Genomic DNA, 72,089 nt, shown 5'->3' with positions numbered 1-72,089 from the left:
GTCTATAGGATCAGGAATTGGAGCAGTGTTGATATCTGAATCAGGGCAACATTACCCAGCAACAGCAAAGCTTAGATTCCGATGCACTAATAACATGGCTGAGTACGAAGCATGTATTCTTGGCATTAGAATGGCTCTTGACATGAATGTTCAAGAATTACTGATAATTGGTGATTCAGATTTGTTGATTCATCAAGTTCAAGGAGAATGGGCGGTAAAGAATCCTAAAATCTTACCGAACCCTCTTTGGTATTTTCAAATGATTTTTTCTGTTTAAGTCTTTGAAAATTATAAGTTTTCTTAATTTCTTTAAAAAATTAAGTGGCGACTCTTTTCTAAGTATTTTTCTCAAATTGTTTTATACTTAGAACATTTCAAAAAGTGATTTTTCTAAAGATTCGGAAAATTACGGCACGACAAAGTCTACTCGTTTTTTCTGCGATTTAAGTCTCAAAGTTGAAAATTATTTTGAACGCAAAATTAAAGTAGTTCAATCTGATTGGGGTGGAGAATATCTAAAATGTTCAAAGTTCTTTGACTAAGTTGGTATTCTGCATCATATTTCTTGTGCTCATATCCATGAACAAAATGGATCCGCGAACGAAAACCGTTATTGGTGCATGCCTCACTTCCTCTTCATTTTTGGGATGATGCTTTTTCTACTGTCGTGTATCTCATCAATCGTATGCCTACTCTTATCCTTCATAACATATCACCTTTTGAGAAATTATATAAGAAAATTCCTGATTATAATTTCTTAAATGTTTTTGGGTGTGCTTGTATCCTTATTTACGACCATTCAACTCTCACAAACTTGCTTTTAGATCTTCTCGATGTCTCTTTCTTGGTTATAGCCCAATACATAAAGGCTATAAATGTATTCATATATATACCTAGTGGTCGAATCTATATCACTCGTCATGTTGTCTTTGAAGAGTCAATTTTTCCGTTTGCACTAAACAACAGTACATTGCCCGTGCCACTGCCTCCTTCACAAGTTCCTTCAATGTTATATGTAATTGCCCCTTTTTCAGCACCAACACCTCCTTATTCCTTAAAATCTATCAATCCAATAAATCTCTTCAAGCTAATACTTCTCCCAAGTCTCCACCACTGTCATCAAATTTACTTACGACTGTGAATGTCACTGTTGACTTGCCCTTATTACCAAGTGTTGTCCCTTCACCTTTACCAATTCAGTCTGAACGACACAACACTACTTATGTCCCACACCATATGATCACTAGATATAGAGCAAAACACTCACAATCTAAAGCCAACTTGACCACCAAATATCCCCTTCCAAATTCTCCGATCTACCCATCGAGCCTACTTGTTTCTCCCAAGCCAATAAGGATGCAAGTTAGGGAAAGGCTATGCAAGAGCAATATAATGCTCTCATCCAAAATGGTACCTGGACCCTTATGCACGCATCCAATGCAAAGATCATTGTTGGTAGTAAGTGAATATTTTAAACTTAAGCTCCATACAGATGGTTCTATAGAGCGATACAAGGCTCATTTAGTTGTTAAAGGATTTAATCAAGAGCCTGACATTGATTATCATGACACATTCAGTCCAGTAGTGAAGACTACTATCATTAGAGTGGTTTTACTTTAGCATTATCAAAATGTTGGTCACTACGTCAACTCGATATCAAGAATGCCTTTATACATGGTGAATTAGATGAGGAGGTCTATATGACTCAACCTACCAGGTTTGTTGATCCAAAATATCCAAAACATGTTTGTAGACTTCACAAGGCTCTATATGGCCTTAAACAAACCCCCCGAGCTTGGTTTGCGAAACTAAGTAGTGTGTTACTTCATGTTTTTCTTGCCTCCAAGGTTGATTCATCACTATTCATTTTCCATTCTAGCGACATATTCATCATTGTGTTGGTCTATGTTGATGTCCTTATTGTCACTGGAAATCCACCCATTACAACTATAAATAGGGGATAGACACGACATTCAGAGGTATTCTGCGAACACTTCAACAAGCATTGTAGAAAACTACAATATCTACTACATAGTTCTTCCAAAGAGTGATCAACGTAGTTTTTCCAGAGATCTTTTCTTAAGCACAAAGCACAAGGCACTAACCAACATTTTCGACGATTGCAATACATCTCTAGGAGATCCAAGTCATCCAACAATTCGAGAAGTTTGCTATTGAAGGCCCTCAAATCTTGGAGAAGTTTAGGAAGAGAGTAACAAAATTATACATAATTTCATCAATAAAAATGACCTTTTCTTTTATTTAGTTTTACTGGCAGTTAATTTTTGGTATACCAAAAATTAATTGCGAACAACTGTAAATCCTATTAAAATCAAATAAACTAGCGAATATATTGTGTCATCATCCCCATTTGCTACAAGTAAACTAGCGAATATATTGTGTCATCATAACATTCACTTGGTGGAACCTCTGTACTAATTAATGAAACAAATAGGGATGATGACGCTGATTTTGAGAAAAAACTATTTAGCTGTAGAAAGAACAAAACGCAACCGCTAACTTTTATATCGAATAATTAATATAGTTGCAATCATATCAAGTAACAAATAGTACTATTTAAAAATGAAAAGTCAGAAATTTATTTCAGAAATGAAAACATAATACATTGCGTTCATAGTTGATTTTTAGCATTTGTAGGATATTTGGAAAAGAAAGAGGAGAGTTGGAGGCGACCAAAGTGAACAACTATTTTCTAAACCCTAATCCATTTTTCTTCTCTTTAATCGCCCCCAACTCTCCCAATCATCCTACAAACCCTAAAAATGGATAGAATCCCATGACAATTTAGGACAGGAAAATAAGGGAATTTACAAGTAGCACTTATTGTTCCATGGAGTGGCCAAACAATTTTGTATAAGTGCCAAAATTAACATAGACGATCGTGAGTTGTAAGCTAGGAAGATCTGAGAAAATATACTGTGGAAAACGAAGATAGCACATACTGAAAACGGTTCATGTAACTAACCCACATGTTCTGAATGTAATTTTTACCCCAAATGACTGAAACATCACCGTACAAAATGAGACCTAATGCTAATGCCCTTCTCAGTGAAACAAACTAAACCAAATCCTGAACAAATATGAGCAAAAAACGATGCGTAGTTACTACATGTAAAGTCCTTCTGGAACTCCCTCTTTCTTCTTGAACATCACCTTATCTTTCGCCTTCTTGAAATCTGCATGAGTCACCTGTAGAGAACAGAATAATTTTGTCAACGTCTATAGGAAAATGCAAACTATTAGCTCCCAAGCTTTACCGAACCCCTGCAACATGATTTTAAGAACCCCTACGGGACATGAGCCAAAGTTAATGAACCAATTATAACATGCTCCCTGATCAATTTACATTACAACATACAACCCCACACATGAATGAAAACGTGAACTTGGTGAATTCCAAAGTTTTGAGCATTTGGGTGCAAATTGGGACCGAACTAAATCCCTCATTTCTAAAAGAAAAACATAACTTCCCATTTTGAGGTCTTACCTTCATACGCCGTTCTCTTAGAGCAAGCAATCCAGCTTCAGTACATATTGCCTTGATATCAGCTCCAGAAAATTCATCCTTGGTCATAACAAATTCTTCTAGGTTGACATCATCAGACAAAGTCATCCTTGCTGTGTGTATCTGATATCCCAAATTAGATTTTCTAGTCAGCAAATAGGAGGCAATCCAGGATTCATCACTCAGTAGTATTTGCAAACATCACAATAACAAACCTGGAATATGCGCCTCCTTGTTTTAATATCAGGAAGAGGGAACTCAATCTTCCTGTCTATTCTACCAGGTCGCAGTAGGGCAGGATCAAGACTCTCGATTTTATTTGTAGCAAGAATCACTTTAACATCTCCTCTGGAATCAAAACCATCTAGCTGGTTCAACAACTCTAACATGGTCCTCTGGATCTCACGTTCACCACCAGAATGTGCATCGTACCTGTAGATGAAGACATTAATTAAAAGAAATGCACAACATTCCAATTTTTAAGTTACTGATGCCAGAGACAAACCTCTTGGTACCGACTGCATCAATCTCATCAATGAAGACAATAGAAGGTGAGAGATCGTCAGCAACTCTGAAGAGCTCCCTCACCAATTTAGGCCCATCTCCCAAATATTTCTGAATCAGTTCACTTCCAACAACACGCAAGAAAGTTGCCGAAGTGGAGTTTGCAACTGCCTGAACAAAATCATTAACACAACTCAGATTTTATCTTTTGCATACCCAAAGAGACAATGGTACCTCGACAGCAATTAATAAACACTCAACAAAGACTGTACTATCTCCGGTCAATTTTAAATGTATCCATTTAAGGAAACCAAGGTGGCATTTAGTTCCCCAAAATCTACCTGTGCTCCTATAGATGACCTAAAATATCTTAGAAGAGATAAAAAGTAATTTGAAGTGATATAAAGGGTAACTTAGTAAAAAAAAAAAAACCTTATAATTAATGTTATTATATGGTTTTGGTAAAGGGTGTGCCCCTTAAACACCATTTAAAACGGACCGGACGAAGTAATTGCTAGCAGTTCTTACACAAACACAAATAGATAGCATGACAGTTGAACGGGCTAATGGCAGCCAGACCCGGAAAAATATCCAACAAACAAATTATTCCTCAAAATTCAAAGACATAGCATGACACTCAAGCAGGCTAATGGCAACTTAACTTGTAAAAGGCATCCAACAAACCAGATTTTCCTCAAAAAATTGACATGGGCATTATGAAAGAACTTTTGTTGTACCATCATAGTAATATCCCGTGTTGATTTCAAGTAACTCAACATGCCAGGACATGTAAAAAATCTTATCCCAACAAAGAATGACACTCAATCGTCCAAAAGAATCTGCTCATTATCATATGAATCTATCCCAATAAATAATTCCATTGATACCGGACTTCAGTCAAATGTATTCTTAAGTAAACTCTAGCACCTTAAGAAAATTCCCAATTTTCTACCTGATAACACTTATCATTATTTCCATTTCTTCACAAAACCTTAATGGCCTTCTACATACCCCAGTTTAACATTAGAAAGTCATCTGGGGAATATACTTGGACAGGATTAATTCTTTCTTTAGAAATTTCAAAGAACATGAAACAGTATTTGGTCCAATATTCTTCTGATTTACTCATAGGGATGGAAAATTTGGCGGCATGGGGCAGGTGCAGGGAAAACCCGCATAAACCCACAAAGACTTCTCCCCATCCCACCCCACATAGCATAACTTTTTTGTTTTTCCCTGCCCCGTATAGCTCCAACATTATTATTATTCTGGGGTTAGACACAGAGGATTGTAGTTTTTACAGAACTTGCGATGCATAAATTACTCCCAATAAGATGATTTTAACTTTTCTATTCTCATCACCTATATTGAACTTACTTTATAGAAGAATGTAGAGGCAACTAATATGTTCTCTGAAAAATGAAACCAAAAGATCCATTTTTGGTGGCTATTTTGACACGCAATGATACCATTTCGTTAAGCCTCCATTTGACAAAAGATAATGTGTTAGAACTAATTAAGTACTCCAAAGTGTGTTCACATTTTTGTCAATATGTAAAAAAACTTTATTAGCTAACTTAGTAGTGCATCATTCTCAACACTGCAGTACAACATATCACTTCTAGAATTTCTTCATCCGTCACAGATATTGGCTGCAGAATCACACACAACAAAATTATGCTAAGGCTTATTATCATTCAAACATGCACAATATGTCAATATAGCATTGGTTGTCCTCAGGACTGAAAATCACGCTTTGGAAAAGCAGCAACAAACCCCAACCAGCACACCCGCCCCACCCCACATATTTTTTCCAAAAAAGTATTGTACTTGCCCCCGCTCCCGCAAAAGATCTAACCAACAACACTGGCCCACAAATGCCATAACCCGCCCCGCAGCAACAAACCCCAACCACCGCACCCGCCCCACCCCACATATTTTTTCCAAAAAAATATTGTGCTTGCCCCCGCTCCCGCAAAAGATCTAACCAACAACACTGGCCCACAGATACCATAACCCGCCCCGCCCCGCCCCATTGCCATCCCTATTTACTCACCCTTTCGGTTCTTCTTCAATCAAATAATAGACCTACCACTCTAGCCAAAGGAGATCAAAGTGTAGGCTTAAAGAGAGTATTTTTAAGTCCATTATACAAAAGAAAATTTCACAAACCTTTGCAAGCAAGGTTTTGCCAGTCCCGGGCTCCCCATAGAGAATGACCCCTTTAGGAGGTTTTATACCAATGTCTTCATACAGCTCAGGGTGAGTCAAGGGAAGCTCAACAGCTTCTTTAATCTCCTGAATCTGAGCATCCAATCCACCTATATCAGCGTAGGATTCCAAAGGAGCTTTCTCAACCTTCATGACAGACACCATTGGATCAACGTCGTCTTGTAGAAGCCCAACAACAGATAGAACCTGAATAAGAACATACAAAAGTCAAAAAGACCCACCCTCAAACTTACATAATTTTCTGCAAAAATAGAGGGCAAAGATGGAGATCTTTGCTGAGAAGTTACTGCTAGAAAGAAGAGAAACTATACATAAGTCGCAATGACCCATCTCAACCAGGGACACTTCTACTACAAATATTAAACGAAGAGGGAGAGATTTGCTGAAAAGTTACTGCTAGAAAGAGAACATAAGATGTTTGATAGCATGTGGATTAAGAAAATAAGAGCATTACAGATAAATTTTGAGACCCATTAACCCACGAGAGATAGTGAGTCACTTAGCCACTGGAATTATTTCAATGACTAAGCCACTCCCCAACTTAAACAAAAAAGAAAAACTGATAACCATATATGAATTTTTTTATTACTTCTCAACTGTGGCATAGATATTCTCACAAAGCGTAAAAACCTGACTAATAGAAAATGTTACCAGAAGAGTTGTCAAAAAGAATAGAAAATGTCCATTCAATGAGGTATCACGAACTCCAGGTATTTTATCAGTGTTTTGCTGACATGGTAAAATGTTAATTCAAAAGGATATAACAAACTTCAGTTATTTTAGCAGTTTCTTTGTGGCATACTACAATGTCAATTCAAAAGGACATTAGAATTCTGGATAATTTGTGAGTTGTTTTGTTACACGATGCTAATATGTAATTTGATTGGACCATACAATACAAACACTGGAAAAGTTGACCTTCATAACCAGGAAAACTAATCAAAGCAATCATATCCCACTATCCTTGAGCACTTCAAAAACAGCTGAATGATAGCTGCCTGACTGTACAACCCCACTGGCACTTTTATAAGGCTCCCATGTACACAACCTAAACCAGAAAGGTTATGGAGGTAGAAGAGCATTTATAAGGTAAACTTGGGGTTTAGGGTGGGTGGAGATAAAGATACCAAATGAGTTTTAAACATGAAAGGTTAAAAGGTCTTGCTACAGCACTAGAAAATCAAATCAAATATAGAACGATATCATCAAAACCACTGCAAAAATCTTCACAAGATTTGCAAGCCTACAACAATGAAAATCCATAGACACGTGTGGAACCGCAAAGCAAAAGCCTAACTTCCCTAAAAAAAATTGAGTGGCAACCCTGACAAATATTTGAGTTTGGTTTCCACTATACAAACAATAGATAGGAAGGTGTGGAGGACACGAATTAGGGTGGCAGGTTAGTATGTAGGAGTGTGTCCATATTAGTAGGTAGGAGTGTTTTGTCTTGTTGCCCTTACTAGTAGTCGTAGGACTATTCTTGGTGTTTCTTGTTCGTCAATTTTTATTACTATCTATTGTTTTTGTGTAGTTCGATCATAGTCTTGTTTTGGTGTAATACTCTTTTGCTACTATTTGTTGTTTATGTTACTATCTATTGTCTCTTGTACTTCAATTACGTCTTTTTCTAGATTGTTTGTGTCTTCAATCAATGGTCTATCAGAAACAGCCTCTCAAAATCACCTCTGAGGTAGAAGTAAGGCATGTGTCACCTCTACCCTACCTCACTTTGTAGGACTACACTGGGTATGTTATTGTTGTACAGACCACATTATAATAGCAAGAAGTAAGCATTTAGGCAGCCAATGCTCAAAAAATATAATGTAGAACATATAAAGTAAGAGCATCTAAAAAGGACCCATCAAACTACTAACTAGCTGCGGGATGGGGATAAAACACCACTTAAGAGATTACAATTGAGAAAAACACCCCTTGATAAGATAATAGCTCCACCCAACAACAACTAAGCGACAGTCTCAAACAAGTTCGGATCAACAATATGAATCCTCACTAACCATGTTTCTTCATATGTTCATCTCAGGCCAATATTATACAAATTAAAATAAAAAGCACTAAGAAAGTTTTCTGTATTCTCTATGTTCCCCAACCAAACAACCAGAAACCCCTTGGTTACCCATGTTCATATCCTGATGAAACCTTCAAGAATGTAACTATTGCATGCCCCTCGCTGTAGGATATACTTTGTACAGTTAAATGCACTAAACCCTTACGTTCCCTCAGTTCAGAGTAGTAAATCATAATTAAATAATATTAACAAGAACTGTGAATAATTAACCAGACCTAAAATTCCATGATTCCAATCACTGACAAGGCGTTGTTTGAAACATATTCTGCTATTGTTCCATTTCAAAGTCCAAATACCAAACCATTACCTAGTTAGGAGTATAGCTAACTGTACACGAACTTGCCAATGTCAGTTCTTAACTTCAAATCTGCAATTCGGGGCTATAGAAACGGAATATATATACTATTACAAACCCTAAGAAGGCAAGACCAACAAACATCAAAATGAACTAAAAGTAACAGTCAAATACCTTATTATGCATCAAAATGGCACAACCAGGCTCCAATTGGTCCTTATCTATAAAGGACAAGATCCCAACATAATACTCTGGCCCAACTGAAGAAGAAACTATGGCATGGTTCTCATCAATAAGCACCTCTAGATTACCCACGCTCATGGGAGAACCACGTAGATCATCAACCTTAGATCTATCCTTTTCGGTTTTCTCTTCCTGAGGTTTCAGTCTTTCCTGATTAGCCACGAATTCTTCTTCCATCAATAGATAATCTTTGATCCGCTCAAGCTTTAGTAGCCGAAGCTTGCACTTGGTCAGCGGTGTAACAGTTGGGAGCCGAGCTGCCGTTTCAGGTCCTTTCTGTTTGTGCTGCTTACGGCCAACTCGAGCCGGTGGAGCAGCCGGCTCAAACTTTTTCTCCTTCTTGTCTCCGTCGTTCTTTCGATCTCCGGGAGGTTGCCGGTTAAGTCCACCGGGCGATCCTTGACCCATTGATTCAACAAAGGTTTAACCGTGGAGAAAGGGGGAAGAAGGGCTTCAGAAATGGTGTCTTTGTTAACAAGAAATATTATCTGAGCGTGACTAAATTGAGAGACACTATAAATACGGGTATCTAACGAGCCCGGACTGGCCCGTTAATATTTGGGTCGCGGGTTTGGGATTTTTTTCACACATATACATAAGTATTTTTCAATATATATTTGCTTTAGCTTTAACTATGGATTTTTGATAAAATATATATAAATTCCAACAAAATATAGCTTGTATATAATTTTATATAAAAAAATTGTTGTATATAAAATCGATCAAATCATACAACTTGCATATAAATTTTATTGTATACAAATTCGATCAAAATATATAATATAGTTAAATTGCAACTTATTTATGTCTTCCTTAACGAGTCTTGATATGAAAGTTCAATGAGAAAATAATCAAATGTCCTTCTAATTTATATTCAGATTTCTAGCTTGATACGCTCAAATTACACCTCCCTAAAGAAGTATAAGCGATTGCTATCAAGTAAAGAACCCAACTTGTAGGTTGGGGTCGATCCCACGAGGAAAATAGTTTAGACTTTACTTTAACCAACAATTATATTCAATTAGCCAAAGTACTTCCAGAAACAAGAAATAAAAAGGGGGGATTTGTGAAATAAACTGTAAGAATTCAGTAAGTAATCAATAAACAAAAGTCAATTTCGATTGTTATCAAGATGAGAAAATTAACTAGGGTAGACGTGTTCCCCACAAGCTCATAACCCAGTAATCCTAATAATCGCAATCATTTCCTAGTGTGTTACATGCAAAGTGATAAGTTAGGTATATCTAAATCCTTGATCCGGCATCTAGAAAATTTCACCCCGCACTTTGATCTGGCTGCGTGTGTAAAAATTACTAACCCTTACCTTTACCTCATATTAGACATCATAATTGATGTTTGGCTTAGTTATTACTTCACACCAATCGACACTATCCTATTAGATAGTATCACACTAAATATATGTTGATAATTCTTTTCTTGTTGATTACTTCCTTGATCTGGCAAGTAGCAACAAGGCGAGTTCTAACGCGTGCACTCGTTAAAAAGACTTTTAAACGAAAGAATTATCAATGCATGCAAAACACTATTCAAGAATTACTTATTTACTAGTCATACTTTGTTAATCACTCATGGTTCTCACAACCCTAGTTGTGGATTTAGTTACCCATATTAGCAAGAACACAATTCATAATATTAGATGAATAAATCATGAACTTACGTAATGAGAATAATAAACCCAGAATTTCAACTTGAATTTCAAAGTCAAAATCTTCAAAACGAATGCAGGAAATGAATAATTACTAGGGTTGCAACTTAATCTCCAAAGTCACAAGGTAAAAATAGAATAATAATGTCTAACCCCCAAAAACGAGGTTTACATGCCATATTTATAGAAAACAAATCCTAAATTAAAAGGGAAACAAATTAAGAAAAGTTTGTTCAGGTACGCGTCTTCAATCCACGACACTGACTTACGGACCGTCGATGGATCTACGGTCCGTAAGTCCTATCCGTCAGCCAAGACTTGGAAAATATTACCGCTTCCAAAAATTAGCTTCTCTGAAGCAAACGACGGACTAGCAGTACGGACCGTAGATCGATCTACGGTCCGTCAATCCCCTCCGTAGCTCCATACTTAGAATCTTCAAAAATCAGGTACTGGAACCCTCGCAGTATCACTCTACGAATAAACAGTACGGTCCGTAGATCAATCTACGGACCGTCAATGGACACCGTGGTTCCACACTTGGTCAGATTTCCTTGATTTTGTCCTCAATACCATGTCTGCTGATCTACAGTCATCACCTATGGACCGTGAATGGACCAACGGTTCGTAGATCACCTCCGTGAATGCCCTGTTTCTGCATTTCTTTCAACTGAATCTATACTTTCGCGCCTGAACATCTTTCCTGCAAAACATGATAAAAACACATAAAAACCAATATAAAAAGGCCCTAGACACACACAACTTGTAAGTGAAATGTATTAGAAATACCGTAAACTCACGGTATATCAACACCCTCAACTTAAATTTGTTGTTTGTCCTCAAGTGACGCATTACAACTCTAAACGACACTTGTATAGAAGCAAGCATTTTCAAACCCAAGCAATCACATGACTCCCTACCCTCCTCATTGTTCAGGTGCACATTCGTTCTCTTAGACTCGACAAGCCAATTCATGTGGATCACACCATGACACAGATTGACCAACTGACACACAACATACACCTTCTCACTATCACCAGAGTACCAACTTTCTGACAATGTAACTAGTGCCCTTACTTCAAATGAAATCTCCTTTTCCCAAAAATGAATGACATCATGGTACAATGATTTATTCAACACTCACGCTCAAGTGTAATTTCAAATACAGTTAGTGCTCAATGCCATAAGCTTGCCCTTATTTTCACTGCTTAGACTCTCCAAAATAGACTCTAGGATCACTATAGGACTTTCTTGGCTTGTAACGTAGGCTCAGGGTCAGGTGTGGTACATTTGGGTATTGCTTAGTGACTTTCTGCCCTCCTTGACATTACACTCGGCTTTCAACCTCTTTTTGCCCTATTTTTATCATCTTATCATTTTACTTTCTTTTCCTTAATTTTCTTCAACCACGAATGTGACCTCATACTTGGTAGCTCTTTTTACTTTTATTTTATTTTTTTCTTTTAGCTTTCAGCAAGTCACATCCTTTTATCTTTTTTTTTTACATCACTCTTTTCATACCCATTTTTCTTTCAGTTCCCTCTTTCATAGCCACCCTCAACTTATGGATTTTCCATTAGTTGAGGTACACAATACCCGATGTCAGGTAAGGGCCAAGATTGAGGTTACATTAGCCACCCTAAACATAGGCTTTTGGCCTAAGTCGAAGTGCACATGTCCAAGGAGAGAGCGGGGCCAACATAGTAGATTATGGGAAAGTGAGTTCAGGGTTTAGAAAGAAATGGTTTAATTTTAGGCTCAAATTATTTGGATCAAAGGGAGCATTTATTTCATTTGGTTGGATCCTTCTTTTAGGCGATTTGTGGATTTTTCAGAACAATGGCCTATGATCACTTCCTAACCTCTAGATTGAATTGTCTTAACAGGACTAACCAGGCAAGTTCTAGTTTTGCACATAAACTGTTTGAACACTCAACGATTCTCACACACTCTTGGCACATAGTTCCATCATCAGGTTATCAGATTACCCAGTTCAAGTTTCAGCTTAAGTCATGCTATCAAGTTGGTTCATGATTATGTCATACTCAGAGCCAGCACATTCAACTAATCGTAGCCTACAAATTCTAACATACGTCCCAAAATATGAGGGGTATCATAAGCCATCATGCTTCTTTCTTCATCATGCTTCTACACATACGATCCTAAGACATGCCGGTTCAACAAAAACTAAACAGTCTCTTGGGGAAAAGAACACAGGCATGAAAACCCCAAGAGCGGATTCATGAGTTGGGTTATTCAAACTTCACCCTATCACTCACAATCCATTTACCACACCTCCAACAAAAATAGATGCAATTATCCCCAATGCATATAGAAACAGTAAAAGAAAATGGATTGGGTGAAGCAAACCTGTGGCGCAAAGCGCCGGCAAATCATCAACAAGTAGGGGGCTCCGGGACCGGAGCCCGCTGGAACAGTGGTGGTGGCACCCTCAGTAGTGCCCACATATGCAATCATAGCACTCTCAGTAGTGCTCTCTATTAATCTCACCACACCATCATTGGTGCTCACAACGTCCCCCAAAACAGGCTGAACCTCTGCAACTGGGGCCGAGCTCGATGCCCCTACAACTCTCTCACGCACCCTCTGCTGGCGCAACTCCTCGTCTACAATCGAAGCCCTCCTTGCCTTCTTCACCTGCCTACGCTGCCTCTTGAGAGCTTTCTCCTTCTCAGTGCGGTGAGACCGGTGCCGCTTGCCTTTGGCATATGTAGGGGCAAGCTCCTCCTCGGCGGTCCCACTAAATAGAGCATCTAGCACTGTATCATCAGCCAATGCAGTAGGTGCAATCTGAGGCTCAACTGAAGGTGCAGCAAGGATTGCATCAACGTCAGTCCGGAGGCTTGCTAAGTCAGCCTGCAAAGCAGAGAGATCTATGGTCGGGGATGATCGCTCGAGAACTGGTAGTTCAAAGGCATCAAGGCGCTTATTAACGGCATGGACCTTCCGGTATATCACCCTCTCCATCCTGCGCTCCATTCTGGCCTCGAACTCGGCTATTGACTTTTGCATCCATGGCTGGATGTGATGCAGCAGGGTGGCCATCTGAGCTTCTAACTTCAGTACTCTGGCCAAGGGACAACAGTAGCTCCTAACTGCGGTGTGGATCGGGAAGAGCTAGGAGCTATACTAGCTGCCTGAGATGAGGAGCCTGGGACAGTGTTGGTGTGATCGGGGATGCTAAGGTCATCACCCTGTGCCTACCCCACTGTGTCTACAAGATCGGCACCCAAAGGAGGTACCTCAACCTGAGGCTCTCTGCGAAGTGCTGCCACATTTGCCTCATCTTGAATAAGGCCGATGTCCAATGCCCCTGTAGGGTGAACTAACTTGTTGCAATGCCAGATCGGCACTCCAGAGTCCCTGCACAAATGAAAAATTAGACAAGGGAAGGGGTAGGTGGTGGAGGTCCTAAATGCCCTCTCGTGAATCTCTGCTAGCAGCATGCGGGCACAGTCAATCTCCACTCTTGCTACCAATGCTGCAACCATGACTGCTCTGTCCCAAGTGACTTGATTATCAGCTTTTGTAGGCGACACTCTATTACGCACCAGCAGCCAGAAGAACTTGGCCACAAAATTTAGTGTGGCCTTCTGGATGCCCAACCCTGGAGCGGCGACCCATTTTGCACGCTCGCTATCTGCAATAATGTACCTGGCCAACCATAGTAGAACAGTCTCTCACTGCTTAGCATTTCTCTGAAAAGCGCCACTCCGCACAATGTCCCATCTGTAGTCAAACTCAGCTGTGTTGAGCGACCAAGAGTGACCCGTAGTAGGACCATAGAGAAAACGTCTAATCGTGGCAGGTGATATGTCCACCGGGCACCCTCGAACCAAAGTGGAAGTGAGCGGATCCTGCGCTAGTGGCTTTGACCGCTTGGAAATAGAACCGCGGAGAGTGGCAGCATAGGAAGAATAAAACTCCCGCACAATCTCCTCGTTGTACGTCCCTGGGTCTCGAGCCATCCAGTCATACTTGTGAAGGTTGAACAGCCGGTGAATGTCTGGAACAGTATGCAGGCTCCCCGTGAGGACTCTGCGCTCCTCTGTAATTAGTCGGGCCATCTTTTATTTGTCATTGACCATCTTAGCATCCCGATAGATTTGCCATTGACCTTCTACACACCACCTATTTAGCTCGCCGGCTACACGAGTGGGGGTCATCATTCCGTGGTGCAGGTATGGACTCTGAGCTAGTTGCCTCATCAGACGAGGTTGCTTGGTCATTCTCTCCAGACCCTGTGGATGATTTGGCATTGGACCCTGTAGCATGGGCAGACTCAGATCGTGAAGAGTAGGCAGACTCGGACCCTGACGCATGGGCAGACTCGGACCCAGACATAGACCCCTCTGAACTGGAAGCAGCCCCAGTTGGTGACCCGATTAGTGTGTGCTCCTCATCAGACTGGGAGACAGTGACTACGTCGGGAAGCACCTTCCGGGGGGTGCCTCTGGTGCCTCGAGGTGCAGCGCGAGAAGTCCTAGGGTTGAGAGGCACATATGTTGGATCAGTGTCGGCGTCTGTGTCCTCATCAATTAATCAGAAACTAGGGGCAACAAATTTGGACTTGCCCCGTTTTGAGTAGGTGACCAGCTTTTTGGGTGCCATCGTACCTGCGGGAATGATATTAGTGCCAAAACTAACCATACGCAGCCAAAAAAACTTTTAGAATTGGTAACGACCCTCAACTAAGTCCATAGAAAAAAATTCAGACAGATGCTACAGTGGTCATCCACGGAGGAGACCTACGGTCCGTAGACTGATCTACGATCCGTGGATCTCTTCCGTGGATCAGGGGGCCTGTCATATAGGTCGCAGATGGAAACCACGAAAGTGCAGAACGGTTCCGTAGATGGACCTATGGACCGTAGTCCACCTTCGTGGTTTCACAGTTGGTGAAATTTTTCATGTGCATCCATTTACGAACCCCATCTACGGTCCGTAGATGGATCTACGTTCCGTAGACGGGGTATCGTGGATGCCATCTGTGCCAGGTATCATACATTTTTGGCCTTAGTTTTCAACATTAACACAATCTCATCATGCATTTACAACATTAAATTATGCTAGTTCTTCATTCTTAAGATTCCGACCGATTATCATACCAAACAATTTAGACTAGTTGTGGAACCCTAAGTCGAAACTAGCATATAGTTTTTACGATCACATACAATAATGCTACACAATCACTATCTATCGTTCCAAGGGCATTGTAATTTTCAAGTTTATCATGCAATTTCATCTAACAATTACCCAAGGTCAAGACCCAACTCCCGACTTTCTATATTCAATCTATGAATCGAAATTCAAAGTGAAGGGAAAGTCTATTACCTTACAAGCAACAAGGAGTGGGGTGATTGCGTGATGATACTAAGCTTAGCAAGACCAAGGAGTCACCTCTTCGTTGCTGACCAAACACCGGACCCTTTTTGTTAGATTATGGGATGGGTTGTATTTGAAATGGAAGGGAAGTTGGGGAACTATGGAAGGGATGATATTATGGAGGAGTTATGGAGTGATTTAGGGAGGTTAGGGAATGTTAGAAGCGGTTTTGGGAGTAATGGAGGGAAGGGGAATGGTTTAAAACAAATAGGGTTTTTTAAATGGGGGAATCCAGGTCGGGTTAGACAGCCTGAGGGTATGGACTCACGAGACCCCGTCTACGGTCCGTGAGTCGATCTACGGTCCGTAGATCAGGACCGTAGATCACTCATACACTTGAAAATTTAGAAACTTACCTGGGATCTACGGGCACCATTTACGGTCCGTTGATGAATCGACGGACCCTCGATTGTGTCCGTAGACTTCTACACCAGACCATTTTCTGCAGAATTTTCGTGGTGTACCTGCACATGTAGCAACCAATAGGCTATTCTTTTTACATTTTCTTGACACTTTTTAGACACGTACCCTATTCTAATTCTAGCCAACACTAATACAAAACTAAAACAACTATCAAATTTGATTCATGGATGAAATCGGATAGCGCAAACTACTAGAAAAAAAAAACTATATCCTATCGTTGGCTAGATTGTACATCTTGGGTTGCCTCCCAAGCATCGCTTGATTTAACGTCGCGGCACGACTCAGGCCTCTTGATTACTCAGACTTCATTAAGATTGTAGGCCTCAATCACTTCTTGCACGGTTTCAGCATTTCCCAAATAGATATTGATCCTTTGCCCGTTTACCATGAACCTTGTTCCATTCTTTTTTTCCAACTCAACCGCCCCATGGGGGAACAATTTTGTGAGAAAAAATGGTCCGGTCCATTTGGACTTTAGTTTGCCTGGAAACAAGCGCAACCTAGAGTTGAATAGAAGCACAAGATCACCAACCACAAATTCTCACTTTTCAATTCTTTGATCATGATACCTCTTCATCTTCTTTTTGTACAAGGCTGAACTTCCATAAGCTTTTAGGCGAAACTCATCAACTGTATTCAAGTCATCCATTGTTTGATTAGATACGGCGCCCCAATCCAAATTTAATTTCTTCATTGCCCACGTCGCCTTATGCTCTAGTTCTACTGGTAAATGACAAGACTTCCCATATACAAGTTGGTAAGGAGACATACCTATGGGGGTCTTGTATGCAATGCGATATGACCATAGAGCATCATCAAGCTTCTTTGACCAATCCGTTCTATTGGCATTCACAGTCTTCGCCAATATCTGTTTGATCTCTCTGTTGGATACTTCAACTTGACCACTAGTCTGTGGGTGGTAAGGGGTGGCTACATTGTGGCGGACACCATATTTCTCAAGTAGTGCCTTGAACAACTTATTACAAAAGTGAGAACCTCCATCGCTAATAATAGCCCTCGGTGTACCAAATCTGGAGAAGATGTTTTTTTCAAGAAACCGGTAACACTTTTACCTTCATTGTTGGAGAGCGCAACTGCTTCCACCCACTTCGATACATAGTCAACCGCAACAAGAACATACTTCATCCCATATGAACTCACAAATGGACCCATGAAATCAATGCCCCATACATCAAACAACTCTATTACCAATATAGGATTCATAGGGAGCTCTTGCCTCTTTGAAATCCCTCATTCTCTTTGGCAACGATCACAAAACTTGGCGAAATCATGAGCATCTTGGTGAATGGTAGGCCAATAGTATCCACACTGTAAAGTCTTATGTGCAGTCTGAATACCACTATGATGCCCACCAACAGGCGATAAATGGCATGCTTCAAGTACACTCAACATCTCAACCTCGGGCACGCATCGACGAATAATCCATCAGCATAACTACGATACAAATAAGGTTCATCCCAAAAGAATTTCTTCACATCATGCATAAATTTTTTCTTTTGGTGAAAAGACAAATCGGGAGGCACAATATCGCTTGCCAAATAATTAGCAAAGTCCGCGAACCAAGGAATCAGATCATAAGAACCAGCCAATACATGTTCATCTGGAAAAGCATCATTAATTTCAGCCCTATCTCCAAGCTTTAGCATAGCCTATTCCTCTAATCTGGCCAAGTGATCGGCAACTTGATTTTCGGTTCCCTTTCTATCTTTTACCACAAAATCAAACTCTTGCAGCAACAGTACCCATCTAATCAATCTTGGTTTTGCATCTTTTTTTTTGCCATCAAATACCTCAATGCAAAGTGGTCAGTATGCACTATGACCTTAGTACCAAGCAAGTAGGAACGAAATTTCTCGAATGCAAAAACCACTACAAGGAGTTCTTGTTCGGTCACAGTATAATTCTTCTGGGCCACATTTAGAGCTTTGCTAGCATAGTAAATAGGGTGAAGAATTTTCTCTCGCCTTTGACCCAATACTACACCAAGTGTCACTTCACTCGCATCGCACATTACCTCAAATGGTTGTCCCCAATCCGGTGAAATAATGATAGGTGTTGTAACCAACTTCTCCTTCAGCTCTCCAAATGCTCTAAGACAAGTGTAATCAAAATAGAACTCTCTCCTTCTCGAGCAGTTTGCACAAAGGATGTGCAATTTTTGAGAAATCTTTAATGAATCTCCAATAAAAACCTGCATGTCCAAGAAAACTTCTAACACCTTTTATTGAAATGGGTGGCGGTTCTATTACCTCAACTTTAGCTCTATCAACCTCAATACCTTTCTCTGAAATTCGATGTCCCAACACTATACATTCTTTAACCATGAAGTGACACTTCTCCCAATTAAGCACAAGGTTGCAGTCTTCACACCGTTTAAGCACCTCGGCCAAATGATCTAGTCACCGATCAAAAGAGTCACCTACAACTGAAAAATCATACATGAACACTTCAATAGTGTCCTCCACCATATCAGAAAATATCGACATCATACACCACTGGAAGGTAGCTGGGGCATTGCATAACCCAAATGGCATCCGTTTGAAAGGAAAAATCACATATGGGCAAGTGAAGGTAGTCTTCTCTTGGTCTTCTGGAGCTATAGAGATTTAATTGTAGCCCAAATACCCATCAAGAAAACAATACCAACCCTTTCCTGCAAGTCTATCCAACATCTGGTCCATGAATGGCATAGGAAAGTGGTCCTTTCTATCCACGCATTCAACTTCCAGTAATCCATACAAACTCTCCATCCAGTAACATGTCCTATTGGAACAAGCTCATTTCTTTCATTTGGAACCACAGTCATACCACCTTTTTTAGGCACACACTGCACAGGACATACCCAACTACTATCTGAAATGGGATAAATAACTCCTGCATCCAGCCACTTGATGATCTCCTTTTTTACTACTTCTTGCATAGGTGAATTTAGTCTTCTCTGGTGCTCGATACTGGGCTTATGATCTGGCATGAGTTGGATTTTATGAGAGCAAATACCGAGAGGAATCCCAATGATATCCGCTATAGTCCACCCAATAGCTCGCTTGAACCTTTTCAACACAGTCACCAAACACTCTACTTGTCCTGCATTCAAATCTACCGAAATGATGACCGACAAAGTATTCCCTTTGCCCAAGTATACATACCTCAAATGCGGTGATAGAGCCTTAAGCTCTAATTTCGGTGCCTCCACAACAGATGGTCTTGCGGGTGGGGACTCGCGATTCTTCATGTCTAATTCATACTTCTTTGGTTTGGGCCAGTATTCACACCTATCGAGTCCGGCTACCAACTCATCATACTCTTCAATGCCATCACTATCGAAGTTCATAATAACTGCTGCTACTGCCTCAACACCTAGTCGCTCTGCAATTTGCACTTCTGTCCCAGTCTCCACTCTGTAAGTTATGGCAAATACTGTTTGGAGCTCACCATTCTGCTTCATGGACCTACAAATATTGGAAGTTGCTTCTTCATTATTCAGTCTGAATTTCATCTGTCCTTTTTCCATATCAACCAACGCACGCCCTTTGGCAAGAAATGGTCTCCCAAGGATGATGGGAACCTCAAAATCAACCTGACAGTCAAGAATCACAAAATCTGCCGGAAAAATAAAAGACTATACTTTCACTAGCACATCATAGAGTACACCAATGGGCCTTTTCACAGTTCGATCGGCCATTAGTAACCGCATTGCAGTGGGCTTTGGGTCCCCCAAACCCAACTTCTTGTAAATAGACAAGGGCATGAGGTTGATGCTAGCACCAAGATCACACAATGCCTTAGCAAAGTGTAACAACCCTATAGTACATGGGATCGTGAAAGCACCAGGGTCTTCCTTCTTCTGCACAAGAGAAATCTATCATTATCTTCAAAACTCACAGACCTTTTCTTTGTCACCATATCTTTCATAAACTTCGCATACCCAGGCATTTGCTCCAAGGCTTCTATCAAAGGAACATTGATACAGAGTTGTTTCAACATAGTAATAAACCTACGATATTTACCATCCTCAGTCTTCTTCACTAACCTCTGTGGAAAAGGTGGTGGAGGTCTAGGTATGGGGACCACTTTCTGAGATATCTCCACATCTTGCTCTATTGCTTTCTCAGACTCTGGTCTAACCTATATCACATCATCTTCTTTTCTAATCTCAATTTCCACCACAGACAGCCTAGGTGGATCTATGGTTTGCTTACCCCCTCGAGTAGTAACTGCCATACAATGACCATCAATCTTTGGATTCTGGATGGTGTTGCTAGGAGGAGTGCCAGGTTGACGTGGGTTCACTACAGTAGACAACTAAGTCATCTGCTGCTCTAGATGCTTTATTGACACTGCATGGGCGTCAACCTTTTGTCCAATACCAGACAAGTCGCTTCCCATCTCCTTCACATNATATCTTTCATAAACTTCGCATACCCAGGCATTTGCTCCAAGGCTTCTATCAAAGGAACATTGATACAGAGTTGTTTCAACATAGTAATAAACCTGCGATATTTACCATCCTCAGTCTTCTTCACTAACCTCTATGGAAAAGGTGGTGGAGGTCTAGGTATGGGGACCACTTTCTGAGATATCTCCACATCTTGCTCTGTTGCTTTCTCAGACTCTGGTCTAACCTCTATCACATCATCTTCTTTTCTAATCTCAACTTCCACCACATACGGCCTAGGTGGATCTATGGTTTGCTTACCCCCTCGAGTAGTAACTACCATACAATGACCATCATTCTTTGGATTCTGGATGGTGTTGCTAAGAGGAGTGCCAGGTTGACGTGGGTTCACTACAGTAGACAACTGAGTCATCTGCTGCTCTAGATGCTTTATTGACACTGCATGGGCGTCAACCTTTTGTCCAATACCAGACAAGTCGCTTCTCATCTCCTTCACATTCTCATCAGTTGCATCAAACCTTCTCATAATCTTCTGCATAATATCTTTAATACATGCCATATTGCCTCCAGTTTCCCTGGTACCAGATTCCTGATTTTGAGGGGGAACATAAGGTCCAACCCGATCGTTTCTGTTACCATAGTTGTTCATGTTGTAGTTGTTGTCGCGATTGAAGTTCCCATCCCGGACATAGTTTCCCTCTAGATTGTAATTTCCATAGTTCCGACCTTGGTTTCCTTGACATTGGCGCCAATTTTCCGTGTTGGATCCTTGGGAATTTGGTTGGAAACCCCCCGACTGATCATTCACAGCATAAGCATCTTCTTCATAGTAACACTCTTCCGCTGGTGGTGGAGTTCTAGTTAAATCATTCACAGCATTTGTCTTTTCTGGTCCTCCGCTCACATGCTTCAATATCAACCCCAACTCGGTCCTCATCTGAGCCATCTCTTCACGAATATCATCTGCAGAGTTGTTATTTGTACTATGAACGGCAAATGTGTTTCTCCCAGTATCTGACCTCCGAGTGCTCCATGCTTTATTGTTGCGAGAGATCTTCTCTAGTTTTTCAGCAATCTGTGCATATGTACAATCACCATATGAACCTCCAGCAATAGTGTCAAGTACTGTTTTATTGTAATCATCATCAATACGGTGGTTTAGGACACTTCTTACGAAGGTAGTGAATCTGTCCCACGAGCTACTCACAGACTCTCCAGGTAATGCCACAAAATTATTGACCCAATCTTTGTGATTGAGCTTCTTAGACACTGGATAGTACTTTGCTCGGAACACCTCTACCAGTTGGTCCCATGTGAATATTGAGTTATACGGAAGCTCAGTGAACCATACTGTAGCATCGCCTGTCAGTGACAGAGGAAGCACTCGTAATCCAATGACATCCATATCCAAGTCTGGTCTACCTACACAACTTTTGCAAACCACCCTTAGCTTGGCCAAGTGAGCATGTGGATCCTCCGATGGCGATCCTAAAAATAAGCCTCTTGTTGTAAGCATCTGCATCAGTCACCACAAATGTGTGCCCTGGAGGTAGAGGAGGTAGGACAATGGGTCCATCAGAGTCTTCCATATCGATGTTGCCCAGATAGTTGTCATGTTGTTGTGGGCCTGGTGGACCATGCACCCTCACTGCATCTCCCAATTGATTTTCAGCTAGACCTCGGTTTTCCCCACCAACTACTATTGGCTGTTGTAACTCAACTGCTTCATCTAGATTTCCTCCGATAAGATTAACTAGAAGTCCTTGATTGTTCATTCTTCGCAAAGTTCTGTTCAACTCTGGATCGTACGGAGTAAGTGGTTCGCCTTGGCTCCGTGTACTTGGCATACACTAGAGTCGAAACCTGAGAGAGACAAAAACAAAGGGAAAAAGTAAAATTAGAAAATATTTGACTAACATTCAATAATGTAGTGGAAAATAAATCTAAAAGTCAAATTCCCCGACAGCGGCGCCAAAATTTGATACGCTCAAATTACACCTCCCTAAAGAAGTATAAGCGATTGCTATCAAGTAAAGAACCCAACTTGTAGGTTGGGGTCGATCCCACGAGGAAAATAGTTTAGACTTTACTTTAACCAACAATTATATTCAATTAGCCAAAGTACTTCCAGAAACAAGAAATAAAAAGGGGGATTTGTGAAACAAACTGTAAGAATTCAGTAAGTAATCAATAAACAAAAGTCAATTTCGGTTGTTATCAAGATGAGAAAATTAACTAGGGTAGACGTGTTCCCCACAAGCTCATAACGCAGTAATCCTAATAATCGCAATCATTTCCTAGTGTGTTACATGCAAAGTGATAAGTTAGGTATCTCTAAATCTTTGATCCGGCATCTAGAAAATTTCACCCCGCACCTTGATCTGGCTGCGTGTGTATAAATTACTAACCCTTACCTTTACCTCATATTAGACATCATAATCAATGTTTGGCTTAGTTATTACTTCGCACCAATCGACACTAGCCTATTAGATAGTATCACACTAAATCTATGTTGATAATTCTTTTCTTGTTGATTACCTCTTTGGCGTGCACTCGTTAAAAAGACTTTTAAACGAAAGAATTATCAATGCATGCAAAACACTATTCAAGAATTACTTATTTACTAGTCATACTTTGTTAATCGCTCATGGTTCCCACAACCCTAGTTGTGGATTTAGTTACCCATATTAGCAAGAACACAATTCATAATATTAGATGAATAAATCATGAACTTATGTAACGAGAATAATAAACCCATAATTTCAACTTGAATTTCAAAGCCAAAATCTTCAAAACAAATGCAGGAAATCAATAATTGCCAGGGTTGCAACTTAATCTCCAAAGTCACAAGGTAAAAATAGAATAATAATGTCTAACCCCTGAAAACAAGGTTTACATGCCCTATTTATAGAAAACAAATCCTAAATTAAAAGGGAAACAAATTAAGGAAAGTTTGTTCAGGTACGGGTTTTCAATCCACGAGACTGACTTACGGACCGTCGATGGATCTACGGTCCGTAAGTCCCTTCCGTCAACCAAGACTTAGAAAATATTTCCGCTTCCAAAAATCAGCTTCTCTGAAGCAAACGACGGACTAGCAGTACGGACCGTATATCGATCAACGGTCCGTCAATCCCCTCCGTAGCTCCATACTCAGAATCTTCAAAAATCAGGTACTGGAACCCTCGCAGTATCACTCTACGGATAAACAGTACGGTCTGTAAATCAATCTACGGACCGTCAATGGACACCGTGGTTCCACACTTGGTCAGATTTCCCTGATTTATCCTCAATACCATGCCTGCTGATCTACGGTCATCACCTATTGACTGTGAATGGACCTACGGTTCGTAGATCACCTTCTTGAATGCCCTGTTTCTGCATTTCTTTCAGTTGACTCTATACTTTCACGCCTGAACATCTTTCCCGCAAAACATGATAAAAACACATAAAAACTAATATAAAAAGGCCCTAGACACACACAACTTGTAAGTGAAATGTATTACAAATACCGTAAACTCACAGTATATCATAGCTACACATTTCAATTTCACGGACTAAACCACGCTGTCCGTCGCTTTTCTGCAATATTTTTGACAGCAGGCGGCTAGTTTCTGTTGCCCACCTGCAAATGCAATTCAATTCTACACTATTCAGCCCAATCAAACACACAATTTTAAACAATCTAAACAATACATAAAACAACAAACTTAAAATAACATTCAAATGTATCTAAATCATAAATTAAAGACTTATAAAGTCTTTTAAAATTCGTTTTAAAATTTCAAAAAGTTCATAAATGTCAAAAGATCTAAACTAGGGAGTGAGATCTACATAATCATCTTCATCACTCTCGTCATCAGTGTCATCGGGAACCAAAGTAGTAGGTCGACGAGCGAGGTTCATCACTTGTTCTTTGATTTGCTGAACGGTCTCACTCATGCTTTCTTGTTCAGCTACTCTTCTCCGCTCCGACTCTGCTAGTGCCGCTGTAAGTTTAGTTATTTGATCCGACATAGCAGCAATCTGAACACCTCAAGTGCCTCGGCTTGACGTGACGATCCAATACCTTCTAGGCCTGACTGAAGGCGTCTAACATCGTTTCGAGAGCCTAGGCCATATCATCTACCCTTGTGTGTCCCTCCTACCACTTTTTCTTTCCAAATCTGAGTGGACAGTTCAGGTGTCAATTGAACCGAACTATCTAGATTCTCAGTGACGTACTTATGAAAGTCATTCTGCATATTAAATATAAAAATTGACATCAATATATATACATATCATAAATATATTCACTATTGATATATATTATTCATATTAAATAACTTACAAAAGTTCGTTCGGCCCTTTCCTCCACCCACACATCCGGATCCGACTCATTTTCTTTCTTCCTGACATGAGTCTTTTTGAAAACTTCTAGTTCAATGGCAATGCGTCCCAATTCTTTTTCCTATAAATAAAAACTGAAATTTATAACAATATATATGTATCAGCTAATTATTTATTTAAAAGTTTAAATTAGAACTTACCATCTCTCGTGCAATTGTTCCAACCGGTTTTGCACCTCCAGTGTGCAACGAGCCACCTTTAAGACTGCCTCTAGCCATTTTGGCTTGATCTGATATTGCCTTAAACTTGTCTGTGTTCCAATACTGACCCAATTCATCAAAAACATGAGGCAACATCCAACCGGGACGTTCACCACTATCCCGAACGCTCTTTAGCCACCTAGATAGTCTGGCGGATGTCTTCCTCTCAAATGTGGTCCCAATGACCAAATTGTACCTCGACTGCTAAGTATACATAGTCTGAAAAAAAAATTGAATAACATTAATTAAATCAATAGTAAAAAAAAGTAAAGTATGCTAAACTTAACTAAAAAATATATACCTTAAAGTTATTAAGCATCGCCTGGCGTATACTGTTTGGAATCTCGCTCCAAGAGTGATAAGCTTGTGTATAGAGTCTTCTAACACACTCTTTTAAAGCCCGGGCAACATCCTTTGCAAGATACCACCTGTAAAACACATAATAAATATGTTAGTTCATGAATAATATATTAAAGTATAAGAAATAAATAAAATAAACTAACAAATAGTTAACAAAACAAACTTACGATGATCGATCCGGCTCAATCATAACTCTACCAAGTCTGTCCTTCTGTCCAGGATCTAGAGTAGACATCGTATCATGTGGTGTACCACTAGGTGCAACTGTAGACAAGGGTGATACATCAGGATGCACAAAACGCTGAGTCAATGGAGGCGTACCGGCCATAGCATCTGACTGCTCGCTATTAGAATCTCCATGTCTCATGGTAGATAACTGAGGAGATGTACCTGTGGGAGATGGAGTACCTGCCGATAAGGGTCGTGCTCGACGAATAGCCTGTAAAGGTAGGTCCTCATAGCGTTGTGAAGGCAATGCATGTGAAGTAGATGAAACACCGATTGGTCGACAATAATTAGGATAGTACTGCCGAGGATCCGCCGTACCAAAAGGAACAACAAATAAATGAGTATCATGGCTGATGCGCTTTGCGCATTTCCAAAAGAAGGGCATGTAGATGCGAAAATGGGCGCGAAAAAAATTGTGTGAGTATATATGTGATGGTTCCCCAACACAATATGGAGGTCCTCATAAGTATTTTGAGAAAAAAATTGGGTGCTCCGGGCGCATGAAAAATGGGATAACACACACGAAAAATTAAGGAATTTGCATGATTCCAAAAAAAAAGGCATATTGAGGAAGAAATGGGAGCGAAAAAAATGATGTTAGTATTTGTGATGGTTCCCCAACTCAATACGGAGGTCCTCATAAAGATTTTTGAGAAAAATTTTTGTGATGCTCCAAGCGTCATATCCATGGGCAAATACACACGAAAAATTGAGGAATTTTGCACGATTCTTAAAAAATGGATTGTAAATGTAAAAATGGGAGCGAAAAAAATAGTGTGAGTATATGTGATTGTTCCCCAATTCAGTACGAATGTCCTTACAAATTTATTTGAAAAAAAAATTAGGTGCTCCGGGCGCCAGATTAATCGGCTAATACACACGAAAAATTGTGAAACTTGTACGTTTCCTAAAAATGGGCATGTAGATGCAAATATGGGGGCGAAGAAAATGGTGTGAGTATACGTGATTTTACCCCAACATAGTAAGAAAGTTCTCATAAAGTTTTTTGAAAAAATAAACTTAGGTGCTCCGGATGCTTATTCTATGGGCTAATACACACGAAAAACTAAGGAATTTGCGCTATTCATAAGAAAAGGCTTGTAAATGGGGAAATGGGAGCAAAAAGAATGTTGTGAGTATACATGACAGTTCCCTAACTGAATACGGAGGTCCTCATAGAGTTTTTTGAGAAAAATATTTGGGTGCTCCGAGCGCCAGATCTATGGGCTAATACATACAAAAATTTGAAGAATTTGCGCGAGTCCTGAAAAAGGGCTTGCAGATGCGGAAATAGAAGCGAAAAAATAGTGTGAGTATACGTGATGGCTCTCCAACTCAATACGAAAGTCCTCAAGAAAAATATTTTGGCTGCTTCGGGAGCCTTATCCATGAGCTAATACACACGAAAATTGAGGAATTTGCGCGATTCCTAAAAATAGGCCTATAGAAGCGGAAATGGGGGCAAACAATAGTGTTCGTATACGTGATGGTTCCCAAAATCAGTACAGTGGTTCTCACAGAGTTTTTGAGTAAAATTATTTGGGTGCTCCTAACATTAGATCCTTGGGCTAATACACACGAAATATTGAGTAATATGCGTGATTCCTAAAAAGGGCATGTATATGAGGGAATGGGCACAAAAAAATGGTTTGAGTATACGTGATGGTTCCCTAACTAAATAAGAAAGTTCTCAAAACGATTTCTTAGAAAAAATTTAGGGTGCTCCGGAGGTAAAATCCATGGCTAATACACACGAAAAATTGAGGAATTTGCGTGATTCCTACAAAAGTTTCTGTAGAGGAGGAAATGGGAGCGAAAAAAATGGTGTGACTATACGTGATGGTTCCTAACTCAATACGGAGGTCCTCATAGAAAAAATTGAGAACTTTTTTGGGTGCTCCGATCGCCAAATCCATGGAAAAATACACACAAAAAATTGAGGAATTTTGCATGATTCTTAAAAAATGGTTTGTAGTTACAAAAATGGGAGAAAAAAATGGTGTGAGTATACGTGATTGTTCCCCAATTCAGTATGGATGTCTTTATAAAGTTATTTGAGAAAACAATTTGGTGCTCCGGGTGCCAGATTCATGGGCTAGTAAACACGAAAAATTGAGAAACTTGTACGATTCCTAAAAATGGGCCTATAGATACAAATATGGGGGCAAAAAAAATGGTGTGAGTATACGTGATTTTTCCCCAACATAGTACAAAAGTTCTCATGAAGTTTTTTGAAAAAGTAAATTTAGGTTCTCCGAGCACTTAATCCATTGGCTAATACACATGAAAAATTGAGGAATTTGCGCTATTCCTAAAAAAAGGCTTGTAGATGGGGAAATGGGCGCAAAAAAAATGGTGTGAATATACGTAATAGTTCCCCAACTGAATACGGAGGTCCTCATAGAGTTTTTTGAGAAAAATATTTGGATGCTCCGGGCACCAGATTTATGGGCTAATACATACAAAAAATTGAGAGATTTGCGCGAGTCCTAAAAAATGGCTTGTAGATGCGGAAATAGGAGGGAAAAAATAGTGTGTGTATATGTGATGGCTTCCCAACTCAATACGAAAGTACTCAAGAAAAAAATTTGGCTGCTCCGGGCGCCTTATCTATGAGCTAATACACACGAAAATTGAGGAATTTGCGCGATTCCTAAAAATAAGCATGTAGAAGCGGAAATGGAGGCAAAAAAATATTATGCGTATACATGATGGTTCCCAAAATCTGAACAGTGATTCTCATAAAGTTTTTAAGCAAAATTTTTTGGGTGCTCCTAATGCCGGATCCTTGGACTAATACACACAAAAAATTGAGGAATATTCGTGATTCCTAAAAAAAGGCATGTAGCTGCGGAAATGGGCGCAAATAAATCATTTGAGTATACGTGATGGTTCCCCAACTCAATAAAAAGGTCCTCATAAAGTTTTCTTAGAAAAAAATTTTGGTGCACTGGGGGCAAAATCCATGGCTAATATACACGAAAAATTGAGAAATTTGCGTGATTCGTTCAAAAGGGCTTGTAGAAGCGGAAATGGGCGCGAAAAAAATGGTGTGACTATACGTGATGGTTACTAACTTAATACGGAGGTCCTTATAGAAAAAATTGAGAACTTTTTTGTGTGCTCCGGTCGCCAGATCAATGGAAAAATACATACAAAAAATTAAGGAATTTTGCGCGTTTCCTAGAAAAGGGGCTGTAGATGCGGAAAATTGAGTAATTTTGCATGATTCTTAAAAAAGGTTTGTAGATGCAAAAATGGGAGAAAAAAAATGGTGTGAGTATACGTGATTGTTCCCCAATTTAGTACGAATGTCTTTATAAAGTTATTTGAGAAAAAAAAATTGGTGCTCCGGGCGCCTGATTCATGGGCTAGCAAACACGAAAAATTAAGAAACTTGTACGATTCCTAAAATTGGGCCTGTAGATGCAAATATGGGGGCGAAAAAAATAGTGTGAGTATACGTGATTTTTCCCCAACATAGTACAAAAGTTCTCATGAAGTTTTTTGAAAAAATAAATTTAGGTTCTCCGAGCGCTTAATCCATTGGCATTACACACGAAAAATTGAGAAATTTGCGATATTTCTAAAAAAAGGCTTGTAGATGGGGAAATGGGCGCAAAATAAATGGTGTGAATATACGTGATGGTTCCACAACTGAATACGGAGGTCTACATAAAGTTTTTTGAGAAAAATATTTGGGTGCTCCGGGCACCAGATCTATGGGCTAATACATACGAAAAATTGTGAAATTTGCGCAAGTCCAAAAAAATGGCTTGCAGATGCGGAAATGGGAGGGAAAAAATAGTGTGAGTATACGTGATGGCTTTTCAACTCAATACAAAAGTACTCAAGAAAAAAATTTGGCTGCTCCGGGCGCCTTATCCATGAGCTAATACACACGAAAATTGAGAAATTTGCGCGATTCCTAAAAATAGGCATGTAGAAGTGGAAATGGAGGCAAAAAAATATTGTGCGTATACGTGATGGTTCCCAAAATCTGAACAGTGATTCTCATAAAGTTTTTAAGCAAATTTTTTTGGGTGCTCCTAATGTCGGATCCTTGGGCTAATACACACGAAAAATTGAGGAATATGCGTGATTCCTAAAAAGGGCATGTAGATGCGGAAATGGACACAAATAAATGGTTTGAGTATACATGATGGTTCCCCAACTCAATAAGGAGGTCCTCATAAAGTTTTCTTAGAAAAAAATTTAGGAGCTCTAGGGGCAAAATCCATGGCTAATATACACGAAAAATTGAGAAATTTGCGTGATTCGTACAAAAGGGCTTGTAGAGGCAGAAATGGGCGCAAAAAAATGGTGTGACTATACCTGATGGTTCCTAACTCAATACGGAGGTCCTCATAAAAAAATTTGATAACTTTTTTGGGTGCTTCGATCGCCAGATCCATGAAAAAGTACACACAAAAAATTGAGGAATTTTGCGTGATTCCTAAAAAAGGGCCTGTAGATGCGGAAATGGGCGCGAAAAAAATGGTGTGAATATATGTGATGGTTCCCTAACTCAATACGGAAGTCCTCATAAAGATTTTTGAGAAAAAAGATTCTGGGTGCTCCGAGCGCCAGATCCATGGGCTAATACACACGAAAAATTGAGGAATTTTCACGATTCCTATAAAAGGGCATGTAGATGCGAATGGAAGCGAAAAAAATGGTGTGAGTATACATGATGGTTCCCAAACTCAGTACCGAGGTCCTCATAAAACCTTTTGAGAGAAAAATTAGGTGTTCCGGGCGCCAGATCCATGGGGTAATACACACGAAAAATTGAGAAATTTGTGCAATTCCTACAAAAAGAGGTTGTAGATGTGGAAATGGGTGTGAAAAATATGATGTGAGTATATGTGATGGCTCCTCAATTCAATACGGAGGTTCTCATAGAGTTTTTTGAGAAAAAAGTTTGGGTTCTCGGGGCGCTAGATCCATGGGCTAATACACATGAAAAATTGAAAAATTTGCACGATTCCTAAAAAAGGACATGTAGATGAGAAAATGGGTGCGAAAAAAATGGTGTGAGTATATGTGATGGTTCCCCAACTCAGTACGGAGGCCCTAATAATGTTTTTGAGAAAAAAATTGAGGTGTTTCGGGAGCCAGATCAATGGGCTAATATATATAAAAAATTGAGAAATTTACGCGATTCCTAAAAAATGGCCTTTTATTGCGGAAATGGGAGCGAAAAAAATAATTAGTATACGTGATAGTTCCACAACTCAATACGGAGGTCCTCATAAAGTTTAATGAGAAAAAAATGTGGGTACTCCGGGCTCGAGTTTTATGAGCTAATACACACGAAAAGTTAAAAAAATTGTGTGATTCCTAAAAATGGGGCTATAGATACAAAAAAAAATGTCTAAACATGGTGTGAGAATACGTTATTGTTCCTCAACTCAGTACGGAGGTCCTCATAAAGGTTTTGAGAAAAATAAATTGGTGCTCCGGGCTCCATATCCATGGGCTAATACACACAAAAAATTGAGGAATTTGTACGATTCCTAAAAAAAGGCATGTAGATGCGAAATTGACTCGAAAAAAATGATGTGAGTATACGTGATGGTTCCCCAACTCAATACGGAGGTCCTCATTAAGTTTTTTGATAAAAAAAAAAAGTTGGATGCTACGGGCGCCAGATCCATAGGCTAATACACATGAAAATTTGAGAAATATGCGCAATTCCTAAAAAGAGCTTGTAGATGCGGAAATGGGCGCGAAAAAATGGTGTGAGTATACGTGATGGTTCCCAAACTCAATACAGAGGCCCTCATAAAGTTTTTTGAGAAAAAAATTTTTGGGTGTTCCGGGCGCCAGATCAATGGGCTAATGCAAACGAAAATTTTAGTAATTGGCGTGATTCATAAATAAGGGCTTGTAAATGAAGAAATGGGCGCGAAAAAAATGGTGTGAGTATATGTGATGGTTCCCCAACTCAGTACGGAGGTCCTCATAAAGTATTTTGAGAAAAAAAATTGGGTTCTCCGAATGCCAGATCCATGGGCTAATACACACGAAAAATTGAGGAATTTACGCGATTCCTAAAAAAGGACCTGAATATGCAGAATGGTTGCAAAGAAAGTTGTGTGAGTTTACGTGATGTTTCTCCAACTCAATACGAATGCCCTCATAAAGTATTTTTAAGAAAAAAAATTGGTTGCTCCGGGCGCCAGATCCATGTGATAAAGGTTTGGGTTATGTGAAAGGACCAGGGATGTGATTATGGTTCCATGAGAGGACTTGGTATTTGCATTTTAATCATGTGGGACGTGTAGTTATGCATTGTTGACCCAAGTGTTGTTGATTTATGATATGCGACTGATGGTCTGTGTGGTTGATAATTGTTATGCATGTTCTATGGTATTGTATTGTGGTGACAATTTGCATTCATATCTTGGATTGGCCGCAAGATCCTATCAGTACACTGTGGTTTGTGAACTGATACTACAAGTATTCTTTTCCTTGTTGAGTACAGGCATCTTCCAGTGGTTGATCCAAGATCTCAGTTGAGAGATGCTTGATTCAGAATCCAAGGGTGAGCTTCGTCTTTCAGGCTACCGTGGATTCTTCTGCATTATCTTGGCCATTTGTACTGACATAGACTTCTAGATTTTCTTTATGTTTGGATTTGGGGTTGCATCCCCAGTTTGACTATGTCAGAGTTTTGGTTATGATGACTTTCATTTCTTAGGAATAATTTTTCGTGTTAAATGTTTTGGCTATTGGGTTGAAATTATTGGAACTCAATTCTCTAGCTAACCAAATTGTTTGCTTTATTTTATACTCCCTCTGTCCCTAATTACTTGTCAACTTTTGAATTGGCACACCTATTAAGAAAATAATTAATGGCATAGTGAGTTTACCATTTTACCCCTATTAATTATGAAGTTGATGAAAAGTTCTACATTTTTCAAAATAATTAGTTAGAATTTATCCTTTCTTGATTTGTCAAAATGGACAAGTAATTAGGGATAACTATAAAAGAAAATTTGGATAAGTAATTAGGGACAGAGGGAGTACTAAACTTGGTTCTATTTATAGAGTGTTGGGTGGTTCGGAATAGTCTTTGGTTCTCCCATTAGGTGGTTTAGTGTGGTGTCACTAATGGCAGTTGGGGTAGTGATAGTGCCACTCATGACAGTAGGGGTCATGACAGTGCCACTACCACAAACAATGACCTTCCTAAGCTTCTTCTCTTTTGGGTTGTAGAAAACTAGTTGCAAGCCAAGTTCCATTTGCATTAAGATTTATCCATTTTTCTAGAGTATGATTGGTATTAAATTATTCTTATAGACATCAAGCGGGATAGAATCCATCAAAATGTGATCTTCCGTTAAAAAATTCAGCACAATCCCTATGCCATCTACCGTAAGTTCTGTTTTGAGAGGTGAAATATTGACCATTCTAATACTAGATGAAACAAAATTTAGAAATAGGATGATTTTTTTAAGATAAATAAAAATGTGCAAATGGGGACGATATACGGGGGTCTTGGATCAAACACTGAAATGAAAATGACACCAATTTTCTAACCTTTCAAAAGTATATTCGAATTCGATAAAAGATGCTAAAAATAAACTTGATCGACACAGAAAGCAACAATGAAGTTCTAAATTGTTCTACGTTAAGATAGCTCATTTTGTTCACCTCACCGTCCAAAGAATGAGGAAAATAGATAATGTACAACAGAACTCAAAAGCATCCTAAAACAGTAAAAGTTGATTGGCCTAAGCTTGATTATAAAAGAAACATAAAAGGAAAACATAATATCCAGAAGGAAATAAGACAAATTAAATATCTAAACTCTTTCAATCTTCTAAAATGCATATGAGACTTGTAAACCTTCCCCAATGACAGTCTTGAGTCGGTAGAAACTTGGGATGTAGCTAGTCGCTGCAAACCCAAGGTACGTTTTAACCTTCGTAAATTTCTTTTCTTTTGGATTGTAAGAAACTACTTGTATGCCACAATCCCTTTGCATAAATATTTCTACATCTTTCCAGGTTGAGATTGGTATAAATCTATCAGAACGGATGTTTAGTTGAATAGTATCCTTCAAAATGTGATCTTTAGTCCAAGATTTAGCTATTCCATACTATTTCATCCACCATATATCAACAAACTGACTATTGTTAGTATTACACAAACATAGACAATTCCCCAACTCTACTAGTGCCAAGCTAAAGATGAAGTTTTCAGACCACCTGGAACTAACATGGACTTCACATCTTCTGTCCAACTCTTATAGGAGTAAACGTTGGAATCTTTTTAATTCATTCATTGAACAACACCATTGACTTTAGCATTACTAAATGATTCGCATAGAGATTCTGGAGCCTCGCCCATGTTTCTTCATTTCTCATCAACTCCAAGAGTATAAACCTACAATTTTGATACTTGTGGATGTCCCTCAAACTTTCTAACTAATGATCTCAATACTTTAGACTGTCCAGAGGCTTCACTAAAGCAGAATGCATAAGCAATACGATAAATTCTTTTTTCCCATTCATGCAATTTAACCCTGAAATAGTTACCCAAAAGAGGATCACTGATATAAACCTAATGGTCTGCATCATCCCTCGAACCATTCAACAAAAAAATGAGCCCATTACATGAACCAATTAATATCATTTTATATCTAGGAAAACCGGGTGAAGGGAGGTGAAACCTAGGGCTCAACAAAATGGCTCTGTATAGGGGTGAGAATCATCTTCTTTGAATTCCACAAGTAACTGGATAAAGTCATTAATATGATACATGTTAACAAATAAAGAGTCAGACGAAGTTAAAAGTTAAAATATGATACCAAAGTTTACAAGCAATCATACAACGGAAAATGAGTTTGATTGGCAATAGTGAAAGAGGGCCATAATTATTCATGGAAGATCCATAATCCTCGTGACATGAGAGATTCTGTTTCCTTTGCAATCTTCCTTGAAGATCTTAGATTTTTGGGTGTTCGTGGATGTCACTTCCTATGAACAAGAAGGGAGATAATTCTGAGGGTTTTGGTCTTATGGATTGATTGGACTTTAATATATAGTAGGCTTCGAGAGTTTGGAAAAATATTTCAGGCTAAAATGACTATAGAGTCCACTTTAAGTTCCAAAGTAATCATACAGAGTCATTAAATGAAAGTAATTATTGAAGTCTAACAAGTCGTTAACTAATAGTAGTTTGTTTTCCTAGTATTGTTTCTTTCACCTACTTAGTATTTAGGAATCAATGAAAGTTTAACTAGCTAGTTGTTGGAGTGAAAGGAAAATTTACAGTCGTCACTGATCGTTCAAGATGGGATGTGGGAGAAATGAATTTGAGGATTTTTTAGAGTTGTGAAACTGAAGAATGGATAAAGCAAACCATCGCGTTTCTGAGGGCGACTTTGTTCTAGCTTGATACAACGTATTTCTCGGGTTGCTTTGATGGCAGTACACCTGCTTTTTTTTGTATTAATTCTTATGGAAGATATCATTGTCTCTTGTTATTTATCTATACTTATTCCTTAGGACTACTTCTATTATTAGAAAATTATTTTTACTTTTTTTCTGTCAAGGAAAATAGAGAGGAATTACCCAAATGAGGACCCAATTAACTTTATCCAAACAAGGCATGTTTGATTAATAGGCCAACGTTTTGTTGCACATATTCAAACAAGTGCATAATGAAATAAACAAAAGGAATGCAGCTTTGGAGACTTCCACAACTCAATAACATCCTAATACAGTAAAAGTTGACAATAGATTATACAAGAAATTAAACATTAAAGTGAAACAAAATATCCAAGAGAGATAAGACATTAAATATCAAAACTATCTTAATCTTCGCCTTACGGATAAACATATGAGACTTGAAAACTTTTCCATGTGACATTCTTGAGGGAGTAAAAAATTGAGATGTAGCTTGCCGATGCAGATCCGTCGTACACTTTGACCTTCCTAAACTTCTTTTCTTATGGGTTATATAAGAAAGTATTTGTGTTCCACGATCCTGTTGCATCAAGATTTCTTCATCTTTCCAAGTTGAGAGTGGTATAAGTCTGTATAACAAATATCTAGTTGAATACTATCCTTTAAAATGTGATCTTTAGTCCAAATGCAGTCATTCCATACTCTTTCATCCGCCATATATCAACATAATGACTTTAATCATTACTACACAAGCATAGACAATTCCCCAATTCTACTAGCGTAACAAAACATCTTGATATTTCAAGTCTTTTGACATATAATCGTTTGAAATGGTTACGGTTTACGGTACGTTGAATTTTAAAGAAAAAGGGAAAACAGCGAAGAAGACAAAGAAGCAGAATGCAGTAGAAGAAAAAAGATGCACATGGCCATATTTGTTTTGGAAAAAAATATGGCTGAATGGCCATTATAGGTAAATTTCATAAATTGTATTAAAAAGATAGTAAGTAAAACTATTTTTCCTTTACGTTTGTCTTTTTGTTTTTTTTTTTTTCTTTTTGAGCTGGGTCAGTCACTTTCGAGCTGGCTTATTGATGAACTTATGGAAATCCCACTAAATTTAGGAGTTAATTACTTAGATACGTTCTAATTTGCAATGTCACGAATTTTATGAGTTTGGACTTTGGATACATATATATAGCACGTCTAGATATGTTTAGATATATGAGTCAAAATTAGGTATAATTTATTCTAGATGCATTGTATTCAACTGCATTTGCATGTATCTGAATATCTCGCTCTCCTTTCTCCTATCTCGATAGCCACTCTCCTCTCTCGCTCGCCTCATTCCTATCTCACTCGTCACTGTCCTCCCTCGCTCGCTTCCCTTCCTATATCTGATATCCCAGATACAATAGTGTGATTCACATGTATATGGGAATCCCTTTCATCTTTTTCCTATTTCGCTTGTCTCTCTCCCTAATTTAGTGTATCCAGTAGTAAAAATTCATGTATTAAGGTGTATCTGACTTGAAATTTGATATGAAATTATTAATTACTGAAACAATATGTGATTATTTAAAATTATATGGAGAGATATATAAAACAAATTAATAAAAATACTACAAAAAGTTAAGACTGCAACAATCTAACTTGACCGGATAAATTCAAGATTGTTTGGATTCCAGAGTGTAGTTCGGATAGCACCATCATCTCTTGTGCAGATAAAATCTTCCATACTTTCTTCAATGTAATCTAAGTATGGAATCATAGTAGAATGATAATTAATGCTTGATCTCCAAGGGGTTCACTATCTACATTGACATCATTATCATCATCGGACATTTAATCATTGTTTGTTGTTTCATGTTCCAAAGGTTTATCATTATCCAATTTACAAAATCGATCATCACAAGTATTATTATTGTTCACAATTTGTGTACATTGATTCCCTGCATCTTTAAAACGATCACACCTATAAAATATAAAAATATAAATATATTGTATATAAGACTATTTTTAATTTAATAAATAAAAAATTATCACTTTATTTACCGATTAATTGACTCTGGTGAAAATAGACGTGTCACTCGTATTCAAAGTATCCAAGTGCATGAGAGCATTTCTAGGCTCTCCCATATTACCACCTTATGCACTTGGAGAGTATTCAAACTATCCAAGTGCAGATACTCTCCAAGTGCATGAAGGTGGTTCTATACGATACAACCCTGATCATTTATACTCATTTTGTTCATGCACAATATTACCACCCCAATATAAATTTGCTCTCACTTTAATATCATCCATTTTGTTTTGAATAAACAAAGTTAAAATACAACAATCGTTAGAATGAATGAAGTTAAATAATGAATGGATTTTTTGTAAGGAGAATGACTGAATATTTTAGTAAAGCGAATAAATGAAACTGAGCATGAATACATAGGGCAAATCACTCAACTACATAAATGAATGAAATCGCGTACTATCAAGCGATATAATAACTAAGCAAATCACCCACTGTGGAGCGATTTTATTTTATTTTTTTGAAAAAAAAAGGTTTCGCTCATAGTTTAGCAATTTGCTCTTTATATTATTGTTTATATCATTTCGTCAAAATTATTGTATATAACATTTCATTTTCTACCATCTCTTTGATGGATAAAGGGTCTGAGAATTCATGAGAGTCGTGTAAGTTTAGGGATTTTTTTTAATGAATAAATAGTGTACATCATTTTATTTACTCTTTAATTGTTGTTTACAGAAATGGTGTTTGACTCAATTCATGGACAATTCCAATAGAAAGAATGGGCTGGCATTATGCCTTCTCTAATGAAAGCACACAAGAATACAAGATGGACATATTTATAAATGACTTTTTTTTATTGATTGAAAAAGAGACTATTATCTTCTTCTTTTTTTGGCTTAACCACAAAAATGAAAAATTTTCTCCTCCAAAATAGTCACCAACGTAATTGTAAGGTAAATTATGGGGTGTTCAGCTAATATGCTAATCTCAGCAAGTTGAAGTTTAATAAATAAATAAATAAATGAGAAAACTCTACAGCGAGATTGAAAAGAAAAAAAAAAAAAAAGCAAATCAAGTGATTTTACAAAATAAATAATAAAAAAATGAGAAAATGCTAACAGTTCAGCGATATTGAGAAAAAAAAAACAATTCAAATTGCTCACTGTGAAGTGAACTTTAGAAAAAGGAAAACGTTAAGCAGGTTGCTCATTTTTTCTTTAAAAAAAATAAAGATATCCTCAGAGTGGAGCAAGAGGGAATGAAAAAAAGAAGAAGAGATAGATAATCGCTGATGGTGCAACAATATAAAAACTTTTTTAAAAAATAAGAGCAAAATCACTGATGGTGCAGCGAGAAACAATTTTTAAAAAAAAGCGAAAATCGATCTGTAATGAGCAAGATTAAAAGATAAACACTGTCAAACGGGAGTTAAATCACAACATTTATGGGATGTCTGTTTTGGTTAAATCCAAAATTGAGTGGCCCTTAATGCATTTTGAAGGGAAAAAGTGGCTCATTTTGATAGCATATATGGACTTGCACAAAATAGTACAGTAGAGAGATATCAGTAATACAGCCGATGCATACCTCATTTTGGTGCATCAGACTGAGAATTATCATGAATATGTTTATGATCATCAATGTCTGCAGCAGTTAAAAGGGGCAGCAGACAGATGAATTTGGGGGTAAGAAGAATCATAAGCCGGGAAATGCTTAAAACCTCTTCAAGATCACATATGCCGTTGAAACACTGGCCTCAAATTATATCCACATATGCCAAATGGAAATGAGATTTCAGGGCCACAATATGTAAAAGCAAAATGGATACTCTAGTAATAATTACAAGTTAGTGACGCTATATTTGTATCAACCTGCACTTGATGTTCCTCATACGCTACAAAATTTAGTTTCTGGAATCTTCAAACGTTCTGGCGTCCAGCTGATCAACCTGAAAATAGATTACAACTCAATGAGGTCTCAATTTAATCTTCTCTTTCTTCAGTTTGTTGTTTAAGAACCGCCACGTTATGGCATATATTATAAACAATAAGATCTGAATAGTAAGCTTGCCAGATTGATGATTCCCTGGATTTCCAACTTCTTTTTTGCTGCTGGATTTATTGTTACTTGGCTGTTCTACTGCCTGATTCTGCATTTAAAAGCCAAGTTTTATAAAATGACAGATCACTAGAGAAAGCATATGGATCACATTGAAAGGAAAGGAGAAACAGGCTTGGACTGTTTCGAGCTGCATCCATCCTATAAACACTCATTCAAGTAAAACTCAATTTGGCAAGTTATAGAAGTAAAGCAACAGTATCTGTTTCTTTTGGAGAATAAGTTTAATCTAGAAACACAATCTTCTGTGAAGTGCAATTGACTAATGAGGCAATGACCAAGGTGAAAATAAATCGTCATCGCAAGATGCATAGAGTAAACTTGTTGCCCGTGGTCTCTACATGGACATAGTTATCATGATAATTAAGCAACAAGTAGATTTGTTCATGGTGGTCACTACATTGACATAGTCGCTATGAAATGAGTTAAGGACCAAGTAGAATAGGAAGGGCTTGCCTGCGCTAATGCGACTTGCGCCTGCTGGAGACTAAAAAACTGCTGATATGGATCATTAAAATTCGGAAGTCTTGACTGGTTCGAATTATGCGCAACAAGTGAATTTAGCATTGGATCTGGTTGACTTGAGGCTTGCATTCTGGATGGATCTGCTACTGGAACTGGTGGCAAATGAAATGGAGGGATAGGAAATCTAGGACCCATTTGTGCTGCTGCAGCTGCATTCTGCATCGCTGCACCTGGTAATAGAGGTGGATATGGCACCATTGGCCTGTTCATGCCAATCTCCATACCCATCCCCATACCCATGCCCATTCCCATTGGCGGCATGTACGGCTGCATTCCAGGATACATCATCGGGACCATGCCACATCCCATGGACATCATCTGTAGACAAACAGATCATATGATCAAACTACACTCTGATGCGAGTACAAATCCTTTTAAGATAATAACAAAAAGGAGTACATGGCTATATCAACAACTAAGTTCAGCATGCATATTACACAACCAGAGATTAGTTGAGAAACTCTAATAAAAGATACTCATGAAAACCTCCTTGACACTGAATATATGTACACCAGCTCAGACCAAGTCTGAGCTGGAAACGTAGGTCACTAAGGAGAATAATGAACTTTATTTTTCGACAAGCAAGGAATGTCACTTTTGGAAGAGGAGGTTAAAGGCAGTGAGAATATGATGAGTGAATCCTTAATATTCACGATGTAACACTGAAGATGTACATTGGTCTATTTTATCTATATTTTCAAATACACTAGGTGAAAGAGATAGGTTAATTGTTCCAGCGAAGGAGTTACATTTCCATTCACGTCCAACTGACATTCGATAATGACGTTTGAGCACCTTCATGGAATTTGAATCAAGAGTGTGCTACAAACAAATTAAGCACTTTACTCCACAAATTACAAGGTGAACTGCTCTTTTATGAGCAATGATGGAACTGGGAAAGAATTAACACTATAAAGATTTTTGTTGCAATGTCTAACTCAACCCCAAAAGTTAGCTCATGGAGGGAGGATTGCCCAAATCCATATAAGCATATCAACAGTCCATTCCCAACCAATGCGGACTTTAACCTACTCTGACACCCCTTCTACACCCAGGTCCAACTGAGCGTGGACCGGAAGCCCAAATGGGAATGGACTTGACTCTTACACCATGTAATCAGATGCAAGAGGTTATCTTATTCCAAAAGGTAAGCAGTGAATAAATATGACAGATTGTTGGTTAGCTTAGGAAAGAGATAGAAGATGATTCCTACAAAATTTGCTTTCTAATATGGCTATGTACTTTACAGGAATAAAGTCTATATACATTCTATACCATATAAAGATATGATAATTGAGTCTAACACAACTCCAAAAGCTAGTTCAGGAGGAGAAGATTACCCAAGTCCATATAAGCAGACTATCAATCTATTACCCAACCATTGTGGGACTTTAACCCACTCTAACACCCCCTCACGCCCCAACCAAACTGGAGCGCGGACCAGGCGCCCAAACGGGGATGAACTTGGTTCAGATACCATGTAATCAGATGGAAGAAGTTATCTTATTCCAAAAGGTAAGCACTGAATAAATACAATAGATTGTTTGCTAACTTAGGAAAGAGATAGAAGATGAATCCTACAAACCTGCTATTTAAATATAGTTATGTACTTCACCGGAATGAAGTCTATATACATTCTATACCATATAAAGATATGAAACCTGAGTCTAACTCAACTCCGAAAGCTAGCTCATGAGAAGAAGACTGCTCAAGTCTATATGAGCAGACCGTCAGTCTATTCCCCAACCATTGCGAGACTTTAACCCACTCTAACACCCCTTCGCGCTCCGACCCAACTAGAGCATGGACCGGGATTCCAAAAAGGGAAGGACTTGACTCTCATACCATGTAATCGGATGGAAGAAGTTATCTTATTCCAAAAGGTAAGCAATAAGTATATACAATAGATTATTTGCTAACTTAGGAAAGATATAGAAGATGATACCTACAAATTAATCTCCTATCTTAATATGGCTATTTACTTTACTAGAAATGAAATCTATATACATTCTATACCATGTAAAGATATAACATCTGGACCTAATTCAACCCCAAAACCTAGCTTATGAGGAGAGGATTGTCCAAGTACATATAGGCAGACCGTCACTCCATCACCCAACTAATACGGGACTTTAACCCACTCTAACAAACACTAATGGAGCCCAAAAGAGTTCTTCCAAGCAGTTTTTAGGGAAGAAATGTTGAATGCCCTAAAGTGGCCCAGTTTAGTTATCCTTGCCCTTAGTAAGGAAGCATTAACTATTGGTCATTCTCATAGATAGAATATGAAGAAGAAGACCATGATAATAACACCACGGGTCGTAGAATTAACTAAACTAGTGTAGAAACTAAAAAATTTTGCAAATAAAGAATGAGGATTTGTTGTTCTATTTATAAAAAGGTTATCATTTCGTCGATTAAATTATTTGTTTCCTCCTTCAACAAAAAGCAAATGTAATCTTTTAGCAGTAAATATTTGGAAACTAAATAGTAATGCCATTATGTAGTGGACATAAATATACTGTATACATACATTATGGTATCAATAGAAAAAATGGAAGTATAGCACCAGAGTTATGATTATACAAGTCTCCAATCGAGCCCTAGCAGTGTTTACAACGTCATTTGAATAAGTTAAACCACAAAGAAATACATAATTTCACACTTAAAATAATGTTAGGGAACACACACACATGCACACATGGTGTGTGCATGCGCATATATGTGTATATATATCTAAAATATATGAAAAGCGTAATGTAATTAATAGGAAAGGCATGTGTTATAGCTTTCACTTTCGCAAGAAATCTGGTAGTGAAGTAACGACGAGATTTGGTTTCACTAGGACAATAACACTAAAAATAGTCCAACGCTGTAGTACTTAATTAACATGCAAGTTCTTAAAATTTAGACAATATCCAAATATTGCATTAGAATCACCCAGATATTGCTACATGAATTACAAATACTGGTAATTTAGATTCTATATTTCTTAGATATTATATGATTGCCTTATTAGGTTGTTCTTTATTTGAGTATCTGTAGTGCTATGAGATAAGGATATTCTGATCGACCCTAACTGGTGCTCTGAGTAATCTAGTTACCATTACTACTTCCTACCAATATTGTAAATGAGAAAAAGTGTGTTATACCAGAAGAAAGGCAGTAGTTTGAATATACAATGTTGTTGACTTATAACTTACTAAGAGCATGTTTGGATTGAAGTCACAAGCCATAAGTTATAAATCCTATTTTATGGCTTTGCTTATTTTTATGATTTTGTCTTTAAACCAAGTGCTTTCAAGCACTTCTTTTTAATCCAAACACTCCTAAACGTTATTTTAGCTTAAAAACACTTAAAATAAGCACATCCAAGCGGGTTATAAAAAAGAATTTGACCATATACAAACATTAAAATAAAGCAACGAATAGTGACTTGCAGACAACGAAAGAATGTAATATTTACATAAAAAAAAGTAGTTCTAAATATTTCTAGTAATATCTTGACTTTCTATTATTTATATTTAAGATGCAGGCATTAAGAGAATGAGGTTCTTTAGGTGTAAATTTATCCAACTTTCTGGTGTTTAGGCCAAATATTGTATAGGACTACAATAAACTATTCCCTCTCAGAAAGGACTATCAAATTCCTTTACTATAAAGAAATTGAACAAGAAGGGTTGGAATGTATCAAGAGGCAATACATGAAAAAGATGTTAATAAATGTACCTGCACTTGCAATTGCAGTGATTTCAAATACTCAATTGCCTCATCAAGCATTGAAGCTTTGTCCGTCTGAAATTCAACAAAAGATTAAGTCAAATATATTAAGAGGAGAGTAAACTATATGTTCTATATATTGTAGAGAATTCAACGAAGAGGCCAAAACCTTGTTACAGCGTGGTATGAGTTCCTGCAGGGCCTTCATCTTCTCATTTATTCTGTCTCTACGTCTCTGTGGTGATTGGAGCATTGGCATGTTGATTAACAGTCAAATGACAAAAAACAGTGAAATTCTCAAAACCCTAAAATCAACAACTGCACAACACATACCCTTTCTGAAAGATTATGGACCTCCGCAGCACGAGATCGCTTTGTGGATGTTGAACCGCGTGCTTGCTTTTTTGTATCAGGAGACTCAAATTCAGCTTCCTAGGGAAATTGAGACATAAGTTAATGAAGCATTAATAGTAACTCAACAAAAAGGAAAGAATTTGTTCTCAACTTCCAGAGTTTCTTGTCTTTCTCCCACAAGACAAGACATCAGGAAAGTTGAGTTTAACAATCTTACAACAGAAAAGTTCACGTGATCTCCCAAAAAGTAAGATGGTGTATACCTTTCTGGTGAGGAGGGAAGTTAAAAGTGGCCAGCAATTGCCAGAATCCCTTCACCCCCACCACTTTGAAATTTTCTTTCTGCCACCTTCTGGTAGTTCTTACATTTATACATCAAAAGACCATGAGATTTTCTAAGTGCTCCTGAGTTTTCGATTGCTCCCACTCATCGGTAACCTTAGAAAGTATTTAGACTTAAATGTACCACACTTCCTTTCTTTACTTCATTTAATTTTCTTCTTTTCTTATCGCAAAAAGAATCCTGCTTGAAACAAATTATTGATCCTCTCAGAGGAACAAATTGATTTAGAAGTAACTTGCAAGTCGACCCGGTGCAATTTGGAATGTTGTCTGCAAACTAGGGAGTCAAGAGAAGTAGCAAAGAACAATGAGGTGGGTTTCATCTGATGTAAACATTATGGTACTGAGGTATACATACAGCTTGTTCAAACAGTTTTTCACTCATATTCAGGTCCTTAATGGGAATTCAATGTTCTAAGAGTGTTGAGAAAATGAGATGCTTCTCGATTGTTTTGAGAACGCTCTCTTGGAAAAGAGATTCTACTCTTTGTCCACTCAAAGTTGTCTCCTAAAAACTAAACTACCACTGCTCTGATTTGTCATGTGAAACTTGCAAGTATCCAGTATACAGTAGCAAAGACAGTAGTCAAAGCCAAATAAGGTGTGTTTGGTATGGAGGAAAACACTTTCATTAATCCATGAGTTCAGTATGGAACAAACACAGTTATTCACAAGCCTCATACCCTAACTACCACTCCCTTTGTATTAAAACAAATCTCGATATTGAGTTGGCTTACACGCACCTATTGTCGAGGGAACATATATTTGGCTAACTCGGCATCGAGATACTTTTTACTATTATAGGAAATGATAGTTTCAATAAAGTAGAGATCAATGAATAGTTGAGTTATGAAAGTGTGTGCATTTACTTTATAGTTTTTATCATTAACTCATTTTATTTTATAGGTGAAAAGGTCAACAATGCCTAACTAGTAACTAGTATTCGAAAGTTTGGCACATCCATGACCCTACGTTATAAATCTAGGAAAAAGAACTGGAACTCCTTAAAACTATTTAGTTTAAATTTTTAATTTAATTATTAATAACATAACTTCATATATGCATAGAAATCACATGACAAGTTTAAAGTTAGGAGTTCTAGGATACTTTTATTAACTTCTTATTCACGACATAAAATGAAATTAACAAATGAGGTAGACATTATTTTTTTAAAAAAATAATAATTTATCCTCATATGACGCTAAAATTTTAAGACTGTCAGAAAATTCAGTACAATATAAGATATGCTGATTTCAGAAAACATTCCCAAGGAGATTACATACAGCCCCCCTCTTCTTTAAGCTCCGTTGCATCACGAATGGTTAACACAGACAATGGGACAAAGTTAAATAAGTCCAAACACTCCAGTGACCTTTGCAATAAACAGGGGGCAATAAAAGAAAAAAAAAATACTTCATTCGTTTAAAAAAGAATGACCTCATTTCCTTTTTAGTTTGTTTCAAAAAGAATGACCTATTTTTTTTTTTGGATAACATTTTAATTTCAACTTTTCACGTGGCATATTTAAGACCACAAGATTAAAGGACAATTTTGTATATTTGACAGAACTTTTATTTAGGACTACAAGATTCAAAACTCTTCTTAATTTTTTTTAAACTCCGTGTCAAATCAAACAAGGTCATTCTTTCTAAAACAGAGAGAGTAAGTACTTTCTAAAGGTTCTAGAGTCTTCTTATTATTTTATTTTAACCACTAATAGATGTTTCCTTCTCTTTTTCACCTCATAACTAAAAGCAGTAGAAAAACTTTATTTTATGGTTAGTGATCTGCCACGTGTCCTAAACAGCAGCCACAAAATTGCCGGCTCGAGCCACGTCACGTTACAGCACAAACCGGTGACGTAGCCAAGAAAAATCCCTCCTAACGCTAAAATGCGCACCGTAAGTTAGATATTCTTGCGAGCCACGAAAAACGACAGCGCCTGTGAAAGACAGGTGCGAGTAATTGGGAATTACAAGAGAAGAAAACAACAATTACTGCTCACCTCATTCCGACCTTCGTCGTCCGTTTCTCTTCCTTTCCGTTTCCGATCATCCGCTGCTGCTGTTGCCGTTGGCGTTGGCGCCGCCTTATGCGACGGTGCTGGTGCTGGTGGTTCGGCACTGGCGCTTACACTATTTCCTGAGCAACCCGGAGATGACGTCATTGAAATGTCACATGTAGTTGTCGGTTCTCTAATTGCTGTTGACGTAGTCGCAGTTCCGGTGCTGCCGTTTATAGTACTACATCCTACATTTCCGCCGGGAACTGGTACCACATTATCGGGTACGTGTGAAACTCTAGATTCCTGCCCTGTAATTGGAGTTACGTTTGAATCCACGACCGTTGAATCTCTCGGTGACTTGCTTAAATTTGCCTGACCAGGTTCTAACCTGGCTGTAGGCAATCGCGAGAAGTGTCCGAAGTTCTGGAACCGATTTGAATTTTCTGTGACGGAGCGTCTAGAAGGAGGTATAGGTGGCCGAGGAGCCGTTCCGATCGGCGCTGCTGGCGATGGTTGTGGCGGAGGTGGACGGATCTCCAACGTAGACGTACGGCTATCTCGTGGCAGCGCGGCGGTGGTTAAGGTAGAAGTCGGCGTGGTATATAGGAGATCGGAGTAGAGATCACGTTCGAAGGAGGGGTCATCGAGTGGGTAGTGAAGCCATGAGGCCATCTCATCCTCCTGCATAAACAGATGATGTGGAGTAGTTTCCTCTACATGTCGGATCTCTCTACCGACAGCTTGGTCAGAGGGAATAACCGCATCACCACCGCCTCCACTGCCGTTACCGATGTGAGATTTCTTAACAGATCTTTGATTCTGACTCTGCATAACCACTTGACCATTTTGCCACAGTAGTTCCATGATTTCCTCTTCCGCCCTATGAAAAGAACAAACAAAAATCTCTTCCACTTCAAAATCACAAATCAGAAAATTAAACCTTTCATTCAAATGATTAAAAAAGAACATAAAGCTTACATTGCGGACTTCTTAGTTCTGGTAAGACCAGATGAAGCAGGAAGAGAGTAGTCATCATCCATATCAAAATCAGGAACAGAATGATTCATCGTGACGTAGGCAGCTCAAATCTCCCAAATAAAATAATCAAAATTGGTCAGGCACCGCCGCGACAAGCAGTCCCAAACTCACCATAACACTGGAGCTGCTTATTAACACCGCCCATAAATCTAGGAAATCAAAGGCTCGCACAAAAGGCTGCTTAATGTTAAAAACGTCTTTATCAACCTCCAGAGTTAGCTGAAAGTACCTTTTGAAACCCTTTTACTGTTGTGTGTAGTTTGAAAATGGAGCGACGAGTGACGATTGATTGAGTAGCAGAGAGCAAGAAGGTGGGCGATTTTGGGTATGAATACTTTCCTCTTTCTATTCTTTCCTTCTTTCCTTTCTTGGTTTTTGCCTTTATTGTTAATGTCCTTTTGCAAGAGAGATAAGGTCCGTTCTCTCCTCTCTCTCTCTCTCTCTTTCCTCACCGTGCCTTTAATCTTCGAATAAAAATGAAAGAAAAAGACGAAATTGATTTTTGACACTATTGCATCGGACACAGTTATTTCACTGTCATTATAAACACATTTCCCCACCTGTTTCAATCAAGCAGCTTATCATCAATTACTACTAAACTACTACTCCCTCCGTCCATAATTATTTGACAGGTATATTAAAAATAGACGTCCAAGATTAATTGTCAATTTAAACAATCAAGAAATAATTAGTCACTTTTTTCCAATTCTGCCCTTAATGATTGTGTAGTTTAATTGAAAAGTTACGTGGACTTTTGGTATTCTTGATATAGTAGAGTTATATTAGTTAAATTACATCTTGTATTAAATTTTCCTTGAGGGATATGCATAACCTTACCCTGACAAACAATTGTGGACGGGGGAGTACTACTATTTCCTACTCATCTCTCCCAACTTGAGTCTTTTACATTTTTGCCCTAACAAAATTTAAAAATTTATCAACAAATATTTTTATTCAGATTTAATTGGTGTTTCAATACGGATATGGAATGGGGGACCAATTTTTTTTCCCTATCCATAATTAGCGAGGGTACAAAGCAGTAGTTTTTGAACTCGTCACTCCGAGTCTAAATAATAAATTCTTGGTCAATTATTCGTTTATACACATATGCATAATTGTTTGATTTGAGAAAATGTGTAACACATACATAATTATATTTGGGAAAATGTGACACACAGACATAATAATTTTGAAAATGTGAATAGAACATGGAAAGTTTGCATTTTATAACTTTGTTGCGTGACTTCAAATTAGGTCGTGATGATAAGGTGTTGATACAAAATTTCATGTGCCGATTGGTATTAAAATAAAAAAAAATGATTTGGAAAACAATCTTTGATGTGTTTGAGAGCCGACTTAAATTGTAAAATTTAATAATTCTTCTAAACTGATTATTTAAGCATATTAGAACTGCTTAATGACATTATTTGTTGCTTTGTCTGGTGGGGCCCTGCACAAATTACCTTATGTATATATCTACAAAAACTATTGGTTAATAAGAGAAAGATAGAGCTGATAGAGACATATATGAATTCATATTTGGATAACTTTGGATTTCCAATTAACACGTAGTATTATTTATAATATATGTACAAATACTTTAATGATTCGAACAGAGGTGCATCTATCACCAAAAAGAATATGATTATCTATGTTGTACAGTTGCAGTTTTATGTAATGAATGTTAAATAAAATAATTTGCTAAGTACATGTTTAAGATACACTTATCATTGTTTATATTACTTAAATAATAACACTTTAATTAGTCGACAAAAGCTAAAAAGTAGTGATTGTTCTGTATAATATATCATTATCCATTGTGGATCCTCCGCATATTAAAAGCTGATTCGGGAGTGAGCGCTGAGCAGTCCACAATTATTTATTTAACAAAACAAAACGTATAAAAATCTTTTATTACATGAAATTAAAAAAAAAAAATGTCTAGTTAATAGTTTGGTCTAAAAATATTTATATTGCTAATAATTTGGTTCAAAGGTGCCTTTCTGGTTGCTCAAATGAGTCAAAAATGTCATTTTCTAAAGTAATTTGTTTACATAGTTTAACTACCAAATACCAATCACTAATTTTATTCTATTATTTAACTTTTTCTTCAAAGCTTTCATCATTTTATTCTCTTGATAACTCAGACTTATAATCTTAAGATTAAAAGTAGAAAGTACTTAACTACTTATCATTCAAGTAACATTATTTTGTCAAATTATGATCCTAATTAAGTTGAGTCCTTTCGTTATCTTAAAATATAAAGTACTACCACTTTTTTTTTTGTTAGTAATTTTTTTTTATTGTCATAGATAAGAATAAAAATTGATATTTTTTTTTTATTCTTAACCTAGGTGGTCCTAAGAATGTAAGGTACCCCTTGGTGGTGCTAAAGCACAATTCTTACTACATGTCCAAGTATATCGAATATTTGATGCACTGGAGATATTGAGAACGATAGTGCTCTAAGAACAGAATATATATGTCTTTAATTTGAATCTGACATGTCAAAATGATTTATCTACTTGTGGCATAACGCAAGAAATGACCATTTTTTTCTAAGAGGAATGATATAGTATAATTAAATTACACATTATGGATAATGAGAAACACATTATAGTAAGGCCTCGTTTTAAAAGGATTTGAAGTTGAAGTTTTGTCTGAACATGTAATTGGAATATTTTGTCAGACTATGAGTTGCAACCTGCTATTCCAAATTGTCAAAGAATGTTATAATGAAGAAATTGTAAGTCAATATATAGCTAGCTTTACAGTTTTTTGCAACCAGATATTCTTTGCTCACTTGTTTTCTCACTTTCTAAGTGATAAAGGTGATGGCTCAGTTCCTGGGGTTGACGTACACTTACTTGAGCATATCCATAACCAAAAACATTGGATTAGATTATTCATAGACACTATTATTGCTCTGTACTATTAGCATAGAATAAGAAATGTGGATATGTGGGACAAGGTGGGAGTGGCTTTTTGTGGAGGATATGATGTGAAAAGTGAGGGTGAGATGATTCGGACATGTGAAGATGAGATACACATATGCCTCAGAGTAGAGGTGCCAGAGATTTTTTATGGATGGTTTCAGAATAAGTAGAGGTAGACTGAAGAAGTAGTGGATCATTGGACAGGGCATGAAATAGTTTCGGTTTAGCAAGGACATGACTTTAGATAGGAGGGTATGAAAGACACAAATTAGGACAGAAAGTCAGTATGTAGCCGTGTTTCGTCTTATTGTCCCTTCATATTAGTAGTCGTAGTATTGTTCTTATAGTTTCATTCCTTCAAAAATTTTTACTATATGTTGTTCTTTATATCTCGATCATCATTTTGTTGCAGTATCTATTGTGTTACTATCTATTATTTTTATTATTATTTGATGTTTCTTGTATTTTCATTACTTTTTTTTTAGATTATTCTGGACTTTTTTTCTTAAGCCGGGGGTCTATTAGAAACAAGATATCTACCTCTGAGGTACGAATAAGGCCTATATATACTCTACTGGCCTTTCCAAACTCCATTTCGTGGAACTTACCCCTGATATGTTGTTGTACTATTAGCATAGAATAAACTCATGACTGTGAATCACTCAATAGTAAAAGATTTATGGAATCGGAAAGAGCAACTTTTTTATAATACCAACTTACACATCTTTGTTTACATTTGAAATAGACGGTTGGTAGATATTGTAGGTAGTTATAAATATATTTTTCAACGTATGAATTTTTTGTTTACAAAATATAAATTTATTGATCAAGTTTTACTTTAGTTTACAAAATTTGTTGAAATCATGCTCTCAAATCCTATTACCAAATGCTTACTAAATCAAATAAGGAGTAAACTACGAAGTTGCTCTCATTTCAGAAATTATTCTATATAAATATATATCTTAATAGGTGATAATATGTAGATGATGTGAACATGTCATGGATGGTGCTCCATGGTAAGTCTAGCCCCTTTTATTCAAAAAAATAAAAATAATGATTAAAAATGTTTGAATTGAATACACATTTGAATATAAAAACGTTACAGATATATACAATCCTAATAAATAGTTTGCACTTTGCTCAACTCTTAAAATATATGCACACCACAATTCAAACTCATAGTAAACATTAACAAATTTTTTCATGACATAGCGATTTACACAAATTGAGGAATTCTTGAAGATGAAATCTTTCCTAAATAAATACGTCAACATGATTGAGCCAAACCCCTTTGCAATTTCTTTGTCAAACAAAATAGAGAAAAATATTCACAACAAAAAAAAAATCTAGGGTTCTTCATTTTAAAAATAGAAAAGAGCAAAACTAATATCAAAATTTAAGGATTCAACTTCCAATTTTATTGGTTTAAAATAGTTGTTCTGGTAGTTGTAAACAAGAAGAAATTCAAAACTTAGAAATATTAGTACATTATATACGTCATATACATTATTATACATAGTGATGCACATAATATACATAGTATATACATTATTATACACAATGTTATAGGTTGTATATATATATTTGTCATACATAACACTACTATAATAAAAGCATCGTCCAACCACCCTGAAAATGTAATGTCGGTTGGTTTGGTCTTGGATTGACTTTTTTTATTTAAAACCAAACCAATATAAGTATAGTTGGAATTTTTTTTTCCAATACCAAACTAAGTAAACCAGACCATAAGTCGGATTTTTTTTCTGATTTTACTCAATTTTATGATTTAGTTCAATTTTCAATTCGATTTTGTACATCCCTTATCATAATGCAGAAGTTAGGATTATGATGGTCAATATGACTGCATCTATTAATTAATACCTGGACTCACCCATTAATGACTTTAAAAGCTAAAACGTTTAATGCCTATATTGAGATAGGATCTTGGGTATCAGAACATGTAATTAGTCTTGCTAGACTACTGAACCATGCTTCTTCATTATGTTTAGTGGGCTCATTTTGTTTACCTCTAACATTTTATAATGAATTTATTCATGTAAAAAACCAAAAAAAAATTGACGAAGCGGATTCAGCTGAACCCTCTTAAACCAATATAGATGTAAAAAGTGAGTCAAGTAAAAATACATAAATTAAAATATTCGAATAACCCATATTTGATATACGAATCAAAGATGGGGTAGACCAATAGATATTATGAATCATATTATCAATTGTTTTCTTATTATGTAAAAGAAATAAGTACTCCTAGATTACAAGCATTTTTTTTCTTATCGTTTTTCTTTTAAGGTGTGTTTGGTATGAAGCAAAATATTTATGTTCTTCTCTAGAGAACACATTTCAAATAAGTACTCCCTCCGTCTCATTTTATGCGGCAATATTTGATCGGGCACGGAGTTTAAGAAATAAATGAAGACTTTGAAATGTTCACTAAATTGCTCTTTAAAAAGTAGACTCACTTTTCTCTCTCCTCATAAATGTATTGGAGTATTATTTTAAGATTAAGTGGGACCAACATGGGTAAAAGATGAATTGTACCTTTAAATACTTACCATATAAGGAAATGTGACATTCTTTTTTGGACTGACCAAAAAGGAAATGGTGCCACATAAAATGGGACGGAGGGAGTAATATTTTCCTTATACCACACCCTTAATAAGAGTATGTTTTTTAAAGGTTTTTATATGTTACATACTTTTAAGGGGAGTGCAATTGGTGGTTATATTCATGAATTATTCATGTTTTATGATGGATAATATGAATTGATCATGTTTGACCATTTTTGAATGATTGGATACCTAATTCATTTAACATGAGCTGATTCAAGCGGATAATTATTTCACCCCTAGTTATGAGTCATTTAGGTATTATTTCATGTAGAAAGAAGTTAAAATAACTACTACGTAAACTAGTAATACATGAATAACTTTAACCAGTCACCAAACAATCCTTTATGTGTTGTGAATGTATTAGAACACTAAATAATTGAAAGACGAAAAGATATAAGCAGAAGTTTCTACAACTTGAAGTAAAACACGTAAAATTTTGAGAGAATCATCATTCTAATGCGATTAACTAAAAGAGAAAAATGAAGGGAAGTGCATCATATTCTTTGTGCTACGCCCACATATTTCATATTATTTAATTCACTAGGAGTAAAATCTATATCTATATATCTATATATATAATAAGCCACAATGCAAAGATTTTTATAGTATTTAGTTACATTGTAACTATCTTGTTAGCTTTCAACCAAAAGGAGTACTTCTTTTATATAAATAATAAATATGTCATTGTATGAGCTATTTATTACTCATTCCTTTTGAATTTGTTAATCTAATTTTGATCTGACACATAGTTTACGAAAGTAAATTAGATTTTCAGAAAAAACATTAAGTGATACTTGAAGTTGTCCCAGATTTTTAAAAAGACACCTTAACTTTGCGTGCGTCCTATTACCCCACAAAACATTCAAAATCACAATAAATACACATTTTTTACACAATATTTCCACTTTGGACAAAAATATCCTTCGAATGTGCAATTTCTTAAAAACAAAAAGTCGGACCCATTATTGATGTATTGAAGGACGCTTTGGTAATTTCCTATGATGAATTCGTTTTGTTTGTTTCTTTTAAATTTATTTTACTATACTAAATAATTGTATAAAATATTATGAATCACGATAATTAATTACTTAAATATTTAAAAGATATAAAAATATATAAAAGATCTGATTGACTCTTCATATTTTACTTGTGACACATATATAAATTGGGACAAATGAAATAATATATAGTATTTGAAAATTCCTTAGAAAGTACTATAAATTACAGTAATTAACAGCTAGAAATATTTCAAAGACAAAAAAAATTGATTGAATCTCAAAAATTTTTTAGTACTACATAAATTGAGAAAGAAGAAATGACCTCTATTATTTGAAAATGGCGTAAAAGTATTACAAATCATACAATAAGAATTAACAATTTTAAATTTTAAAAGACTTTAATGTTTTATACTTATTCTATTTCCACTTTGGACAAAAATATCCTCCCAATATGCATATTTTTTTAAACAAAAAGTGGGACCCATTATTGATGTATTCAAGGATGCTTTGGTAATTTTCCTATGATGAATTCGTTTTGTTTGTTCTTTAATTTTTTTAAATAATTGTATTAAATATTATAAATCACAATAATTATTTACTTAAATATTGAAAAGATATAAAAATATGTAAAAGATCTTATTAACTCTTCAAATTTTATCGGTGACACATAAATTGGACAAATGAAATAATATATATTATTTAAAAATTACTTAGAAAGTACAATAATTTACAGTAATTAACAATAGAATATTTTAAAGACAAAAAAAATTGATTGAATCTCGAAATTTTATTAGTGCCACATAAATTGAGAAAGAAGAAATAACTTTTATTATTTCAAAATTGCGTAAAAGATATTACAAATCATACAACAATAATTAGCAATTTAGAATGTTAAAAGACATAAAAAAAATGTTTACCATAGTTAACAATAATTAAAAATTTAAACTATTTTAAATTAATATTAAAGTTTAATTAACTCTTTAATTTTGTCTTTGTCACATAAATTGAAACAAAAAATGACACATATTGGGCCCGTGCTAGTACGGGCTCCGATGTCTAGTATATATATAAAGGAGAAACATAGAGAAGGTGATGTGGCACTTCTCTATGATCTCCATTTCAATTTTTCCTTTTTCTCTTTTTTTTGGCCCTTTTTTATATTTAAAATATTTAATTTATTGTGAAAGTATTATTTAATTTATTATAAATAAATATTATATTAATGAAGGAACATTTATGTATATCAAAAACTCTTCACATGTCAAGTATTTTTTTATTTTTAATATTATATAAAAAAAGAAAAATGACAATTACCACTCCTCCATTTATTTTAATTTTAATGTACAAAATTGAATGTCTAAAAATTTACTACTCCACTCAATTCCTATAGTTTGAAAAATTAAAAGTCTCATCAGTTTTTCTTTTTTTTTTTGCCTTGTGGGTATTTTCTTATTATATAGAAAAGAAAATGACAACATATATATATATATATATATATATATATATAAAGCTAAATGTAGACAAGGTGATGTGACACTTATCTATGACGTTCATTCCTATTTGTCTTTTTTCTCCTTTGTTTGGGCGTTTGTTAGTTTTTCTCCTCATTTTTAATGTAGTTAATATTTATATAATTGTTGAATAACTAATGTTTTATTGTAAATATGTTATATTTATATATATATATATATATATAACTAAATGTAGACAAGGTGATGTGGCACTTATCTATGACGTTCATTCCTATTTATCTTTTTTCTCCTTTTTTTGGGCATTTGTTAGTTTTTCTCCTCATTTTTAATGTAATTAATATTTATATAATTGTTGAATAACTAATGTTTTATTGTAAATATGTTATATTAATGTAGATGTCCATAATTTCAAGATGTAATTGCACCATTATGTGAATAAACTCACACCTCCACCACCTCCTCTTTTATCTTCCACACCCCTTAATCTTCCCCACATTCTCAAAAATTAATGTCATGTTTATTATTATCTCTTTATATGTCTTAATGTAACAATATAAATAGAGGTCTTGAGGATTATGTTATGCACTTAAAAATTTGAGAAACACTTGAATATACTCAGAAAAATAAGAAAGCTCTTCTATCTTATCTCTCTACATTTTTTGTCTACTTTCTTACTTATATTATTACTTCTTTAGATTAATTTGAAATATGTTTTGATTCTTGAATAGCCACATCTAATTGCATTTACCTTCTAGACTAGAAAAAGATGTATTAATACTTTGTAATTGTTCAATGTAATTATATACGACGAAAATTCATTGTCTCCCAATAGATATGCGATTTGTTACAAATGAATTCAAAGAGACAAAAATCTACGTGAAGATATCTGCTATTAAATATTATTTTGGTTATAAAGTTGCATTTTCAAGGTAATAATTTGCCCACTTCTTTCTTTTTTGGTTGTTTTAGAAGTAGTATAAATATGCAAGTGTGAAAAATGTTTCGGAGTTTCGAAAATATAATACTTTTCAAGTACTTTATTATTTATTTCCTATTTCAGTTTGTCTTTGATTCATTTAGTTGAAGAAAAAATTGACAATGATTTAAATTATCTTTATGTCCAATGCGATGGACAAGAAAAGTAAACCTACACTAAGTCACTAAGGTATAATAAACATTTTATTCTTTGCCTTTTTTTCTTTTATTCAATATAAATGCATAAATTATTTTATAGTTTTAATTTAAAATTTTGATATGTATTTATACTTTCGAATGCAATAACTTTGAGTAGGTGATTATTTCCTATGTTGAATTGCGACTTTGACGTGTGAGTTTTCATCATGCAATAACTTTTGTATGCTCTTCCTTTGCCTTTATTTTTTTTCTTAAATAATTTCTTTGTAATTTTTCATGATCTATAATTATTTTCCATCAATTCTTTTGACTTTATAAATTTTCATCAAATAATATGAGTGATATAAATTTATATTATATTAATCTCATAATGTCTTTTTCTAAAAAAAAATGTCTTGATTTCTTCCCATGTGTTCTTTCATAATACTTAAAAATTATTTTTTTTCAATAAAAAAAAAAATTTCATCCGATTTTCAAAAAGAGGAAGGAAAAAACCTAACAATACAAAAAAATAAATAATCAAAAAACGAATAATTTCAAGAAGAAAATATAATTGTCAAGACAGAAATAATGACAGCTCTACCACCATCCAAATCATCATGGTCTTAAAGCTTGACTTGTATTAGAAAGGTTATGCCAACACATTTTTAATTAATTAATAAGGCATTAGAAAGGCTATGCCAACACATTCTTAATTAATTTATAAGGCCAAACATACGCATTGACAATTTTTAGATATTTTTAAGTTAACACATAATTTTACATAGATAGGAATAGACAAGATGATATAATACCTTTTTATGAAATAAAATATTATTTGCACCCTTTTTTCATTTAACACTTTAATTGTGAAATAAATTGGACACATGATAAAAAAAAATTGAAGATTGAAAACATAATTTAATATTCATTCAAAAACATTGGTACTTAATATTTATAATAGAATATTCAATGTAAATTTATGAGGAATACGAGAAAATGGATGAGGTGAAAAGATTGTAACTCATATGAACTTGCAATGTTAATTGAAATTCAATAAATATGTTAACATAAATTTATGTTAAGAAAATGTAAGAAATGGCCTTATGAAGTGGCTTTTGAATTTTTGTAGTGTCTCTTTTTTCTCATGTTTGTTTTGATTTTTTTCAATATGACAATTCAATTCAATTTATTTTATTAATATGTCATACAATTCCTATACTAATTTGGATTATTAGCTTATATACCAAGTTGATGAAGTATAATATTTTTTTTCATTGTCTTTTCTAAAAATTCTCAAATAGATTGAACATATTATTTTTGTTATAATATTACTTTGTGTATTATGAATTTTAAAAATTTTAAAAACTTTATAACTTAATCAAAGAATTTGAACATCGCTATACTTACACCTACACTCAAATGAATAGCAACATTTCATGAAACATCTTCAATTCATGAATTCAAATTATTAGAGTGGTGAGTATGAGTAGAAAACTGATGGATTTTTTTTTAGTTTATATTCTTTTTTGAGTGATATAATAAAGTATGTCTTTTTGAGAAATTTTTTATATCATGTTTTCATTTAATTATTTCTTGAGTAGCAAAGACTAAATATATATAAATAACCTGGGTGAACAAATATATAATCAAAGGTTTGTCAAAAAGTTATTTTTATACATAATTCTTTTTATATTTGCTTAAAACAAAATATAAATAAAGTTCAATTTGAATTTTCATGGTCAAATTAATATTCAAATAAAGTAAAAAATTTCAAATTCTTTTAATTTATAATTTCTTATGACCAAACAGGTGATGTAATTTTTTTTATTTTGTGCAAAGCGCGAATAAGTTCCCTAGTAGAGAAATAAAATGAAAGTGATCAAGTAGTAATATTTTATACTCAGATAATGCAAACATCCAGGAGAGAGAAATTATTGTAATGTGTGCGGAAGTTAAGAATCCTGCGTGCAATGTTGGCTCCTTTAACCAACAGATGAGATTCCATGAGAGCTTGGACCCACCCTGTCAAGCTTTTCCCTCTACTCTCACTCAAATCAATATTCATTCTTTACTCATCTAGTTTTTTCAAACTTCATCCTTCAAAATTCTTAGTACTAAACTCGTATTTCTAAGAATTATTATATTATTATAGAAAGATATAGTAATATTTACAAATCTGGAATGAATGGTTAGGATCTGAAATTCACCAATGTCCATATTGTAGCCCTATGATTGAAAAATAGTCATTATTATAACAACTACTTTTCAGAGCAGGGTGTCTGTCATTTCTTTAGACCTCCCTCTGAAATTTTTATTCCTACCAAAGATAAGGTAATCAAAGCCCAAGTTGGAATTAGTTATTATAATCTTACATATTGTGGCAGGGAAAGTTCATTACTGCTAACATGTGACACACACATCTTTACTGTGCAGACCAACTCTGCCTAATCAAAAAGATAAAGGATAGTGCTATCCCAATTGAAATCTGCAGACCTGCAGAGACAAGTTGGATTTTGCTGAATCACAGATAACGCATCTGTTCCTTCACATGAAGGAACAAAATACCGAACCCCAACTGTAAGCCTGGCTCAGGTGTATTTTCACTTCTTTCAACCATCACATATGTACTTGTACAACAGTCAACAGAAAATTAGAGAATATTAAAATGCCTCACTTTCATGTAACGGAATGAATATATCTGAATTAGATCGAATAATGAGAGCATAAATCTAGTTCCATACGACCAAAATGCTACCAAAAGAATCATCGTTCAATCCTTCTCCCTGTACTTTCTGTTACCAGTGGGAATAACGTACACATTTAGGTGGAGTAAGTGGATAATCAGTTCATTTACATGTCTCTAGAATTCAAGAATAGAACATGAAAGTGACGAGGAATGCAAAAAAAATTGATTGCTTTACTTCTCGAAAAGCATAAACCGCCAGACCACCTTAACAACTGGAGATGTAATTCATAAGAACCAATTAAGGCTAATCTTCCCAAGCCAAAAGAGAAGAGGAAATTGAGCTAGAGCAATAAACAATAGGAGATAATGATGGCTACTTGAATCGTATGTCCTCACCTCTGCAAAGAGAACTCTCTTCATCGTCTTCACCAAGAATATTCCCATGCACAAACATGTCCACGGCATCAAAAAGTAGTAAGAATAGTTCGATATAATTGTTCCCAAAAGAGCTATGGACAATCCTGCAAAAGCATATCCTGCGTATGAAACAATGTCAAGGAGAGGAGCCTCTCCACTACCCAATGACAACAACGTCATCTTCAGCAACGAAACTTGTAAAAACCAGCCAACCAATCCCTTGATAAACAGCCAACTGAGAGCTTCTGGGCTAAACCTGACAAGATATGACAAGATTAAGAATTAACACAAGCAAAAGGAAGAGGATATAGTGCAGGGAGGTATTCCACACTACAGAAGATATTGCAAGAAAGTAAAATGTCACAATTTGCAGTACACTGGGAACATCAAAAAAGAGGCATACACATGGGTAGAATATGACTAAACAGACCATAGCTAGAAATCAAGGAAACATCACCAATTATATCTGACATGACATGCCGAAAACTACTCCTTTTTCCATAGCTAACTATCGTATTTTCTGTTGAGTTGCAAGATTTGTTTACTTTCCTAAAGAACATTCTTTTATATACTCTTTGGCAGGAGTATCTTCTTATAATTCAGTTTTAGAAGATATCACATGCCCTTTCTGTAATGTTAATTTTAATCCTACCTTTCGGACCCACTTCAATCTAATATAACAAAATTTCAATTGTTACCCAAGTCATACTGTCCAACCAAAGAAGGAACCTAGATTGGGATTGACGAGATGGCCTAAAGGAGATTAGCACAAAACGAAATCATCTGGTGTAGCAGATAGCTTCATGCAAATAACTGAATTAAGTACTGTTGCTGAAAACATTTTAAAATTTCATACACTTCATGTTCAAGTATAAATGTCGTGGCATTTGGCACTTCAACAAATATGAGGTGAGCAACCATTACCAAATTCAACACAGATATTTGATGGGTAAAAGATCATGTACTTATTACTATTACTAACCACCACATTCAAAGCCTAAATGAAGCTCAACGAAACAATAAGCCTACCTCCCCTGCAGACCCAATGATAAGCCAGCAAGAACAACATAAGTACCAAAGGCCATAAACGGAATGTATAAATCTGGAGCATTTATGTCATAGATAGGGGGCTTATAGGATAGCCTGCCACCAACAGGCTCTGTGATTCTTGTCCAATGACCCTGCATACAGTTGAGAAGATTACTACTAGGGGAACATAATGCTAAGAGATACTCCAATGAGATCAAGGCTAACAAAATCTTACTCTGTGTAGGAAAGGGAAAAGGATAACTTTCAGTTTGTTTCTCACGTAGTGGTCATTCACTTGGAAGTAGTACTGGGGATCAGAAAAATATCTACTTACCTGTTTACATAAAAAAGTTGCAAGTTAGAATTCATTTCTACGAGCAAAGCTACACAATCAGTGTCATCCAAAAATAAAATATTATGGATGGAATGGTAGGTGTTTTTATCTGAAAGAAGGTAAGTATTATGGAATGGTAGATGTTTTGGGCACTAAAAATGTTGAAATAAGGCAGTTAATGGTACTATCATCGAAAATATCTTTATTGTGTTGCGCAACCTTATTGTTCCAAAACATCACTACAGTCGATGTGATTCCATGAAATACATAAATATTTTTTTCTTTATTTGCAACAACGATGAAGCAAAATGGGAGGGATAGCAGCGATTTAAGTGCAAGGAACGGAAGCAGGTGAACGCTCCACTAAGAATGTAATTATCATTTAGAATTATTTAGGTGAGAGAAGTATTTGCTGAACCCCTGACTATTTCAGAAATTAGCTTTTAAGCACTTCAAAGGCGAAAAGACATTTTTGCGGCTCATGATAATATAGAAAAATTACACTTGAGCCGAGGGTCTTTCGGAAAAAGCCTTTCTACCTCCACAAGGTAGTGGTAGGTCTACATACTTTCTACCCTCCCCAGACCTCACTTGTGGTATTTCACTGGGTATCAGGGTATGTTGTTGTTGTTGTTGTTGTTGCTGTTGATAATACAGAAAAAATCCTGATGCACATGAGACTTCTGTTTGCTAAAACACTTTGAAGTACAAGAGAGGAAAAACTATATTTTAGAAAAGAAAGTTTTAAAATACTGTTGCATTATCAAACCCTAAAAAGTATGGCAATTTATTTAATTTCCACTGATGGTTTCCTCATTCTTTCTTTTATTTATTTTGCTAGTTTCTGCATGATGCTTCAGTCACAAAAGCAACTCTAATTCAATCACTCTTTGTGACAAATACATATATCATTTATGAAGAAAGCATCTATATCACTTGCTGTGTGAGGGCAAATCTTTTTCCCTCCCTTAGCAGTGTACTTTATAATCCAACTGTTGGCAAGACAAAATACTCTGTCCAATCTCTTCCCCTTTTCCGGTCCCATTTCCACTTCCCTCAGCATTTTACCACCCTGTGCCCCTTCTCTAATCACCTTCTCCTTCATTGATCAACCATCAGGGTAATTTCCTGGGTCAATATGCCTGTCATTTGCTAAATAAACTATAATCCCACAGACTTATGTAGTAATGTTACTTTCTTTTATAATGGTGGTACCCAAGTCATTTGTGTGCCTCCTTGACTAATCCACAGGTACCTAATTCAAATCTTCACCGAGTGTCGCCTCTATTAGGACTTGAATCTTCATTCCTCATTTTACCCCAACTCTTAGAGCGCTGCATCACCCCCTTAGGGATCACAAATAATTATGTCACATACAAGCGCCCACAATTTCAATAATCGCCCTTGTTAACAATCATTCCATCCAATCTGGTACGCACACTTTACATCAAGACATTACGAGTATTCAAACATCAACGAGGAGGCAAATACCAATTTGTAAGAGTAGAATCAGAAGATGGTGCAATAATTTTCCAGTTTTATTATTATTGGTTCCATCTCCTTTAACCACTTATTCCTCTTCTTCTAAGCAGAGGTCATATAGTTTTTTTGCTCTCAGGTAGATGCCAATTTGAGTGATACTGACTCATCAATTGCAGTTATTAAGGAGTGGAATTTTCTTCACCTTGTTTCCAAATTTCAATCACTATATGATGATGGATGGAAGAACCCCCTTACATCTGAAATTCAGCTCAAAGTTCAAATCACACTTACATTACTGTATTAGTAACAATGCCTATTGAATGATGTCATCAAAGTAAAGACAAAGTGTGCTACTTGCCCTTGGGAATTTCTCAGTTATAAAAGAAAAATCGAAGTACAACAAAACAAATTGAAATCTTACAAGAAAACTATTACTATGGTGGAATGACTATAGATAAAAGAAAGTAAATAAAGAAAGAAAAAGAAAGCATTATTCCTTCGCCTATTGAGAAACAACATTCCTTTGCCTACTGTTACGTCATTATATATTCCTAGCATATGTTCCACCACCTAATGATTAATGAACAACTATTAACATAAGAGTCATTATTTTTAAGAAACCTATACAAATAAAATAAACTATGGGAAAACTTACATTGCTTTGAACATAATGAGAACTTGATCCAAGAATTTTTTCTCCATAAGCCCCTAATCCACCTCTAATGAACCCAGAGCTAGCACCAGAGAATGCATTTCCAAAAGGGTTCGCTTGTGTATTAGCAGGCGGTCCTCCGGGCTGTGCTCCAAGGTTATCATACATTTCTGCAATATGTGTGGTTTTTTCAACACAAGTGTGAGTAACTCAACATATGCAAAATCCTTTGATTGGAAGCCATGAGCAGTAGCGGCTCTCTGTTTCCGATTTCAGACATTGATAGGATAGTGTTTAGAGAAAATTTTGCAGCTACAAGAAGCAAAGAAGTCGAAATTTCAAGCAGCAAGTGTAAAGAAGGTAAAGGTACAGCTGAAGTAGTTACTAATCACTGCTTCAAGTCTTCACCATACCTTCTAAACACCCCCAACTAAGGGTAAAGCTCAAGAGTAATAGCTGGATAGAAAAGGAAGTGATGAAAGAAGGAAGCTTTGACCCCATCTTTTGCATGCAGGTAATAGCATCAATTACACACAAACTTACGCCTAGGATATGACAGCTTGAAATGTGATATTGACGCTTTACACATCAAATAGTGGAGTACAAGAAGGGCTGATGGAAACATAGAACCAAAGGAATTACCTAAAGTCATGCTTGGCGGGCAAGTTTGACCAGTTTATAGGAGTTGGTGAAAGATTAAGCCACGTCAAGAGTAAGGATGTCTATTGGGAGAGGCCTTGTTTGAACTGCTGTCAGATGATGAAGCACATGGGATTGGAATGGGGGAGGGAGTGTTCCATCTCGACTGATGATCTATTTGAGATTGGAGAAGGGAGTAAGAAGCAAATTCCACAACAAAGTCCGAAATTCAAAGCAACTACGAGAAGATTGCAGAGATGGCTAGAGAGGAACTGTCAATCTGCCACCATGAAAAGAGACTCTGGGAATGTGCAATCATACATGTCTAATATTTGCTTCCTGAGCATATTTCTGATCGAGGGGATGATGAAGACAAAACCCAGTCCAGCTACTGGGAAGTATCAAAGGTACATGGTTTCCATGATGGAGTCAGAATAGGAAGGGGAAAGACTGTTTGCTGGGTCTGAGAAAGCAGAGCTTTTGGAAGATTCTCTAAATAAAATTGACAGTTTCGAGAAAGAGAAATGACAACTGGCACAGATTGAAAGGAACAGAGAGGCAACCAAAAGAAAAATGCTAAAATCACAGGTATCAACTTTCATGAGAGTAGTATAGGTTGGAACTTAAAATATTTAGAGTGCTCAGTCATCTATGATGAGAGGAAGTGGAGAAAAGCCATGGAGGTGTGAACAAGACGAGGGTAAGGAGATGATGCTTCCATAACCCCGTGAAAATTAAAATGCTATCATGAAATGTAACAAGTTTTAAATAATTACAACAAGAGATGTGAAAAGGCATGTTGTAAAGTTGATGTCCTGATGTGTTCTACATTCAAGAGACAAAAGGGAACTGATTACGGAGCCTATAATCCGAACTACGGAATCAATTAGGGGTGGGGGGTATAGGGGTTGCATATGTCTTCGGAGAGCAGCCTAGCATACTTTGGTGATTCGGAATAGCTGGATATTTTTTTTTATTAGAGGCTATTATGATGCCACAGTAAATATCATAAGCTTGCCGTGCACTAATGAGGATTTTTAATGAGTCTATTAAAGAATGAATAGAGATTTCAGGTGCAACACTACATGTAAAATAAAGTGTAATGCTAAAGAGTTTAATGAACTTTTATGTATAGTGATGGCAGGTATCATCACGAAGACACAAATTAAGGTCATCTATCATATAGTTGTTAAGACAATTGAGATGCTAACCTTACTGAAATAGTACTGTACAAATTTAAATGGGTGTGCCCAATTGGCAAAAGGCAAAGCTTCACGTAATTGTGCACTTGGGCTTTTCAATTATCTGCAAGCAATAAGCACTTTTTAAAAATAAAGATCTTCAAACACTAACCAATTAATAAAGGTTGCATTTTTTCTATAGATCAGGTAAAGTAAAATAAAGTTTTATTTTCACACGAGAGAAGCTAAAACAATTGCCATGCAATTTCCACTTCAACCGGATGAACCAAATTTTAAAATTCCCACAACATACTGCACTACATATAACAGCTGAAAGTCAGGCTCTGTACAAATTACAACACATAAATAACGAAGGATGGTTTTGTGATGTATTAAGAAATCTATTTTAGTTTATTGACTTTTAGAATTCTCAGTTTTCTTTACTTCTTTCAATAGGAGTTTCACAGTTCCTTCCAATTTCAGAAGAATCTGTTTCATGAAGAAAGTAGGCGTGTCCAAACACACCTATTTCTAAATTCTCAGCAGGCCATATTACCTAAGTAAATCAACAGTGTCTAATAATACAGACAAGGAACAAATTTTATCTTCCCAAGTGTAAATTGCCAAGAAGAGCAAACCCTATTTGCTAAACATGGGATAGATTCCATTCATTGAGGAGACTTTAAATTTTTGTATTGCCATCACCACAAAATGTAAACAACAAGTGTCATTTTCCAAGCTTCCTCTATCTCTTTCTAGCAGTAGTGAGATGAAAAACTGCTAAAGTTAGTTACTTGATCAAATCCCTCCCACCCCCCCTTACTGAAAAAAACGAAAAAGTTGTTAGGAGACTTGGTGCTCAAATAAGTAGCCACTACATGGATAACTGCAATCCAAACATATAATGAGAAAAGACAGGTGATTAATTTAGGTCCAAGAACTCTGTAGAACTAGACAACAACTGTGTGAGATCACTTCCCACAAAGGTTAATCAATTTATTATAGCTGGGGAGAAAACATCCATTGTTCCACGCCACCGATTCAAATTAAATTACACCAGCAAAATATCTCATATCTTGTTACACAAAAGGGTGCAGGTTTTACAAGTTTCAAGAGCAGAAAGGGAAACCATAAAATCAATATTTTCAAATTGCATTTCATTTCTGTCTTGTTTATGTCTGGAAAATGCCATGGATCCATAACACCAGTACTCAAATCTCTACAATAAATCATTCCCCAACTCGAACTTACTAGTATAGAGAGAAAATAGAAATCAATTAAAAGAGAAAAATCACAATGCTAAACTTTTACGAGACAGGATCATATATATAATTCATGCCTTAGTTACAATAATTAATCCAAAAATTTCTCAGTTAGGAAGAGAAAATTTTACCTTTTCTGCAGAAAAAACCAGAGATAATTGAAATGTAGCAGTAATGAATATCTCAAACAGCAAGTTTAAAACTTAACAAATAAGGCGTTGAAGGGCAGATCCAAACTTAGAAGCCAAGATTGCAGACCGAGAAAAGAAATCAAATGGGTGGGCAACCATTTTTTTATGACCCGACCCATATTCTATAGCTTTTCACTAAAATTATTTCGAGGTGACCAATAAGTTCAATAACAGAGGAATTTAAAAAAAAATACTTATAACTTTTCATAAAGGTATTAATTATTCAATGCAATAAGGGGTCGTTTGGTAGGAAGTATTATTATGAGAAATAATTCATGTATTATGTATTGTATTATATAGTACTGTGTTTGATCAGAATTTGAATCTATGTATAACGAATTCATGGATTAGTTATACACCTTACATGGTATTAGAAAATGCATTACTAATAGGATTTAATATCATGGATAAGTCTATGTAAAGACAAAAATATCCCTCAAATCATTTTAATCATTTGTTTTTTTTCTTGATTATATGTTTTATATTTGTACTAGTAAATTTATTTAAATAAATTAGCGTACAAATTATTTAGAGAGAGTTGTTTATTAACATAAAGTGACCCCTCAAGTTGTCTTGAATTTTCAAAAAAACACATTAACTATGTAGGCGTCCTATTACCCCCTTAACAATTTTAAAGTGAAATTATTACATTATTTTTGGGTCAATCTCATTTTTTCAAAAACAAATGTTATCACACACCAATCATTATGTGACATGTGTTAATTTAATTTAAAATATAATTTTTTTTCATTTTAATTTTTTCTTTACCTTTTTTTCTCTCTCTTACTTTTGCTTATTTTATTGTTATTACTTTTATTTTAATTTCATCTTACATTTCATTTCACCTTCCATCACATCCCATCCACCCCCACTTTCAAGCTGACATCTTTCGTCCATTTCTTTCTTTCTTTCTTCTTCTTTACCTTTCACTTTCATCCTTCTCTACCCTCGTCAAGTTGTGTCCCTCCCTTCCCATCCTCTTTTTTTTTCTTTTTTTCTTCTTCTTCCGTCAAATTCCATCCTTCCAGTGATTTTTTTCTTTAAAAAATTCATTATTTTCTAAACTTTGTTGAGTTAGTGATAACAAAACTAATTATTTTTCTAAGAAAATTTAAAATTTTGAAAGTATCATCAATTAATTTATCTTCTTTTCATATAAATTAAAAATTAAAAATAATAATTTTGAAAGAATAAATGAATTCCCCAAAAATTGAAAGAGCTTGATGAAACCCGGATAATAAAGTTAAATAATACCTCCTAATCATTTTGTAATCTAATGAGTTCATCAAATTGTTCGAAATTTTTAAAAAAATAGATAAAGGTTTAAAATTGAAGAGACATAAACTAAAAATAGTGTAAAAAAAAAAAAAAAGGGGCGGTGTATTAAAATTGCGACATTGAAAATGGAGAGTTTTAATGGAGATAACAATGAATTTTTGAAGAAGAACGAGAAAAAATAACAAAGAAAAAAAGTTGAAATAATAAGAAAAACAAGAAATTATATTTTATAACAAAATAACTATAAAAATAAATTTATATTCATTATTTTGTGTTGTTCATGCTCTTTAAAGAGAGTGTATGCACTCTCTATGCCAAGTGGACAAAAAATGATGTAATAATATCAGTTCAAGATTGTTTAGGGGGGTAATAGGACGTCCGCATAGTTAAGGTGTTTTTTTGAAAATTCGGGACAACTTCAGGTGTCACTTTATGCTTTTTCTCCTAAATAATTCCAATAGAAATCAATACAATATTTGAAGTGTGTGTGTGGTCGATTTTGGTTTAAAAGTAGATGGTTTATCTTTTTTAATATGAAAATTGACATTTTGTGTGTGATATATTTATTAAGATGACAATTATTTATCCTCAAATAATTCAAGTGAAAAAATAACAAACATGACAACAACATTGTTCTTCTCCTAGCTAGTTAAAAAGTCATAAAAATAATATTGTCCGGCAATTATCTACCTTGACGTGGGAAACAATGAATCAAACACTTGATAAGAATAAACCCTGCATTACTAATACATGCACTACTATTCTCTGCATTACTAATCCCTCCATTATTAATCTTTGTACCAAATGACCCCTATAAATACATTGTATTTGCCTCTATACACATTCTCGGACAAATGTATCTCGTCTCTCTCCTCTCCCATCTCGCTACTTCTTTGTATATGTGTTTTCATTATGTATTTAAATATTGAGTATTTAACATGCACTTGTGGATTTAGTGTATCTATGAATATTAATATCATCCCGTGTAGAAGTGTGCAAAAATCAAACCTATCAGTAAATCGAATCGAATAAAATGTTATCGAACAATTGTTATTGGGTTATTCGATTATTGGGTTAATAGGTTTTCAATGGTCTTATAAAAATAAAAAATCAGATTATTTGTTCGATATTGGTTTTGTAATATTGGGTAAATTGATCACCCATTAAGACAATTTAGGGTTGTTCACGGTTAGTTTGGATCGGTTATTGGTCATAATCAAAATCAAACCAATTTAATAAGTTTTTAAATTATCAAAACTAACCAAACCAAATACAATATATATCTACCGTTTTGGTTGTTAATCATTTTGGTTTGATTTGGCTCGGTTATTAACTATACACAAAAAAAATGATACATTCAAAAGAGAGAGAAAAGACAACAACTCTTTCAAAACGAAAAATAGTTAGAACGACTAACATTACAGAACTTTCGATCACTAACTTTATTGTATATAAATCTTCAAAATTCACCATTTTGACCTAGATGAAAGAGAAAATGACATTTCTAGTCCCACCAAGAATTGTAAATAGACACTCATGTACATAAAACCAATAAGATAAATGTTCTCGTCTTGGACATTTTTGCTTTCATAAATTAATTATAAATGAAATTTGTTAAAAATATATATAAGATACTTATAATTATTTTTAAATATAATATATTATGCATGTATAATAATAAAATATAAGTATATGATTTATCGGTTCTGTTATTTCTTCGTTTTTAAAACAAAATCATAGTCAAACCATATACTATCGGTTTCTAAAAATCTAAAACCAAACTGAAAAATCAAACCAAACCGATTAATTTACTACATTTACACCTACATAAATATTAAATATTAATATCAATTGGTTACTACATTTGTCCTTTTAGCCTTCAATTCACATTTTTGCACTAGTTCTTTTATTTGTGTTGCACTTGTAAAGTTCTTTTCATGTTAGTTACTACTGTTTAATTCTATTTTATGAGCATTCCGTAAAGTTACATTATTGTCTTGTCGCGCCAAATTATTAGACAATTCATATAACTATTGTATGGTAATTTTCTTACTGGTTACACAGAAAATCGAACCGCTAAGAACCAAAAATTGATAAATCGAAAATTGATAAAAATATCTTATTAATTTGATTATTAATTTAGCATATTTAAAAATTAAATCAATGAACTGAACTAACAATGCATAAAACTGAATCAAACTGAGTGATGCTAACCCCTTATCCAATGTGTCCAATATCAAATATCTAATGTATTTAATATAACTTTCATGTTTCCAGTTTCAAAAATACATAATTGTATCTAGTGTATCTTTGCATAGTTATAGATTGGCTCTAAGAGGACATTGTAGTATCTAGTCTATTTGTGATATATAAAGCATATATGTACATAAGTACATCTATCTAGTATCAAAGTTACATGTGTCTGATATCAAATTTGTGATGTATCCAATGTATATATGCATTATATACTTAGAAGAAAACGACGACAAATTAAAGAAAAAGATATAATTATCTAGATACACACATAGTGAACCTCTACAACTATCTAGTATCAACTATGTAGTCATAAGTTCATTCAATAAAAAAAAGATTTAAAATCTTTGTAAGGAGATCGATGGAGGTGAAGTAGGTTTGGGTTAGGTTAAGTTAGTTGGGTTGGATTATATTAGGATGGTGGATTTTAATGTGAAAGTTGTATAAAATAGTAAACTATTAACTAAAATTAAATATTATAATCACAATTTCATTTAATTCTAATCTCGCAAACACTTTGTCATTCGCCTCTCTCCCCAGATTTTCGCTCGCCACTCTCCATTTCTCGCTTGTCAGTCTCTCTCGCCTCTCTCACTTTATTCAAACACAAATGTATAAATTATGTTTGTGTTTGTATAAAGTGAAAAGAAATTGTATATATATATATATCTTTTCGTTCGCCTCTCTCCCCAGCGAATCTCACTCGCCACTCTCCCAGATTTCGCTTGCCGCTCTCCCTCGCCTCTCTCACTTTATACAAACACAAATGTATAAATTGCGTTTGTGTTTGTATAATTCGAGAGAAAACTGTATATACAAATACAAATACATATATTTTCGTCCTATACACTTATAATTATACAAATACATATTTTCCCCTGCTCAGTTCTCTTTTGTCTTTCTCTCTTTCTCGCTTTATACAAACACAGATTATACAAATTACAATGTATAATTTGTGTTGTATAAAGCGAGAGAGAGGGATTTGATATACAAATGTTTTATTCGATTCAATTGTATACAAATTCAAATTTTATGCAGATATGCAAACACAATCATTGATGCATATACATAGTAGTTACATATATACAATTATCTAATCAATATACATATACAATTGCTGCACTTTTGTCACGCCCCAAACTCGAGGGGCGCAACTGGCTCCTAATGCCAAAACTCAAGCCCGAGCCGACCCTGCTGAACCATTTGCTACTAGCGCATGACAGCTACACGCAATCAAGAAATCAAACAAGTATATCTCAGCTTAAAACTAAGCCATCGGCCGGCAAAGCCCCTGCCAACTGATCTATAAAGGAAACAACTACTCCCAGGAAATCATATAAATAAATAGCCAACTAGAACAGAAGTCCTGATTGGGCCGTCGAGGCCACCATGATATCTATACCGAAACTAAAAGCAAGTAAATATCAATACAATACATCAAACAACTCACAAGCTTCAGCAAACCAACAACATAGGCCAGCATGGCCATAACGTAGCTATAAACCCCACACACTAGTCTGCAAGCCTCTAAGAGTAGTAAAGATTGGTGGGACAGGGCCCCAGCCTACCCATAAAGATATATACAACAAAAGGTAACAAACCTCCCAGCTCNAAGGCCATGGGGCGTCAATACAAAATAATGTACAGAGTATGAAAGGCAATAGACTATGATGAAGTATCCTGATATACTAGAATAATCCAATAAATAAATCAAGGCTAAGATAAGTGTACTGATCTGCTCCTAAATTTAAACTTATCAAAAATAATAAAACAACAACCTAACCAAGCCCCAATAAGCTCGGCAGGTACAAACAGCACACAAGACCACCTACTCAGGCCCCCATAAGCCCGGAAGGTGCCAATCAGCCTATATACCCCTATCAGTAGTCCCCTAGCCCCGTAGGCAGTCACATAGCCCTCTTAGGCATCAACGTAGCTTATAAACAACTCATAGCCCTCTTAGGCAACAACCTGGCCCTGTAGGAAGCACATAGCCTTCTTAGGCGTC

General features: G+C 35.9%; 3 protein-coding genes and 1 pseudogene across 3 annotated transcripts; all 4 read right to left on the bottom strand.

Annotated features, from left to right (window-relative positions):
- Nucleotides 1-2,935: 2,935 nt before the first annotated feature.
- Nucleotides 2,936-9,370, bottom strand: LOC125870929 (26S proteasome regulatory subunit 4 homolog A-like). Its single transcript, XM_049551479.1, has 6 exons — nt 8,821-9,370; nt 6,203-6,448; nt 4,032-4,201; nt 3,742-3,958; nt 3,509-3,649; nt 2,936-3,210 (listed from the first exon to the last, which is right to left on the bottom strand). The coding sequence occupies exons 1-6, from the start codon at nt 9,295-9,297 to the stop codon at nt 3,127-3,129; spliced, it is 1,335 nt and encodes a 444-aa protein (XP_049407436.1). The 5' UTR covers nt 9,298-9,370; the 3' UTR covers nt 2,936-3,126.
- A 24,439-nt stretch (nt 9,371-33,809) lies between these two features.
- Nucleotides 33,810-34,873, bottom strand: LOC125869621 (F-box protein At3g07870-like; annotated as a pseudogene).
- A 4,263-nt stretch (nt 34,874-39,136) lies between these two features.
- On the bottom strand, nt 39,137-48,464 carry LOC125870927 (transcription factor PIF1-like). Its single transcript, XM_049551477.1, has 9 exons — nt 48,399-48,464; nt 47,469-48,137; nt 46,491-47,370; nt 44,123-44,221; nt 43,959-44,024; nt 43,799-43,864; nt 40,001-40,387; nt 39,497-39,575; nt 39,137-39,374 (listed from the first exon to the last, which is right to left on the bottom strand). Exons 2-9 carry the CDS (start codon nt 47,555-47,557, stop codon nt 39,370-39,372), a joined length of 1,671 nt encoding a protein of 556 aa, XP_049407434.1. The 5' UTR covers nt 47,558-48,137; nt 48,399-48,464; the 3' UTR covers nt 39,137-39,369.
- A 10,976-nt stretch (nt 48,465-59,440) lies between these two features.
- Nucleotides 59,441-66,597, bottom strand: LOC125870932 (uncharacterized). The gene is made up of 6 exons (XM_049551481.1): nt 66,491-66,597; nt 65,128-65,221; nt 63,281-63,447; nt 61,045-61,143; nt 60,810-60,961; nt 59,441-60,036 (listed from the first exon to the last, which is right to left on the bottom strand). Exons 3-6 carry the CDS (start codon nt 63,443-63,445, stop codon nt 59,649-59,651), a joined length of 804 nt encoding a protein of 267 aa, XP_049407438.1. The 5' UTR covers nt 63,446-63,447; nt 65,128-65,221; nt 66,491-66,597; the 3' UTR covers nt 59,441-59,648.
- Between the last annotated feature and the right edge of the window lie 5,492 nt (nt 66,598-72,089).

The sequence above is a fragment of the Solanum stenotomum genome, chromosome 7 (assembly GCF_019186545.1).
Source record: "Solanum stenotomum isolate F172 chromosome 7, ASM1918654v1, whole genome shotgun sequence".
NCBI lineage: Eukaryota > Viridiplantae > Streptophyta > Magnoliopsida > Solanales > Solanaceae > Solanum > Solanum stenotomum.
Note: the sequence above shows the minus strand (reverse complement) of the source record. Positions and strands in the feature narration are given on the sequence as shown.

Coding starts and splice junctions, on each gene's coding strand:
- LOC125870929 (XM_049551479.1), bottom strand. CDS start 9,297: ATGGGTCAAGGATCGCCCGGTGGACTTAACCGGCAACCTCCCGGAGAT. Junction 3,650..3,741: donor CAAGGAGGCGCATATTCCAG/GTTTGTTATTGT, acceptor TTGGGATATCAG/ATACACACAGCAAGGATGAC. Junction 3,211..3,508: donor TAAGAGAACGGCGTATGAAG/GTAAGACCTCAA, acceptor TGTTCTCTACAG/GTGACTCATGCAGATTTCAA.
- LOC125870927 (XM_049551477.1), bottom strand. CDS start 47,557: ATGAATCATTCTGTTCCTGATTTTGATATGGATGATGACTACTCTCTT. Junction 43,865..43,958: donor TCATACCACGCTGTAACAAG/GTTTTGGCCTCT, acceptor GTTGAATTTCAG/ACGGACAAAGCTTCAATGCT. Junction 39,576..40,000: donor CGCAAGTCGCATTAGCGCAG/GCAAGCCCTTCC, acceptor TTTTAAATGCAG/AATCAGGCAGTAGAACAGCC.
- LOC125870932 (XM_049551481.1), bottom strand. CDS start 63,445: ATGTATGATAACCTTGGAGCACAGCCCGGAGGACCGCCTGCTAATACA. Junction 61,144..63,280: donor CTCATTATGTTCAAAGCAAT/GTAAGTTTTCCC, acceptor TTATGTAAACAG/GTAAGTAGATATTTTTCTGA. Junction 60,037..60,809: donor TCATTGGGTCTGCAGGGGAG/GTAGGCTTATTG, acceptor ATATCTTGTCAG/GTTTAGCCCAGAAGCTCTCA.